Below are 72,089 nucleotides of genomic sequence, written 5' to 3'. Positions count from 1 at the left end.
CAAGATATATCTTGATTCCTTCCAGGAAGATCTGTTAAAGGGGTTGTTCACCTTTGTAACAAATTGACAAATCTAACAGTTCACATTAATAGTACAAATTTCTCCATAGAAATAATTAACAGAAAAAGTACAGTTCAAGATATATTCACTTTAGAAGTTTCCCTGTACTAATCCTTCAGTTCCACACAAACCCTGTGCTGGGAGGGGGTCACTGACCCCCAAAAACACTACAGTGTTCACTGCCTCTTCCTTATATGACATCACACATTGTACTGGCAGCTAACTTAACTCCTATTGGTTGTGTCTGCTGTCAATCTTCCACCGTTTCCTGTGCTGGGGCATTTGAGCAGCATTCAGGAACTGAAGAGAACCTTTTACAAGTTTGTGAGTTGGATGTTTTCCTAGGTAAATTACAGCCCCCCGGGAGAGAGCACAAAATGTTCAAAAAAGCTACCTGCCCTTATCACACTGCTCTGCCTGTCACTTAGGGCTGCCACCTCACCCCTTTAAAACCAAACACATAAGAAATCCACAGCCTAAATCAGTAATCATAAATCAGTTCAGTCTGCAGCATGCATCTAAATGAATTGTAAATTAGACATGCAGGCTGTGGATTTCATATGTGTTTGGTTTTAGAGGGGTGAGGTGGCAGTCCTACTGTTACTGCTAGATGTGTAAGTTACATAAGTTTCTAAACAAGTCAGTGCTGGTTTTCTTGCAATTTTGTACATAACTGACATTATACTTAATGACAAAGGTATTAAAAGATAAAAATTATAGAAAAGCCAGTATTTACAGGCCCGGATTAGTGGAAAGGCCACCCAGGCCCGGGCCTAGGGCGGCAGGACTTTAAGGGGGCGGCATGCTGCCCAACCACACCCACATTGGTTCAAAAACACTGGGGATGCACTGCAGATACAATCACTTTTTAAATTTCCCGTGCACCAATCCCCATTGCTCTGGTCCAGATGATAAAAATTTGCACGCATAAAGGGGAGGGGACAGGGGCGACGAACGGCAGTGGGTCTAGAGGTGCCCACTATGTAAATCCGGCCCTGAGTATTTATTCCCAAAAAAGGTTGCACCCCTTTGGCACTCCATTCAGTTATAGCCAAGGCAGAAAGAGAGTGCAAGAATTGGGAGAACAATGTTGCTCCTTCCTTTTCTGCAGCATTTGTCTGCATGGCTGTGTGATTGTTTGTTGCAAGGCAAGTTTGTTTATATGCTGCATCTGTTAACCTCTGCCATTACAATTGAGTAATCAACCAATGACCATTCAAATGATGTGACTGGTTACAGTTTACAAGCAACCAATGAATTACTAGGAGGAGGGCAGTATCAACATCCAATAGGAAACAAGTAAGGACAAAGCCTGGGCATGATTATGTCATCATATAGGAAGTTCTTGATGTGTCAGGTTCAAAATAGGCCACTCCCATCACTTCAGAAAACTGGTCAGAGAGACAGGAGAAGGGCTGAGTTGATAGGTATAGAAATTAGCTATTACAATGGCATTTTTACTTTTTGTTATGGAAAATGGGTTTTCTAACACATTGAGAGCATTGTTAGTGGTTTCATAAGATTTGTACATTGACGGTGAAAAAGCCCTTTAAGGTTAGTTTTAAATGTAATTATTTGCTGTCCTAGATATTGTTGTAGCTATAACAGGATAATTGCAATGTTGTCATACACTGTATTTGTAACCTTGTTAGGAAGTACATTTGGTCCTGATCAAATGTTGGATTAGAGGAGGGGTGAAAAGTCTGAAAGCACATATTTAATGCCCTCATAGTTTATTACAACAGATTCTCATGTCTTCACTTACTAAACTCCTTTTTCCTTAACTTCAAACTGCATCACAACCTTAGTGATACATTTGAGAAGGAGTAGTAAACCTTACAGACCAGAAATGATTAACATCCTCCATAGCTAAGAAATATGTTTCCAGTTTTTATAAAAGAGCTTTATATGCCCTTTAGTGTCATACTGAGAATTAAAAGCAGTGTCGGACTGGCCCTCAGGGATACCAGGAAAACTCCCGGTGGGCCCAGGTGTCAGTGGGCCTCTTGCTTCTAACAATTTGGCCTTTTTCATGGTCATTCCCTATTTCTTTATGGGATCAAAGAGGCTTAATAATGGAAGAATAGAGTAAAATATGTAGATAAAAGAGTCAAGGAGAATAAAGTGGTTGAGTGAAGAGAGGAGGTATAATCATTTAGAAAGTGGACCCTCAGCCTAAGGTTTTCTGGTGGGCCCCTGGCATCCCAGTCCGACACTGGTTAAAAGGATATCTGTATAATTTTCCCACCCAGGGCTGCTGTCAAAACTCTGTACCAGAGGCACCACTTTACAGTTCCTAAACCTTCTCGAGTCTTAGATCCACCAATGTGCGTTTTACCTTCCTGCAGCAATAACAATTGTCATAGTAACGTTAAAGTCATTATGCAATCAAAATGAAACTAATATAATCATATAACCCCACTTAAAAACCATTAAACAAGTACATTACTAACATCACACCTTTAATTTTTCTTAAATAATTGCATCACAGTCATGGCACCTCAGCTTTTTATGGGTGATCAAATAAACACCCAAACTGTTAATCATTTAAAGATAGAAGGGATAACAGTAGTGATGGGCGAATTTGCGCGAAACGGCGCCGGTGTCTCGTTTTTGACTGCGGCAGCCGTTTTTGACGCCAACGTCGGTTTTTTTGGACGCAGCAACTTTTTTTTGACGCCGGCAAATTTTTACCAGCGAATTTTCGCATCCGTTTCGCGAATTTATTCGCCGGCGGCGAATCGTGCAAATTCGCAGGGAATTCGCGCCTGGCAAATAAATTCGCCCATAACTAGATAACAGTTAAGTAAATTAATCCATCTTTTTCCTTTCTGCAAGAGGGGTTTGTCCAAATAAACACCTCTAATCCCCAGAGACACTTTCTCTATCCCAAGCAGCCAATAAGTCACCAATGTTCTCCAATGTGCATGTATAAAATGTCCAGCTAATTGCCCTTTTCAGACTTTCCCCTAATGCCCTCTATATGTTCCAATACTAAGATCTTAAGGTGTTTCCAAAATATTGCGTGGGACATAACAACCCAGTGCACCACCACTGGGTAATGTTATATGCTCTTGGGCAATGTGCATTGGCCAGAGCGAAGAATAAGCTATGCATTTACTGCCTGCCCAGCTTCACACAGAGGTGTCCAGAGCCCCAGGGCTGCCCCCGCCTTAGTCGTGAGCTGACACTGCAAACCCCCCCCATGCGTACCTTAAATTTACACTATACCTTACACTATACTTCTCTTGCACTCTGCAGCTTTTACCAGCTTTTTTATTGAGCACAAGATGGAGAGGCATGTTACACTGGCCAAAGCTAGGACTGAAAGTGCTCCCTGTATAGAGATGCTGTTTACTCATTGGTAAATGCGTGCTTATGATGATATAAAACTATTTGTTTAGACAAATACAAGAGTCCTCTGCACTCAACCTATTATCAATACATTTAAGACAGAGACATTTTGTGCATACTGCTACTGAAAAATGCCTTACCCTTTAAACAAAACAGGGATTATTTGTCCATATATTGCAATATATTTAAGATGGCCAAAGTCAAAGTCATCCCATATCTGGCCAGTGCTATGCTCAATTTTCATCTGATTCATGAAGAATTCTATTGCTTCATTATACATTTTACAAAGGGACTAAGTTTTACCTGCAACTTACTAGCTGCTTTCAATGTAAAACTCCCAAACTTGGCTGCCCTTTTATTAGACACCAGTGGGATCACCTGACTATAGCTGGAACAAAAAACTATTTTTTCCATGTATTTTAGCTCCTAATAAATAAGCCAACTTCAGCAAGCCTGTCTAAACAGGACAAGCAAAAAGTCTTGAATAAGTGCATATCCTGTGCATCATTTGAGCATGTTGATTTTCAAGTTTATTCATTTATTATTTATTTTAAAGTTTATTCTTCCAGAGCATAATTAGCACAACAGAAGAGGATTTTATTAAATGACAGCACAGAAATGAGCACAGTAGATTAATGGATATTTTGCTTTTGCAGGCAGAAAAAGTAAGACCTATAGTGTATATACTGTGCTTTGGAAATGGAACATGCTTCCCCTAAAGGCTTGTGACAATGTTAGTCGGGGGAAAACTGATGTTAGAATATTATCTATGGGCCTAATGTTCAGTGCAGCAACGCTCAATTAAATTGGTACTTCATCTTCTTGGGAATTGTGATAAATTATTTTCTAAAATTATCCACTGGTTCCAAAAGCCAATGACATATCCTGTTTGTATCTGAAATGTCAGATCATACAACAGTTGCATTTTTAAGAGTAAAATAACCACTTAAATGCCATGGATGCAATTGACATTTCAAAACTTGTCATAACTTCTGTCTGCAGTTTGGGAAACTTCACATTAAGGAGATTTAGTTCATTGCAAAAAGGAATCCTTTTTGGGGTGATCTTCAAAAATTGGTGTAATGCTTTATCTTTATGCCATTTACTATATCTTAAGGCAGGTGTGCCCAAACTTCACTAATGTGAGGTCTACTTAGGAGGCAGATGTATCAAGGGTCAAATTTCGAGTTTATGGGAGTTTTTTAAATTTATTTAAAAAACAAATTTTTCAGAGTCGGGTGAATAGGATCGACATGAAAACTTGAATCGAATTCTAATCGAATTCCATTTTCAAATTTGATTCAAATCGGATTCAATTTGATGTTTTCAAAGTCGATTTGAGTTTTTTTCTGCTCAAAAAACTCCAAATTGATCCCAGGACATCTTCCATAGGCTGAAACAGCAATTTGGCAGGTTTTAGGTGGTGAATAGTAAAATTTGTGTTTTAAAAGGGCCAGTGTATGATAAATTTAGAAAACCTAATTAAAATTTAAAAAAAACCCTCAAAATGAATTTGAAAAATTCCCAGTCGAATTTGACAGTTTTGACCTTTTCAAAAGAAAATTTGAATTCAAAAATTTGAATTTGAAATTAAAATTTCCACTTCGACCAGATAAATCTACCCCTTAGTGATTCTGTCCCATTATGATCTACATCCATAAAAGCATTCTGTTCCATGGAAAAGATTACTTAATTATTGATTTATGTATATTGTTATAATTAATAAACAGTCATTTCTTACGTAACCTTAAATATCTGAATGAAAAGCATGAAACTGGAGGGTGAGTTAGACAAATTGTTGACAGATTTACTGATCACCAGCTAAAGGTCTTTTGGTCACCGCTTTAGGGTATAAGGTTCACTTGCAAACATGAAAATAAATGCTGAACGTATGCAAACTTGTGAAATAATTTGGTATAGAGAGGAAAATTGCACTGCCACAACAAGTAGCAATTATCAATTTATCAATTTTTTTTTCTAAAAACAAAGTCGACCTAACCCCCTTCCACAATTTTAACTCATTTATCAATAATTTCTCTTGGAAAAATCAGATCGACAAAACGTCATGACAAAATCGAGGGTCAATTTATAATGTATGATTGACACTCTTGATTTTGCCAGATTATTGAAAATTCCGGCTTTTTCAGATTTTCCAGCACAGAGCATGATATCAAGAAACAACTTCAGGGCGATCTGCCATTTACTACCATTTTACTTTGACAGGTTTGAGATGGTGTATTTTCAGATTTGGATTGTTAGCAAAGTTAGTTTTTTTCCCCCAATAAATTTAAATTTTCCCCCTAAAAACCTCGACCAGAAAAAATTGAGGTTTAATAAATAGGCCCTATAATGTATGCTTGTAACCTTAAAGGGATATTGCCATGGGAAAAAAACATTTTTTTTTCAAAATGAATCAGTTAATAGTGCTACTCCAGCAGAATTTTGCGCTGAAATCCATTTCTCAAAAGAGCAAACAGATTTTTTTATATTCAATTTTGAAATCTGACATGGGGCTAGACATTTTGTCAATTTCCCAGCTGCCCCAAGTCATGTGACTTGTGCTCTGATAAACTTTAATCACTCTTTACTGCTGTACTGCAAGTCGGAGTGATATCACCCCCTCCCTTTTCCCCCCCAGCAGCCAAACAAAAGAACAATGGGAAGGAAACCAGATAACAGCTCCCTAACACAAGATACCAGCTGCCTGGTTGATCTAAGAACAACACTCAATAGTAAAAACCCATGTCTAGCTGAGACACATTCAGTTACATTGAGAAGGAAAAACAGCACCCTGCCAGAAAGCATTTCTCTCCTAAAGTGCAGGCACAAGTCACATGACCAGGGGCAGCTGGGAAAATGACAAAATGTCTAGCCCCATTTCAGATTTCAAAATTGAATATAAAAAAATCTGTTTGCTCTTTTGAGAAATGGATTCAGTGCAGAATTCTGCTGGAGTGGCACTATTAACTGATGCTATATCTAGTATAGGTCAATCTAAAAACAACTGGACTTGCTGAGTAATCAATGACTACTCATCCGAGCAGCTTCTTCAGTTCAACTGACTGGTTGGTTGAACTGAAGAAGCTGCTCGGATGAGTAGTGAAACGTCTTCATTGATTACTCAGCAAGTCCAGTTGTTTTTTAGATTGACCTATACTAGATATACTATGACCTGGATGAATGAAAATCTTCATAGTCATATTAACTGATGCGTTTTGAAAAAAACATGTTTCCTGATGACAGGATCCCTTTAAGGGTTTTATAAGCATTATAAGGGGTTGCTGAGAACCAATTACAATCAGCAGTAACAGTTACAGATTCTTCTTGTAGTATGCATTTGTCGAGGTCAACGCCAGGTATAAAAATGGACGAATCGACTGCAGGTGATTGAGCAATATTGCTGAGACCAGAAATGATGACACGAGTGTATCAATTTGTTCTGTTCTACCATATTGGTGGACAGACCGTTTATTTATAGGTGGAGTACATACAGAATTAGTTAATGATTATGCTTTAAGGTGGGTTAGGGTGGTTTCCCACCATAACCAATTAGAGAAGAGTATTTAGATACAGAAATAACAAATATGACATGACCGTTCACCTAGTTCTATCTCAAGGGTTTAGTCCTTGATTAAGGTATGATTAACTAGGGAATGTTTGTTAATCATGATAAGCCTGATGAAAGTTTGGGGACTTTCTACATATGTCATGCTGACCTAAAAATATCATTAAATAATATTAGGAAAAAGAGATGTAGCTTAAAGTGGTATACAGATATATAGTAGATATAGTATATAGATATGATTAAAATGCAGCCTACCTTATCATTCCCCCCTTTTGGTCACACCCATGACCAAAACTAACACTAAATCTAAAACACCTAAAATGCAAATAACAGTATTTAGACTACTATGCTCTGAAGAGGGGCTAGGCCTGTCTTCAAAACTAAGAACTCATTCTTGACCAGCAGAATTAACACAACTACATGCTGGAGAGTTCTCAATCCACCACAATCTTGTTAATTGCCTAACTATCCTATAGCTAAGTTCTTAAATTTATACGAATTAATTTGCAACATCACATATCTGATCCTACCAAGACCTAAAAGATTCCACTCCATATATTTAGAAATGTTCTTTTTAGAAAAATCAAGTCTCTTAATCCAAGCTTCATAAATGGTAATATTAGCAGTTATGGAAAGTATAGACTATTTCACTGTCTGAATAAGTAAGTGCAACATCATTTTATACAGGTATGGAACCTGTTATCCAGAATGTTTGGGACCTGTTTTTTCTAGATAAGGAATTTTTCCATAATTGGGATCATTATACTTCTCTACTACTAAAAATTATTTAAACATTAAGGGGGTTATTTACTAAATCTCAAATTTATCTCTTCTTTTTATTAAACCAAGCTTGAACAAACTCCCATCCACAATTTTAACTTATTTATTAATAAAATAACTCAAACATTTGGCAAAAAACTATAAAATTAATGAAAACTCAAATCGTATGGATTTTTTGGATTGACCCCTGAATCCCTCGATTTTTTCAGGTTATGACCCAAAACCCCCAATTTTTCAGATTATTGGACAAAACCCACTGCAGATCATCTTCAAATTGTAAAAGGGGCATTTGCCATTGACTTCTAAATTACCTCGGCAGGTTTGAGTTTGATGGATTATCAGATTCAGACTTTTAGCAGCTTTGGTGTATAAAATTTGGTGTTGAAAAATTTTAGTTTTTCCCCCACAAAAACCTCCACCATAAAAAACTGAGGTTTAAAAAAATAACCCCCAGATAAGGAATCCCATATCTGTCCTAGAAAATGTAATGCTAAAATACAGTATCAACAGCCTAACAATAACAAAAATAAAATGTGTTTTTACCTTGTCTTGCACTTGTTTGATTGGATCATTCTTACTAATAAAGATATATCTATTTTGACATACTAAGATGTTCCTGACTTTATTTTGCCAAGGTGAAAATGCCAGCAGACATTCATTCAGCTTGCCAAATCGTTATCACGTTTCAATTGGTAATCTATCATTCAATGACAAGATACAAGAACTAATGTCATAAATAGTTTGGCTTATTGAGGCGAGTATTTGTAAAGACTAATTGTAAACAGTCTGCCCCTGAATTATATTGGCTCTCTCAGAATTTAAGTATCCTCATGTTCTCATCTTCTTGCAGGTCATATCATCTTGTACATTGTCTAATTATTCAGCAGATTAGAATCAATTACAAGCCTAACTTCCTACATGTGAATCTTTCTGGAATGAAGTTTGATTGATGAGATAGTTTGCTTGTGAAGCTGCTGTGCATTTTTATTAAAGAGAACTGCTCGCAGTCTGTATCATCCCAAAACCTAGTGCCCTTTGCAATGTCACAAATAGAACCATGGATTTTATTTAAAAAAATATATATTTAGGGAAACTGGGCCTTTGACAGTAAAAAGATGAAAATAATGTGATCAAAATACAATATGTGGCATCTAAAAACCGGTGACCTTTTTATAGAAGTCAATGGGAGGTGTAGTTTTATAATTCAAGTGATTTTATTTTTAGAACATTATTAAACAGTGAAATGTGTAAAAAAAAAAAATAATGCAACAATGTAATTTTTGTTACTATCAAGTTTTTTTAAGGGACTTAACACCAATAGAGTTTTTTCAATGTTATTTTTGCTAAATACTGTATGTTAGTTTTTTGCAATCAAGAAAATATGAAAATTTAAAAATTGAGTGGACAAGAGGTTAAACTTCAACTATAATATAATTTAGAACATTATCACTGTCAAAGGTGAATGGGGCAGTATTAAACCTTTCTAGCAATATATGAGTATTAGTGATGGGTGAATCTATCCTGTTTTGCTTCATCAAAAATTTAGCAAAATAATGGAATTGAGCAAAATGCATCAAAGTCAATGGGGGTTTATCACTATGACTTTTTCCAAACTGTACAACTTTTTCAGTTCATAGTACATTAGAGTTTTGTAGTTGATGGGCTTTTTGTGATAAAACCTGGTGAAACATTTTGCCCTTCACTAATGAGTGTGTTAAAGGGTTCTTTAAAATGAAATTTGCATTTTTTCTCAAAAACGTGAAGAAGAAATTAGCTATTACTAGAGAAAAAAAAGCAAATAAGTGTGTCAGTGTTTTCTGAAACCTCGAATAGTAAGGATTTATTTAAGAAAAAAAGTGAAGTCACCAGAAAAAAACTTGGCAAGGAGAAGCTGCTGAGGGTCTAGAGAAATCAATAGGAATATCAAATATCAAAATCAATTGTATTTGTTTTCCCAGTTCATTAAAATATTTGAGATTTTCAGCCTCATTGAAAATTAATGGAACAATATGATTCTTGCAGACATGAGACTTTATTTTAATGAAAAATGGAGACTCGACTATTGAAGAAGAAATCAGTAAATGCTTCTGGTAAGCTTACGAAGTCTACGCATTTCATTGTTTTGTTCATCATTGTACATCAATTTATGAATAAGTCTAAAAATCTATTTGCAACTGGCCATTATCCCCAAAACCTTATGATTTTTAAATTTCTCTATGTTAAGGGGGTTATTTATCAAAGGTTAGAGTTTTTATATCTTGAATAGAAATAGAATGAACTCACAACTCGAATGGTTTCTTATTTAAGAAAAAACTAAAATGCAAAAAACTTGATTCAGCGAGTTCGAGTTGCAATCCCGAAAACGTGTATTAATTGAGTTTTCAGCAGAAAAAAACTAGAATCAAGCAAATTTATTGAGTTTTTGGGCAAAACCCTCCGAAAAAAAACATCATGAAGGCTATTAATATCTTCAAATGGTTCAAGGGATCTCTGCCATTGACTCCTACATGACCTATGATGTATTTTCAGATTCAGATTTTCAGATTCAAGCTATTTCCAGGGTTGAAAAATGCAGGTTTTTTTTAACCCAAAATTTTGAAACTTCAAAAACTTGAATTTCCATGGAAAACACAACTTGAACCTTAATAAATAATACCTTAAGTATCATACTAGTATGTCTATAACCTGTTTGTTTTTTGGTAATTTTTTTAACTGTATAAATACTGAAATAAAATTACTAGTTTCTTTTATTTTTTCGTTGTTGTGATTCTGCTCTTTTATCAATCTTCTTTTTTTTTTTTTTTTTATTCAGACACCCCCGAGTTTTTAGTCATTTTAGCTTGGACAGCCTCTCAGCTTAGCGGTAGAGATGTAATTGATTTTGCTACACCTTGGGGATTCGCTAACCTTTTCCATTTTGTGTTAACCCTAGAGACCAGTTAGGAAAATTGGATTTTATTTTGGGTCCTTCTACATCTATTATTAATAATTCTTATTTCATATTCAGTGACCTGACACTTTATCACTTGTTTTTTCCCTAAATAATTTTCACAAACAAATTAGCTTGATTCAGTTATATGAATCATTAATAAGCACATAACACATATATGAATTTTTATTCACAAAATGCATTGATTACTTAAGAAGCATTGGAAATTATCATAGGTAACATATTAATGTGCAGATAATTATGAATACATTTTATTCACAACATTCATTCATAATTAATTGCGTAAACACTGTGAATTAACTTGCTCAAGTGATTTACAATCTGTTTATTCTGTTTTCAATCCCATGTCAGTTATATTGCTCCTAATATAGTTCTGTTCCTTTTTTTAGACAAAGATAATAAAGACCTTTGAAACTGTTATTTTAAAGGTTTAATAAAAGTGTAACATTGACTTTTTAAAGCTTCAACAAAAATTTTTTTTCCATTTTCAAAATGCATGTTTTAGTTTAAAGGAACCAGCGGTTGGTTCATTTCAGACAATATAAAAGCATCGTTCACCCCTTTCTATTGTATGATGTACAGGAACACTGTAGATGTCAGATGCATCAGTAAAGTCTGGACGGTTTGGATCTGTGAAAACATATGTAGTGAGTAAACTGGCTTATCCTTGCCCAAAAATCTATTTTTTCAATAAATATTTGCAACAATATGTAACTGGGAATAAATAAGAATTGATGAGGAGTTCATTTGGTTAAAAGGGAAGTTCACCATAAAATCAACTTTTAGTATGTTATAGATGCTATAGATATCTTCTAAGCAAATTTTCATTACTCATTTTCTTAAATTATTAGTAGTAATGGGCGAATCTGCAATTTTGCTTTGCAGAAAAATTCAAGAGATGGTGCAAATTTTGAAAAATGCATTGAAGTCAATGGGCGAGCGACAGTTTTTATACACGCGACTATTTTGTCCAAATGCATTAAAGTTAATGGGTATCCAAATAATTCTGATGTGCAACAAATTTTTTTTGTTGCGACAAATTTTTCACTGGCAAATTTTTCCTAAGTTTTGCGAATTTATTTGCTGCCAGCGAAACGCGGAAGGTCACCGGAAATTTGTGCCTGGTAAATTTATTCGCCCATCACTAATTATTAGCTTTTCTTATTACTTGTTTCAAGTCTTCAGCTAAAATCTTAGTTGGGTGCCAGGGTCGTTGAAAAACAGATGGACTGTGACAAAGTTTATTTATAAAAAATTTTAATCCTTTTGCATCTTTCCTTTCCTTTTAATCTTCAAATCTGACTTTCAAACTGTTACCTGGTTTCTGTCTGGATTCTAGGGTAATGAAGCTCTAATACTTCATTGTCATTGTTGTCATTTGGACAACTGACACAGGCCATTTTCAGAAACCCTGGAGCTACCAGATTCCTCTAAATCAATAGATGCACTATGTACAATTCATCAGAACACACTGTTAGGAAGGAGAGCTTATATTGGTGGCACCCAATTTTGATGGGCGTATGATGAGCGTGTCACATAGTTTTTTTTTTTTTACATGCATGAGCACCTAGTTTGCTCACAATCTCCTAGTTTGATGCACAAGCACCTAGTTTGACATGTGATCACCTAATTTGATGCACAGTTGTCTAATTTGACGAATCTGCTATTGAATTGAGTGGCCCTCAAACCCATTATGTTTTTTTGGTTGTACCATACACCTAATGCAAACCTTCAATACAAGTATAACCCAACACAACATTAGCATTAGTTGAATACTTTGAAGAGATTGTTATTTGTATAATGATGAGGCAGCAGGACTTTTGGCAGCACTCGTTTCAGAGACCTCATTTGTGTTCTTGCAGACATCTCTAGAGAGCGGTGTTAGAGGCAGCACTTAGCAGCAGGACTTGATTTCAAATGTAAGCACACATTGAAGAGAATGCCAATATGATTGCAGGTGTCTAAAGAGAACATAGAGGCAACAGGACTTAAATAGTATTAGCAGAAGGAATGTGATGACAATAGCTTTGAAAGATTTGAGCATTTCTTTAAGAGACTGTTATTAGTATAAATCCAGGTGTCTCATCATTTTCTACACACTAGAGAGTAGAGAGTAGGAGCCAACTTGAGTGAGACAATTAGGCCCCACCAACAAGAAAATTGCATATTGCAGACAGCAAATGACAGACAGAATCGACATAACCCAGACATAATTTGCCAACTATGTGGCAGTAGTAGAAGTAACATTATTAGGAGCTTTGACAGACCCCACACCAGAAGAAATTTGCCAACCATGCTGCATTAGTAGAAGCAACATTATTCGAAGCCTTAACAGGCCTCAACTAGAAGAAATTTGCCAATCATGTGGCAGTGGTAGAACCAAGATTATTATTAACCTTGGTAGGCCTCCACCAGAGGAAATTTGCAAGCTATGTGTCAGGGGGCCTAGCGGCTCCCAAAGGGATTAGTCGGGACCAAGGAGGAAGCCCAGGAGCAAAAAGTCAAAGTCGTGGTAGCCAAAGGGTTAAACAGGAGTCATAGATGAGTCACAGGCAAGGGATCAGAAGGCAGGCAGCTAAGGGTCAAAAATCCAGAACAGACAGGAGTCAGAAAGCAGGAATATTCAAAGGAAATAACACCCAGGTTCATATAGCAACATAAACCTATACTTGGGCAAGGATACAGTGTTTCAGGCGCCTTTTTATTAGATTTATTATCGCGCCTGTGTCTCCGCACCGGCGCTGAAACCATGTGGACGGCATGGGTGCTGCCATTTTGGATCTTGCGCTGCCGGGAGAAGATCCGCTTCTGAGCGCTCCCGGCAGCGGCATCAGCGGAGACCCTGACACTATGTTGCAGTATTAGAAGCAACATTAGCCTTGACAGACCCCATACGAGAAGAAATGTGCCAACTACTTGGCAGTATTAGAAGCAGCATTATTAGAAGCCTTCACAGACCCCACACCAGAAGAAATTTGCCAACTATGTAGCAGTAGTAGCAGTAGAAGCAACATTATCATTTGCCTTGATAGGCCTCAACCAGAAAGTATTTGTCAACAATGCGGCAATAGTAGTAGTAGAAGCAACATTATCATTAGCCTTTATAGGCCTCAACCAGAAGAAATTTGCCAACTACACGGCAGTATTAGAAGCAACATTATTAGAAGCCTTGACAGACCCACACCAGATAGAGGCAACATTATTAGGACCCTTGATAGACCCCACACCAGAAGAAATTTGCCAACTGCGCGGCATTAGAAGTATTAGAAGCAACAGTATTAAAAGCCTTGACAGACTCCATACCAGAGGAAATTTGCCAACAATGTGGCAGTATTAGAAGCATTGACAGGCCTCAACTAGAAGAAATTTTCCAACCACGTGGCAGTAGTAGTACCAACATTATTATTAGCCTTGATAGGCCCCCACCAGAAAAACATTTGCCAACAGTGCAGCAGCAGTACTAATGGTAGCAGCAGCAGAAGCAGAGATAGTACCCAGATTGAGAATAGGCAAAACTAGTGAGGAGGAGTCTATGAGAGGAGAGTATAGGCAGCAATGGAAAGAGGAGGGTCACATTTGTGAGGAGGAGAGGAGGCAAATCTCTGATGCCTGCAATGGGCATTTGGATATCCCTGATTATTCATGCCTCATTCATCTTAATAAATGCCAGCATATCCACGCTGCCAGTGGATAGCCATATAGTTACATAGTTAAATTGGGTTGAAAAAAGACAAAGTCCATCAAGTATCTGCTCAGCAATAAAAACATGCTCTGACAAGACACTGGCAGGGGGGAAAGCCAGCACCTCCAGGGCGTACTGTGCAAGTTCTGGCTACTGGTTGAGCCTTGACACCCACAAATGCATGGGGTCATCATCAGTGTGCTTGGCTTCCTGCACATTTGACCCACCCTCCTCTTTCTCTGCAACACCAAGTAACGATAGATTCAGTAGGTAAACCTATAACCATGGATTCCATCCAGTGAAGCAATTTCTCTCTGGCTAGGTACAATGAACTCCCCCACCTTTCCTTTGTACTGTGGGTCAAGTATAATGGCCACCCAGTAATCATCCCAGTCTTTGATGGAACAGATCCAGGGATCACCATGTAGAAGAGGTTCCCCCGACCAACCTCTTCTTGACTGTCCTCCAGGCCAGGTCATCTACCTCCTCCTCCCCCCTGCTCTGTGCCCTCCACCGGCTGGTGGAAAGCAAGTACTGCCACCTACATAGTGCCCACCTCCATCTGTAAACCTCAGAATTCTCTTCACTTGCTACAGGGGTTGGGGAGCTAGCACCTCTTCCCTGAGCAGAGGGAGGAGGTGGACAGGAAGCACCACTGCCCCCCAGTGCCCTGCCACTTGGTACTGCTCCCATGTCATCCTGTGATGATGTTTCATATGGGAAATTAAAGGCAACATTCCTATATTTTACCCTACCTGCCCCCTTTGAACTTTCTGCCAGCAGAAATGGCACTGCTTTATCAGTTCGGATTTTTTAAATACATTTCATGGCATTCCTGGTTTTAGAGAAAGTGAGTTTAGTCATGGTTTTAGAAATCTTTGAAAATTTGATCTCTAATAAATAGTCCTTCACATTTACCCAGGAGCAGTAACCCATAGCAACTAGGCCCGAACTCGCAATCTGTGGGTTCTGGCAAATGCCAGAGGGGCTGCTATAAGGTGCCATAGAAAGTCAGTATTTAGTGTGCTATGTGAGCTTTTTGGGCCTCTGTGTGGGCTGTTTGGGCCTCTGTGTACCTGAAATGCCACCAATCAGCAAGAAACTGGTTACTGGTCATCTGTTTAACAGCAAACATTTTATAGGTTGCTATGGATTACTGCTACTGGGCAAGTGCTTTTTATAACATATGGGACCTGTGCTTTTTGACACCCAAAAAAACAAAATCAAAATCACTCCATTAGAACAAAATTAAATACTTCATACTAGTAATTTAAAATCCACATTGCACTGATAAACATAACCATCAAATTTTCCATCTTTAGTTACATCACCTGCTCCCAGGGAGATCTTTGCAGGGTAACATTTTTCCAGGTTATTTTGTGCAAAATAACCACTGGGCAACCATGTCCTTTAAGTTGGCTCGGAAGGATGGAAGCTGGCTTCTTTTGCTCCTCCCATAACTAATGATGGGCATTTGGTGATCACTGATCACAGAACAGAGATGGAAGGGTGGACTTTGAAAAAAATTGCTATATGGTGCCCCATATTAATACACATTTTGGCCATAGGGACCATTTTAAAAATGCTTCTTATTTCTACAAAGCACTAACCCAGTTCTAAGTTGAAACACTTTTAAATTCTTGCTTGCAGGAAGAGTCATGGGCTGAAGTACTGCATCTTCCCATGATGCACATGCCTTGTTCATCCTAACTCGTTAGCATAGCCTTAATCATATTGACTGGCAATACGATAACTATGCAAATAAGGAAGACAGGTACAAGGCATGTTCTAGACACTTGCACTACTATGGCCCTTACTGGAAAACATGCTGCAAGAAAAGTGGAGGAGAAGGTTGCCAACCTCATGCTCCAGCAGGTCACGGAATCCCTAGGAACTAGGTAAGCATTAGTCTTTTACTAGAAATAGTACTTTTTTTTAATGCTCTCTATTTCCAGAATGATTTTTCTGGCAAATTTTTAAAAGGTGAACCATTTATTTAAGATAAATACAAGAAGATTATATTGGTTATTAATTATATTAGATATGGTCTCTTTAAAAGAGACCCTCCAAGGTTTCACACAAAGCATTTTACTTGTTTAAGTGCCAGCAAGAACCAAGTGGACAAAACTGTCTTCTCCACTTGCAGGTGCTTTCCTTTCAAAATGGAATCCTTTAGGATAAATACAGAAAGATGATATTGGTTGTTAATTATATTGATAGTCTTTTTAATAGAGACCCACCAAGGCCACACACACAAGGCATTTGACTTGTTTCAGTTCCAGCAAGAACCAAGTGGACAAAACTGTCTACTCCACCTGCATGATTCCATTCAATTCGGTAGTCTAATCGGATTTAATCGTTCGATTTTCGAGGTCGAAGTAATTCAATTCGATAGTAGAATTTTGAAGTATTTTCAACTTTGAAATTCGACCCTTGATAAATCTGCCCCTAAATGTAGTACAGCTTTTGGATGAAAATCTTATGCAGGACCGATTCCCGTTTAAATATGAGAAAAGCCTACCAATTTTTTGTTCTGGGTTTTCATTGTGGACATAAAATATGCTTAAAATTATCCATCAAAAAATGATTGATGGTTAGTAAATGTTTCGGCTGTGTCAGTCTTAGTTTGTTTTTGATAGCAAATATACCTCATAAGACTGTTTTCACTTAATGCTGTAATAATCTTTTCACAGTTTGTCAGGAATTTAGCTAAGTAAAGCTGTCAGTTCCTTCTTTATGTGTGTTTGAAAAGTGTTTAGACATTCTTTTTGCCTGGTCATTGTTCTTTTTCTGTCACTGCCCTTACGCCTTGCTTGCGGAGTCTGTGGAAGTAAATATAGTTATTACATATACTCCCACAAATTATTAATCAAAAAGAACGATTAAAAAACAACTAAAATCATCTACTGAGGAAAACCAAGCACAGACTAAAGAATTCCACTGCATAATACTGTTGAGAAGAATGTTAAGTATCTTATGGAGGTGCCTGCTATCACAGTATGAATGAGTTGCATGTGTGTGTTTTCTATTTTTAGAAACAAAAAAGTTTTTATCAGTAGTAGGTCAGAAGTGACATATATAAAACAAGAAAATAGTGACAGGGAAGTCTTAATAGATATACATGATGCACGCAGTACACCATTGCCATGTTCATTTCAATATGGAAAGGGGGTGGTTACATTTGGCAAATGCTTCAATTACATTTGCTTTATCTTTATTCACAATATTATTTTAGGTTAGCAGATGTAGCAAATACAAGGGCTGGTTCTGTTATTTGCTGTTATTCAATTAGCCCTTCCATCTTTTAAGAGATGAAGGTAACATGTCATTATTAACACTGATGTACATGACGCACTCAGTACACACTCACCACATTCATTTCAGTAGGAAAAAGGGTGGTAATTTGTGCCAAATACTTAATTTACATTTGCGTTAACTTTATTCACAATATTATTTTACGTATTTGCTGTTATTCAAATAGCCCTTCCATAAGAGATAAACGTAACATGCCATTATTAACATTATAGTAAAAGGCATAATAAGGACATCACAGATAGAAATATATTGAACATTTTAAGGGGAGTGGAACATGCGTCAGTGTCATGTGTTTTGCCTGCTACTATTGGGTCTCACTGAGGACAAAGAAGCGTGATTTCAGGAATTTTTGGTGTGTAGTTGATGTGTAAAGTGCAGTGGACAAAACACATGCAATTGACTCATGTGTCATTGCTTTAAGTTCTTCCAGGAGCTCCTGTCCAAAAGCAGCTAATGGTCTTTTTGCATTTCAGTCTTTTTAAGCCTGAGCAAGTAATCATTGATGGGTGCTCTGTGTCTTTTATGCTGAGCTGTGCTTTGTCCAAAATAAGTGGCATATTTAGAAACAATTACTGTAAAATAACTGATGTCTTCATAAAGCTTCAATGTTGTCTTTGTGTGTGAATTAATGCCATGTATCATGATCAAGATGACAACTGTCTTTATCAGAGAAAAAAATTGAGCAAATTGTTTTAATAATAAATAAGGATTGTGGATTCTAGTTTGGTCAGACTTTTTTAATTAAAATAATCAGAGAAAAATTCACATTTTGATAAATTAGGTCCTAAATGTCTAAAACTATTATTTTGCACCACTATAGATTTGCAGTAATCCATTAAAATCAATTCACATTTGATTCAATAATTACACTTACATATCATGTTGGGGTACATCCAGTAGTAACATATTTGTTGGCTACATTGGCCCCTTATACAGTACAGCCTAATATGTGCCGACTTGGTCTGGAGAGGACAATTTAGCTAATGTTGACTAGTGTATGGTGATGTTTGTTTGTGCCTATTTTTTTCCTTAGTTTTCAGTCTTATCCATATGGGGCATTTATATTTATTTCATGTTCTTTATTATGACCAGAGATTACCTTAGCAATTTTTAGGTATTCTAAATGCAAACTTTTTTTTTGTAAATTCCTAGAAACTTTACAGATTGGCACAAATTATATGTCCAGGAATTATAACTATAAATTTAGGTAAAGTTACATTTCTAACAATAATAATTCTTAGTCATTTACCTGTAACAAAGATGACACAAATAATGTATTACATATATAAAATGAATCACTGTGAAGCAGTTTGCATTACTGTTTTGGATTTGAAGAAAAGGAAACTCTCATTAGTAATAAGAATCCTATAGTTCTTCTCTACTAAGTAGAATGCTCATCCCATTAAACTGATTTTGTAGAATCAACTGTTTTTATTAGTCTTAACTGATTACTCCACATGAAATACAAAATTAAGCTAATTAAAGAGCATGATGTAAAAGTGTCTTCAGTATTTTGATCATTTGACTTAAAAATGTGAAAGTTCTAAACTTTTTTTATGATGACAAGCTGATATTCACTGAGCTCTGCTTTCAAAAAGCATATTTTTAATGTGTGAACTAGAAAGCTTCAAGAATAAAGTATGCATTTTTTTAGACCTGTGCAAATAATATTTCATGTTAAAGAGAAAATATACACAGTTTGCATTTTAGATGCTATCTTAAAGTAACACTGCATCCCTCCATGGCCAGAAGCCCTGTTGCTATAAAAATAATGTATCCTCCAATAAGAAATGTAATTGCTTTGTACTTGACTTCTGTCATGTTCGACACCCAAAATCCAGAACCAATGCTAGGCTCCCTGTTCTCGGCTCTTGCTTCTGCCTTTAACAGCCGCCTTTCACCTGGAGAGGAGCCCTTAGCTAATTGGATGCCACCAGGTCTTAATAAGAGAGGAGCAAAGCTAAAGATTCTGGACGAGCAAAGGGGCACGATTGTTTCAACAAGGATACAGAATGGAAGACAACACAGTTTAGAAGACAGGCCACACAGACAGGCGTAATCAGACAGACTGGGCCAGCACAAGCAGAGTACAGAATAATCAGACAGGCCGGGTCGTTGCAGGCAGGGTTCTAGGAATGGTCAGACAGGCTAGGATCAAGGATTGGAGAGCGTAAAATAGTCAGGCAGGCATGGGTCAGCTTGGAGAGGTCAGAATAAACAGGCAGGCAATGGTCAGATTGGAAAATTCAGAATAAACAGGCAAGCTAGGGTAAGAATACAGAATTCAGAATAGTCAGGCAACAGGCAAGGTCCAAACCAGAGGATCAAATCAGGATTCACGTAGAGTAAGCACTTAGGAACTACAAAATAGAACCTAACAATGGGCAAGGTGTTTTCATTCAAAGCCACTTTAAATACTTTGAATTTCTCGCCACTGGGTGATGACGTCATTGCGCCAGCGCATAAAACCCGGAAGTGTGCGCCATAAGGGAAACCGGCGCAGAGCAGGAAAGATGCACTTGGCATGGGTCCGCCGACGCCCGTTTTTTTGGATGCCGGAGATAATTTTTTTATACGCTGGCGGACTTTCGCCAGCGAATTTTCGCGCCCGTTTCACGGATTTATTCGCTGGCGGCGAATTGCGCAAATTCGCTTCAAATTTGCGTCTGGCGAATAAATTCGCCCATCACTACATATGATCATTGACAAAATAATTCAAGACTGACTAGTTTGTGTAGGGATGTTTTTCATATACAATACATGCACCTGAGGAAGGGGTTTTCCCCGAAAGCTTGTGTGTGAATTTTCTGCTGGAATAAAATGTTTTAAAGGCAAAAGATGGTGTGCGTCATATCCTGTTATTCAAAATATGGGATGATTTTCAACTTACCTTGAAGTTGAGCTCAGGGCGCTTTTTAAGACATAAATGAATAAAATAGTAAAATAGATTAATAGATTATGGGACTGCTGAATTGAAATGCTGCATTATTATGTAGTATGCTGAATTTTACCATCATTTTAAATTTTGCCCAAATTGTGGAATCAGTCACACATTTTATTGATAATTTTCCATTTGCATGTAAACCCAAAAAAACTATTGCTAATGAACTTAAAGATAATCTTAACCTGTACCAAAATACAAACACGTTTTTCTCAGTTCTTTTTGTACTGAGTCTAGGCTGCAGAGCTAACAGGTTCCTCCACATCACACTGTCACGACCGGCACCCAATACCAGAACAAGTGCCAAGCACCCTGGTCTCGGCTCGGCTTCACCAGTAGTGTGACCACCATTGGGCTTCGGGAGGAGCCCTCAGCTTACTTGGGTGCCACTTGGACTTTACGAGAGGTGCAAGGCGAGATGTTCTGGCTGGCAAAGGGGCACGGCTGTTAGCAGAGTCTTTTGGGCCGAAGGTCACGGTACAAATGGAGCAGGCAAGAGAATCGTCAGACAGGCTGGATCGATGCAGGCAGATATCAAGAATCGTCAGGCAGGCAAAGGTCAAAACCAGATCGTCAATCAAGGGGTTAAACTAGAAGAGTTGTCGTAGGCAGGCAAGGTTCAGGATACAGATTGGAGAGTAGTCAGGAAGCAGGCTGGGTCAAAACACGGATAATCAGATCAAATCAGATTACAAACAGATGTACAAGGCTCAGGAAACCACCAGAACTTAGTTCTATCACGGGCAATTACAAACAGCAAAACTGGGCTGTAAATACTATTTGAATTTTGCGCTCTGACGTATGACGTCAGCGCGTCTGCACATTTAAATACCCAGGAGGCGCGCCCCACGCACCCTAGAGGAGCCGGCGCCAGCGAAGATACGCTGGCGCGGCTAGAGGAAAGAGAGGTGCGGCGGGCGTCCCCACCGCACAGGTATTCTGTGGGGGCCACTGGACCCCCAGGCTTCCCAGGAAACTTTTGATGGAATTGCTTCCGGAGACGGTCAGCCTTGATGTCCTCAACTGAGACCCAAGCGTTCTCCTCAGGGCCATAGCCCTTCCATTTAATTAAGTACTGGAGCTTACCCCTTACCAGGCGAGAATCAAGGAACTCTTGGATCACAAATTCAGGTTCACCCTCGACCAACACTGGGGGAGGAACAGATGACTGTCGGATTTGTGAAGCTGGTTTGAGAAGGGAGACATGAAAGGAGTCAGAAATTTTAAAATTAACAGGTAACTTAAGATGAACAGAGGAAGGGTTAATTATTGTGGTGATGGGATATGGACCAATAATTTAGGACCCAGTTTGAGAGAGGGCACCTTCAACTTGATATTCTTGGTAGATAACCAGACCAAATCCCCCACTTTATACTGGGGTGCCTCTCTACGAGATCTGTCAGCAGCTTTCTTTTGAGCTGCTGTAGTTGCAGACAGAGACTCATGCACTTGAGACCAAACCTTAGAAAATAATTCAACAGAGGAGTTGGCAGATGGTACAGTGGAACCAGACCCAGAGAATGAAAAAGCTTTGGGGTGCAACCCATTGACAATAAAGAAAGGGGATTCACCAGAGGAAGAATGAGTAGCATTATTGTATGCAAACTCTGCCCAGGGTAATAGTTCCGCCCAAGTGGACTGGTTGTTGGACACATAACACCTGAGGTACTGCTCCAGGGACTGGTTCACCCTCTCAGTTTGGTCGTTGATTTGGGGATGATAAGCAGTGGAAAAAGATAACTCAATCCCCACCAAAGAACAGAAAGCACGCCAAAACTTTGATACAAACTGAACCCCCCTGTCAGAAACAATATTTTCAGGAAAACCATGTAACTTAAAAATGTGATTAACAAACAAATCGGCCAAGGTTTTAGCAGAAGGGAGGTGTGGAAGGGGAACAAAATGGCTCATCTTGCTAAACCTATCCACCACCACCCAGATCACAGTTTTCCCCTGAGAAGGGGGCAAATCAACAATGAAGTCCATTGAAAGATGGGACCAAGGTTTTACTGGAATGGGTAAGGGAATTAACAAACCCTGGGAAGAATTTAGAGAAGTCTTGGATCTTTGGCAGACTGGGCAGGAATTAACAAAGGCCTTAGCATCCTGTTTGAATGATGGCCACCAAACATGACGGGATAACAGAGACACCGTCTTCGAAATGCCTGGATGCCCTGCCATCTTAGAATCATGAACCTCCCTCAATACTTGCTCCTTTAACTCCTGTGGTACAAACCATCTCCCCGAAGGGGTATCCATATTAGCAGATGTTTGAAGGGAAGGCAAAAGAGAAGAACGGTCAGATTCAAGGGTTGCTAAGATCATTTCCCTGGGAATAATGGGAGTACACTCACTAGAGTCAGAAGAAATGGATTTGAAACTCCTAGAGAGTACATCCGCCTTGGTATTTTTAGTCCCAGGCCTGAAAGTCAGAGAAAAATTAAACCTTGTGAAAAATAGAGCCCACCTAGCCTGCCTCGGATTAAGGTGCTTAGCAGACTCTATGTATAGTAAATTTTTGTGGTCAGTATAGACCGTCACCAGATGTTTTGCACCCTCCAGGAGATGCCGCCATTCCTCAAAGGCCCATTTGACTGCCAACAATTCCCTGTTACCTATATCATAATTCACCTCTGCGGGTGAAAACTTCCTGGAGAAGAAAGCACAGGGATGTAACTTGTTGGTAGTCGGATGTCTTTGGGAAAGGATTGTCCCCGCTCCCACCTCAGAGGCGTCAACCTCCACAAAAGGAAGCGCAGTGTCGGGGTGACGAAGGATTGGGGCAGAACTGAACTCCTTTTTGAGGAATTCGAACGCTTGAACAGCCTCAGGGGGCCACATGCTGGGATCAGCGCCCTTCTTGGTTAAATTAGTGATGGGGGCCACAATCAGGGAAATTTTTTTAATAAACTGATGATAATAATTAGCAAAACCGAGGAACCTTTGGGTTGCACGTAACGAAAGGGGTTGGGTCCAATCCAGGACTGCTCTGACCTTGCCTGGATCCATTTCTAGACCCTTGTTGGAGATGTTAAACCCCAAAAACTGAACAGAAGAAACCCCAAAAGTACATTTCTCCAGTTTTACATAAAGATTATTCTCCCTCAGTCTTTGTAAGACCACACAAACATGTTTTTGATGTTCCTTCGTGTTGGAAGAAAAAAATCAGGATATCGTCAAGGTAGACCACTACGAATATCCCCAACAGGTCCCGGAAGATGTCGTTGACAAACTCCTGAAACACAGCGGGAGCGTTACAGAGACCGAATGGCATTACAAGATATTCGTAGTGGCCATCCCTGGTGTTAAATGCAGTCTTCCACTCATCACCCTTCCTAATACGTATCAGGTTATAAGCCCCCCTAAGACCAAGCTTGGTAAAGACCTTAGCAACTTTAACATGATCAAAAAGTTCGGAAATCAAAGGGAGGGGATAGTGGGTTTTTATCGTGATCTTATTGAGCCCCCTATAATCAATACAGGGACGAAGACCACCATCTTTTTTCCCAACAAAAAAGAAGCCCGCCCCCGCAGGGGAACTAGAAGGTCTGATGAAACCCCTTTCTAGATTTTCTTTTATATACTCTTTCATTGCCTGGGCTTCGGGCAATGAAAGAGGGTAGGTTCTACCACGAGTAGGAGTTGACCCAGGGACAAGATCTATTGGGCAGTCATACTGCCGGTGTGGGGGTAAGGTTTCTGCTGCCTTTTTAGAGAAAACATCAGCGAATTCTGCATATGCAGCAGGTAACCCCTCAAGCAATGTAGTTGCTACTACAGAGGGAAAGCATACCCCACCACACATAGTACCCCACTGAACCACCTCCCTTGAGACCCAGTCAATCAGAGGGTTATGCCTCTGGAGCCACGGTAACCCCAAAATAAGAGGAGAGGAAGCACCCTCTATGAGGTGAAAAGCTATCTCCTCACAATGCAAATTATTAATACACATGGAAAGGGTTACAGTCTCCTTAGAAATTACACCTGACCCTAAGGGTCTTCTGTCTACTGCCATTATTCTCATGGGGGCATTTAGAGGAACTACAGGGATACAGAATTTAGATGCAAAAGCATTATCCAGAAAATTACCCTCCGCCCCTGAGTCCTCAAATGCGGACACCTTGACAGAGCCCGTAGGCCAGGTTAGTTTAACTGGTAACAAAACCTTAGAGGAAGATTGGGGAGTGGAAACTCCTGCGCCCAAATGGAGCTCCCCTTCTCCATTTAGGTTAGGGAGCCTCCCTTTCCTCCTAGGACATAGGTTTAAGAAATGACCCTTCTCCCCACAATAAATACATAAACCTTGGGAGCGCCTGCGTGCCTTTTCCTCAGGACTTAGATGAGAAATGCCTAACTGCATAGGTTTCTCCTGAGGCAGAGGCACAGAGAGGTTTGAAAATGTAACATTAGTGATGGGCGAATTTATTCGGCAGGCGCAAATTCGCGCGATTCGCGCCAGCAAATAAATTCTCGAAACGCCCGTGAAAATTTGGCGAAAAAATTCGCCGGCGTCAAAAAAATAATTTCACTGGCGTCTAAAACGGGCGCCGGCGTAAAAAAACGGGCGCCGATGTAAAAAAACGGGCACCGGCGTCAAAAACGAGACGCCGCGACATTCCGTGAATTTCGCACGACATTTGCAAATTTTCCGGCAAATCGAAACGGCGCAAAGTCACCCATCACTACTTAACATTGGTTTCCATATTAGACAACATTAGTAACCCCAGAATAAGTAGAAACACCCCTCTCACCGCTTCTCTCCCTTTGTCTCCTATCTACCTGGATGGCCAGAGACATAGGATCGTCCAGGTTGGAAGATAGGGGGTAATTAACAAGACTATCCTTTACTGAGTCAGATAACCCCAAACGGAACTGACTCCGTAGAGCCAAATCGTTCCACCCCGTTTCCACTGCCCACCGGCGGAACTCGGTGCAGTACACCTCCGCATCCCTTTTCCCCTGGCGCAACTACGAATTGCGGAATCGGCAGAAGATCCGGATCATCATAAAGAATTGCCATACTGTCATAAAATGTGTCTAGGGAATAACGAGCAGGGTCGGAAGAAGGCAGCCTGAGGGCCCAAATTTGGGGTCACCCAATAACAGGGTCATTACAAACCTCACTTCCTCCTCACCAGATGAGAATGAGTGAGGATGGAAACTAAGATACAATTTGCATGCCTCTTTAAAGACAAAAAATTTAGTTCGGTCCCCGCTAAATTTCTTGGGGAATACGATTTTGGGTTCATGGGGCCTAGTAGAGTTGCCCCTCATGGCAGAAGAACCCACAGGAGGAGCAGGATCAAGGACTGGCAGCTGCTGCAGAGTTTGCGGATTCTCCAGCTGATGGGTTAGATCATGATAACCCTGCAGAAGGTAGTTCTGCTTCCGCTCATGGTCCTCCAAGCGCTGCAACAAGGTGGAAAGAAGCGCTTCGGTGGTAGTTGAAGGAACTGAAGCGGTAGGAGAAGCAGCAGCAACATCGTCATGACTTTCGACCTCCATGGCCCGTGATAATGTCACGACCGGCACCCAATACCAGAACAAGTGCCAAGCACCCTGGTCTCGGCTCGGCTTCACCAGTAGTGTGACCACCGTTGGGCTTCGGGAGGAGCCCTCAGCTAACTTGGGTACCATCTGGACTTAACAAGAGGTGCAAGGCAAGATGTTCTGGCTGGCAAAGGGGCACGGCTGTTAGCAGAGTCTTTTGGGCCGAAGGTCACGGTACAAATGGTGCAGGCAAGAGAATTGTCAGACAGGCTGGATCTAGGCAGGCAGATATCAAGAATTGTCAGGCAGGCAAAGGTGAAAACCAGATCGTCAATCAAGGGGTTAAACTAGAAGAGTTGTCGTAGGCAGGCAAGGGTCAGGATACAGATTGGAGAGTAGTCAGGAAGCAGGCTGGGTCAAAACACGGATAATCAGATCAAATCAGATTACAAACAGACGCACAAGGCTCAGGAAACCACCAGAACTTAGTTCTATCACGGGCAATTACAAACAGCAAAACTGGGCTTTAAATACTTTTTGAATTTTGCACGCTGACGCATGACGTCAGCGTGCCTGCGCCTTTAAATACACAAGGAGACGCGCCGCGCGCACCCTAGAGGAGCCGGCACCAGCGAAGACACGCTGGCGCGGCTGGAGGGAAGAGAGGTGCGTGGGCGTCCCCACCTATGGCGCGGCGGACGACCCCGCCGCACAGGTATTCTGACACTTTATGAGTTAGGGAGTGCCTTTTGGATCTCAGTTACTTGCGATGAGATAATGACTCACTGGCTACAGGCATCACCTCAACAAAGAGTGTCACCATATCTACAATAAAAACACCTAGGTTCATTGGCCAATTATAAGTCTTCTTTTTCTACACTCCTAGGTGTGCTAATATTGTTTGCTATTACTAATTCACTATTTGCCAGACCATTACCTGAATTTTGAAAAAGAGATTTGTTAACTCTTTGAATTCCATGTTAATGGACTGTTTTCCAGCCTTAAGCTTCTTAAATCATGACTTCTACTCAAAATACCATGTGACCCTGAACGTGAGATATCTGCAGTAAAAAGGTTTCTTATCCTATTCCACTCGAATCCTTAGGCATAGCCAGCAATTTTAAATCTTCCACGTCGTGGTGGACATAAAAGCTGAAGAAATGCTGGCCCTGCCAAACATTTAGACTTTAACCTTTTTAACATATATGTATATTATAACACATATAGTATATGTATATTATAACACTAACAAAAAAATGTTAATGCGATAAAAAACTGGGAAGAAAATATAGGATCAAGGAAGCAGGAAACCTCTACACTACTTGTTTTCACAGCTCTTCATCTTTAAGGGATAATTAGATTTATAGGCAAAGGCCACACATCTCTATAACTGCTTAACATTGATAAAAATAATGAATCAATACAAATACAATGCAGTACGCCATTTAGACTACCAAAAATGTAAACCTTAAAAAACTCAATATGATTATTATGCCATTAGTGTGGATTTTGTTTACTTCAAGCTTACTTTATAATTTTGTTTCACAGACAAAATGTCAAGATCTAAACTGGCATGCTAGACTGTTGTTTAAACAAATTATGTTTTATTCTTGCCTGCGTATCTGTAATAATAAGACAGTACCTTGAAACTAATACTGCAAAAATTCATATTGATAGCAAATTTTCTTTAAAGTTTAATCACTAGAATATTTGCTTAAAAGTTTTGAATAATTCACAAGATTTTTGCATTCAATTTTTTTCTGATTAATATATCTCAAAATGTCAAGTCATATTTTATTTGCTATGATGTTCTTGAATTGCAGAAAACATTTATGGGCCTATTTATTAAACCAATTTTTCTGGTCCAGTTTTTAAAGGGGAAAACTCAACTTTTTTAGAGTAAAAAAAACCTTGAATTTTTAGTATTATAACTCAAAACTGCAAAAAATCTGAACCCAAAAATACTCCATCTCAGACTTGACGAGGTCATGTAGAAGTCAATGGCAGATGTCCCTGAAGATTTTTCTTGACATCATTATCCAAGCTGGTTTTCATCCGATAATCTGATAAATTTGAGTTGTCGCAGCAACCATTCGATAAAGTAAATTTGAAAAAGTTGTACGATTCGAATTGAAGCACGATTTTGTTGCGCCATTTTTTCACACCAACTTTTTCAAGCTGGTTTTTGATAAATGAGTTAAATTTGTGGAAGGGAGTTAAGTTGACTTTGTTTCAATAAAAAAGTGAGAAAAAGTCGAGTTTTAGTAAATACCCCCTTAATCTTATTGTTGATTATTGCAAAACTACAACACTATAACTACTACAAAACCAAAGAAAAGAAAGCCCTAATCATATTTGCTAATTAGCATTGCTTAAAGCATGACTTTTTGGCCCTATATAACCATCTTTAAAAATGTGTGCATTAATTACCCAGTGTCTGTACTTCACACAAGGTAAAAATATTTCACATAACAAACACATATGCTTAGTTATAATTAAAATATATATAGAGCACTTACTAGGAGGCACAATTTACTAATTAAAAGAATTATTCATCTAAAAGATCTCTGCAAAAAGACGAAGATTAATATACGCCTTAAAATAGTATCTAACTGTGTATGATAACATCGCTTTCCTTTATCCTTAAAATATATTTCCACACCAAATTCATTGGAGTTTACGGGCAGGTTTTTTTCACAGCAACTTTTTCCATGCAGAATACATTGGAATGTATGCATGTACAATTCATTTTTTGTGCAAAATACATTGGGGTCTATAGGCATTTTGTTGCTGCAAAGTCATCCAAGTCATTCCAGAACTGATTGTCTACCGGCCTTCTTTTTTTTCTGATGTAGATACAGGTGTAATTTTTTTGCACTTTGCACCTTGACCCGCTTTTTTGTAAATAAGCAATAGAATGTATTTTTTATGCTTTCTATACGAAAATAACCAAGAAGAATATCACAATCACATTAAAGGTATGGTTTACATTTAAGTTAACTTTGTTAACTATGTTATAGAATGGTGCATTTGAAGCAAACTTATAATTGGTCTTAATTTTTTCAATTTTTATGGTTTTTTAATTATTTGCCTTCTTCTGAATCTTTCCAGCTTTCAAATGAGGTTCACTGACCCCATCTAAAAACAAATGCTCTGTAAGGCTACAAATGGATGGTTATGCTACTTTTTATTACTCGTCTTTCTATTCAGGTCCTCTCCTATTCATTTTACAGTGTCTCATTCATATCAATGCATGGTTGCTAGGGTAATATGGAGCCTAGCAACCAGATTGCTGAAATTGCAAACCGGAGAGCTGCTGAATAAAAAGCTGCTGAATAAAAAGCTAAATAACTGAATATAAAAATATTAAAAAAATAAAAACAATTGCAAATATCTCTCTACATAATACTAAGTTAATTTAAAGTTGAACAACCCCTTTAAAGAGATAAATGCTCATACTCTAGAATTTGGTGTAAAACAGCTGGGCCTGTACTTTTATGTACTTAATGGTACTCTGGTGCAAGAAGCATATACAACTCAAGGGAAACACACAGAAACACACAGAAACTAGGAATCCTTTACTTAATATCTCAGAGCACATTGTGTTCCCTGGTATTCAGTCCATGTGCCACTTCTTCTTTATTATGTGCTGTCAGGAGCAGACATATACAGATAAACAAGATACAGTATAGGTATACAGAGACAGAAAAAAATGTAAGTTCCATACTATAAACAGCTGAATTTGTCTGTTTATATTTTGCATTTTTGACCCTGAACCCATTCATATATTATGTATTATGTGAAAGGTTAGAATAATATTTTGTGTTGGTATAGATAAGTGTATATTTTTTTGCTCATGATACTGATTTTCATTCCTACTTGCCAAAAATAAAGCTGTCCGCCACTGTTTTATTACTTCAGTTCTATATACAGTACAGTAAGATCAAATCAATAATCTTCTAGGACTCATGACAAGAGCATTAATTCTTTGCTCATTGATTTCCAAAGCTCACTTTATTAAGATAACTTTAGAGAGCACATCTACAGTATTATAGATGCAAACAAATCAAATTGACATTTAAAAAAATATATATATATTTTTTAAAAATTCAAAAAGCAACTTGTATACATCTATGTATACAATATAAGATTCCATTTTTATATAGTTGTATACATAGATACAATATATGCAGGTCTGCTGCAAGCATAGTTTGATCGGCGATATATCAGTGCATATACAATGTTTGTCATAAAGTGAAAGGACCCACATTTATGGGTGCTTAAGGTATACCAATTCATAAACAAACCCTATTGTGTCATTTTTGCCTGGTGAATTACCAAGCAAGTTTAGGGTTTATTTAAACTGAATAAGATTATGACCATAAATACACAGTCCAACAGATGTCAAAGAATAAGAAAAAATTAATTATGATTAATAAATAAGAGGAAATGAGATAAATTCGGATTTTGATGAATAACTTCCTAAATTTGCAGCCTTATAGAGCATTTGTTTAGACGCGGTCAGTGACCCCCATTTAAAGGCTGAAACAAGTCAGAAGAAGGCGAATAATTTAAAAACTATAAAAAAGATAAAATGAAGGTCAGTTGATAGTTGCTTAGAATTTCATAACATACTAAAAGTGAACTTGATAATAATATTTCTGGAATTTTACTAGCTAGCACAAAACCTAGTCACGTGTGGTCTTTACAGACATCAAGTTGTGTTTATGTTCAGAGAAGAATAACGAAACTTGAGAATTAACAATTGAAACTATTATTTATGTCAGTGTTTGATGCTTTGGTTTTAATTATGCAGATCACTTTATGAGAAAAAAACAACTGGAGAGAGAGCATATGGTAAATTAAAACTGATATAAGCATTTTGACCGAACGCCTACAGTATCTTATTTGAAACTTTCAGTCATAATCTATGAGGGAGGCTATTACATGTAACTAATACATACAATGCTGCATCTATCTCATCCTATTTGAAAGTACTAATTAGTCATTCACACTTCACATTTGTTTTATTAAAAAGTGTTGTCAAATTGTGAGGCAACATATGCTCTGTTGCAATATACTGTTTAATTAAATTAGATTTTTTTAAATAATGTGCACTGGATTGTTGCTGAGAATTAAAAAAAAAATATTATACAAAAACCTTATTGGGGTGGAGGACCCCTTTAACCATATGCCCTGTTGATGAAAAGCAGCCCTACAGGGACTAATAAATGTGAGGGTGTTAGTTTGAGTGGATTTTTCTACTTGGCTAGCATATAAAGATGGAGGATAAAACTGCTCTACAGAATTGTAACTAATGGGTTCAGGGTAAACAACAATATTTCTCTATATGAGAATAAGTTAACTCAGTTCTTATCTTAATTTATTGTAATTAACTATTTATGAGAGTTTGAAACTTATCAGTCTTAAGAGAACATTTTTTAATAAATATGCATAAATTAGCATTTTTAATGGGTATGGTCAAAACTACGTACATCATTTGATTAACTGTTATAATCACAATATACTGTTAAAAGCTTGGAATGTGTTTATATATTTATTGGGTATTTGCTGTGAATTTTGAACATCAAGTTGCGGGTAATTATGTCACAATAAATATACATGGGCCAGTGTGCAACAGGGAGAAAGCAGCACCGACATGATTAACAAGGACTTGTGTGATCATCAAACCTACCCTGAGGAAGCGGTCAAGAGAGACTGAGCAACACGTCGGATATTGAAGCAGTTTGATTTATTCACCGATCACAGACTCAACAGGAGAAGCCTTCCTGATCCCAAAGAAGTCCGGACTTTTATTTCGCTTTGGGTACTACGTGCTTTATGATCGTAGAAAGTCGTTTGTTTTGTGGTGATTTGTAAAGCTACTATACTACTGTATATTTTGCTTTATATCTTCATTATACTACTTGGTGGATGACAGGAAGGAACTTATAAGGCAAAGGACCAACATTATTATATGCATCTCAAATCCAAGAAATCTTGTGATCTTATACCTTGAAAGAGGGAATCTTAAAGAATCAAAGGAATAAATTAAATGTGTATTTTAAGACCAATGTATTCAAAAAAGTATATATAATTTATTTATCAAACAAAATTCTTAAAAAACTGGCTGGCCAGGAAACAATAGATAATCAGTAAAATTACATACATAAAAACAATTATCAAGTTACTCCAGGTGGGTGGTCGCTCGTTTAAATTTTAATAATACAATATACACTCCTTGGTTATGATAGGTACTTGCCCCAATTATGAAAACGCAAGGAAGGTTGTGAGTTAAAATTCTCCAACTTAGAAAAGTTTTTTTGTGTTTAGGGTGTGAGTTATAGTTCTCCAATTTGGTAAATCGGTATAAGGTACAAGGTACTTCTCTCGGTGGATTATCAAGCTAATTTGTATAAGGCTGTAGATAAAAAACGGGTTTTCAAAGGGATTTGCTGGGGTGTCCCCCACTCCTTCTTTTTTTCCAGCTGTAAATGCCCCTCAAAATAATTTGATTGATCTCAACAGATTCTGCATTCCAGTCTTTCCTCAAAGGCACAGCCAGGCATAGACTTATAGTGATAACCAGCCTGTTCACGAATTCTCCACTTTGCAGGTACCTTTTTCCGGAAGATCCAAGATGGCACCGAATATAGTTAGTTAGCCAAAAATGTAACGTATAAAGGCTTGAGTGAGCGGATATCTAAAAAAATAGAACAGAACACTACTTCCTGCTTTTCAGCTCTCTAACTCTGAGATATTCAGTGACTATAAGGGGGGGCACATGGGACATAACTGTTCAGTGAGTTTACAATTGATCCTCAGCATGCAGCTCAGATTCAAAAGCAACAGTTATGACCCATGTGGCCCCCCCTATCAAGTTACTGATTGGTTGCTGCTTGGTAACCAGTGGAAAACAAGAGAGAAGTAGTGTTCTGGCATCCAGTCACTCCAACCTTTATATATTACATTTTTGTCTAACTAAATTTATAACTATATTGAAAATATTTTTTTATTTTGTAGAGCCTATTTACCCAGTTTTTATTTTTACACTGAACAATTCCTTTAATATAACTTAACTTTTATTCACATATAAGTGAGGAATGATATCCCTGCAGTGAGCACCAATCATTTGGTCTTTTGGTATGCTACCCCCATTAATGTGGACATGGTTTTGTGGTAACATGGGTGTGGTTTAAAGTGGGTGTGGTTGAAAAACAGGGAGTGGTCAACACTGACTTTCATTATAGGCCACTGCTTACCACAGAAGTTGGACAGCACTGGTCTAATTGATCAGAAGATAGTGAGCTGCTACGGACATTTAAGTCATGTATTTTTTTTATAGGACTGCTGAACACCATGGAAAACAAATTGTGAAAAAGAAAATGTAAATTTTTTTATCAAATATGTATGTATAGTAAATACTTTTGCAAAAACATACTAATGTTCTTTTTCTCAACATTTTTTCTAAAATAAAACCATGTCATAGTAAAAAGCTAGTTTTGAGTTTCAGTGCTTTGAAATAAAAATATTACAGTGAACAACATTTCAGTGTAGGAAATATTATGCAGTAAAATTACAGAATTATGTATTTGTCAAAGGTCTGAATAATTTTGCCAGGGATTGTATAATATATATTATTCCTAATTTACAGCAAACATCTTAAAATGTCTAATTGTATTTGATAAAATATGCCTTCATAATACAATCTCCTTGGCTTTTATAGTGAATGGGGCAGTTGCAGATCAATAGGATGCTGCATGCTGCAGACATATAACTTTAGTACAATGTCATTTTTTTAATCATAAATGTGTTTAGTGCTTTACTTTTCATTTTTATTGCTTTTCTGATGCCTCATAAATATAGCATTGTTGCCAGAGAATCATCTATGGAAATCTTTATGAGCACATGATTGCATGACCTCCAGCATCTTTTCATTTTCTGTTCCATTAAACAAAGATATATATATGTGTTAAAATGAATAATCAAGGAAATGAATACAAACTGTCTATGCCCTCATAAGAAGATACTACAGAAATAATGTCTATTTTATGAAATGCAATATTCCTGTCTTATCTATCTTAATAAGTAAATAAAATAACACATGTATAGAAATACAATTGCTAAAGAGCTTTGCGAAGAATAATCTTAATAGCTTTACTGTTATCATTATGAATTATATTATGCATGCTTGTTTATGCAACATATTCTGATATTTGCCCTTAGGGAACATATTGCAAACATGCAGCAGTTACAATATAACAGGAACCTTGACTTATCAGAAAACATTTTACAATTACTGGAAAAGAATATGTAGTTTGACAGAACACATTAATTTTTATTTTGTAGCATTACTGGTTTTCTAACTGCTTGTCTGCTATAAATCTTGGAACCTACGTGCTGGCTCTTTAGAGTGTCAGTGTCCTAAACTCAATGTTATTTGGTAACTTGCATTTCCAAATGAGGCGCATCAGTAGAGGGTTTAAGACACTGATTAAGCACAATGATGAAGAACAAAAAGGAAAAATGCTCATGCCATTGCAAATGGTTATGCAAATAAACTGCCCCACTGCTATTACAGTAGTTTGACACTTTAATTTTGATGTAATGGCTCATAAATTAAGATAATACATAGTCAAATGGTATAAAAAATTTAACTTTTAATGAGGTAAAATTGGGCATAGGCATTTGCATGGATTAAATAGATATATGTTAGAACTATGTGTTTGGACCCTAGCACAAGGGTACTAGGGTGTAGAGTTACCGTGTTTCCAGTTCCACCTGGAAAGCCCAGTTTTCAGAAGGCTGTCCAGGTGAGAACTGCCTGGACCAAAAGGTGGGGGATCCCAATAACATTTCAGCCTCATCTGTTCTGCTATTGCAGTCCTAAGCTGGACTCTAGTTCTTGCACTGCAATATGGCCACTGTCAAATATAATGTGGTAAAATCATGTTCCAGATGTGGCATTTCTGTATTCTTAGAGCTGCAGAAAGACAGCTGGTATATTGGTTGAAATGTGAGGCCATTGAAATCCCCACCTGTGAAATTTCAAAGTAATCAGTGAAGTAATTGTACAATAAAATGGCAAATGTTTGCCCTCCCTCCCTTTGCTTTCCATTTCAAAATGGGATTGTTTAAAAATAAATAATAGGAGTCATTTAAAGAGCCACAGAAATATCTTACGTCAATCAGTTTTACTTTCATGCTACTACCTAGTGCTGCACCTTACACCAGATTTAGCTTGCACCCAGCTTTTATTGTGTTAAAGAACCATTCATCTCCTTTCCCAGATTTAACAAATAAACTACTAGTAAATAGAAATACAGCTCTATGCTCTCTCCTGCCAGCAGGAATTTTACTGTAAATTAGGCATCTACAACAAGCCAAAATCTCCACTGACAACATTTTTAATTTGTTTTCTTGAACAGAGTTGAACTGTTCATCTGTCTCATACACATTATACAGATTTTTAGACCAAAGTAGAGCATTTTCTAACTTGTTCTAGTCATTTTCAGTTCCTTACCTTGGTTTTAGTTGAAAAACTGCGCAAAGTCAAGCATTAAAAAAGAATTCAAAAAGGTTATAAATGCCATTTGTCTTCTCATAAATTTTACTTCCTTGGCAAGCAGGTAGCCTTTTACAATTTATATTTAAAAGGATTTGGGGTTGATTAACTTCAAAGAAGGACACATTGTTTCTGAAAAAAAAGCCAAGGGATCTAGGCAAAATGTATATAATGCAATGTTATGGTTGAAACTTTTCTTAACTGTAACATTTAATTACTGGAGACTTTAAGGACCATACTATAATATCTTTTCCAGCAAAATGCGAGGATGATTTTTTTTACACATAAATAATTCTTTTTATTGTCAGAATCAGTCGCTTACTCTAAATGTAATTATATTCAAATAACTTGCAGTGTAATACAAAATAACTTGCAATGTAAATATTTTATTTACAGCAAAAATCATTTGTAATGAAAGTAGGAAATGCAAAACACGTAAGACAACAAGAAATGTAATAATTACTTTTAATATTACATTTCTCATGCCACTAAATAGGAACTATGAAAGTACTGTATAGTGTAAGCTATGAAAAATGTATGCTTCACTTAATATTTTGTTAAGACCAAAAGAACCTTTTTAAGAGGCCCTTAAATCAAGTGTAAATTGTCATTGAAATGTGTTCCATAAGGAATAGCTATCCAAGAACCTAGTCTTGTTATCTATGGAGAAAATGTGTTTTATTCATAAGGAATACTTGCCATCTAATTAAATGGCAATAGCATAGACATTGCAGAATCCCTTGTGGGAATCACAACAGATAGATATAATAAATCTGCATGCGCACAGATTTATAACAACATTTTCGTTAACAAGATTTTGCTAAATCCTTCTTTTAAAGTTCCATCAAGGAAAAAAGAAATACAATTAATTACTTTGCCGTCATTTGGTGTTATTCTTACCAAGTAAGCAAAAGTGACAGTCATCTACTGTATGCTATTCTAAGGAATACAACAGCTCTTCTGCAGTTCCATAATAACTTAAAATTAATTATTGCATATAAAGGCCATCTATCTTTAATCCTTTATTATTATATATTAGGTAGTAATATACCAATCCTATAATATTCTTAAAACAAGTACCTGTACACAGTAATAATATGTTTTCTTAAATTATTTGTAATGAGTTTTGGAAGGGCATCCAAAAGGTTACAATGGTCTCAAAAGAAGTTTGTAAAAAGAAATATAATATAAAATAATAAAATGGAAAAAGTTAATAAAATAAAAAATAATTAATCCGCCGCACAGGATTCTAGAGTCTTCAGTAAAAGTAAACATAAAACTCATTGTTCAATTTTATTATTATTTACATAAATCTGTCTACTCATCAACAGACATGCCTTACAAAATGCCTCCTAGGACTGAAGCATCTACAGTAACCCTGTATTTTACCAGGCTATTCCAGAGAGGATTATTGTCAGATCTTAAAGATCTATACTATGATACTTCACAATAGTATTATATGCCAACTGTATTCTACTGTATATATAACAGAAGAATAGCTCCTTAAAAAGTTGAGTGCAGGGAATGTATGTCTCTTCTTAAAGGAGAAATCAACCTGTCGGGGAAAAAAACCTACCCCCAACCCCAGGTATCCCTCCTCCCCCAGGCTAACTACTCCCTGGGGAGATGCCCCATACACCATACTTACTCCTTGGCACAGATTCTTCCAGCAAAGTTCCATGTGTCCATCTTCCGGCTCCTCGGTAAGCTGACTGAGAGATTGTCAATTTCCGTGTAATTCCGTGCATGTGCAGTTGTCGCAAACCGACAAACTGCTGCAACTGTGCAGCTTACAGAGGACGCATGGAACTTCGCTGGAAGAATCTGTGCCGAGGGGTAAGTATGGAGTATGGGGCATCTCCCCGGGGGGGGGGGGGGGGGTTAGCCTGGGGGAGGAGGGAGGGCTACCTGGGGTGGAGTGTTGATTTCTCCTTTAAAGGAGAACCAAAGCTTAACTAAAGAAGTAGGCTAGAAATGTTGTATATAAGATTTTGGGCTTCTGTACCAGTCCAAGGCATCCACAACCATTGAGCAGGAAAGATCTGCACCTCCAAAGATGCTTCTGTAGCTCCCCATATTCTATTCTGTTGCTTCACTACACATGATCTACTACTACATGACAGCACAGAAACCAGTGCAACTAGGATCAGAATTTAATAATCAGCCCTGTAGCATAAGCTTATATTACAGGCCAACCTCATTTTCTGCTTGATAATTTGCAACGTCCCCTAAGCCTAGCTTTTCAACAGCTGCTCAGATTGTCGCAGACACTTTCCAAAATTGTGACTCCCTGTGACAAGTTTGAAGTTCTGGATCATTGCTGCTATTGAGAAGCTGAACCTCTAGGCTGGTGCAATACGTTCATTTTATAAAACATAGCAATTTTAGCCATATTCATTTTTAGGGATTAGTTATCCTTTAAATGATTTGTCAATAAGTGTATAGTTCAGTATAATATATTATTATAATATCAGTTATTCACATCTAGATGGACACTGTGCCTACTCTCAGCCAGCCAATATATCTGCCCCAATGGCATTTTCTTATTAAATTAGTTTTCATAAACAAAAATAAAGTTTCATTATACTGGTGAAAATGTGAATAGCATTTGATTTATTACAGGGAGTCTAAAAATCAATTTATATAAATGTATTCAGTATTGGTCCTCTAACCATTTTTGTAATTTACATGTATTTCCTATTTAAGTAGTTAAGCAATTAAGGTTTTTTTTTCATGACACAGGCATAACACAACACACGCTCATTCTACTCTCTCTGACTACCATTTGATTTGTGACATTTGATTTGTGACATATCATTTATTGGAATGATATTGGGCACAACAGCATAAAACATAATCAACTGTAATACAATAAGAAAACATATATGAGCACATAGTCATATCATAACACAATATAAGAAACAATAATGTAAACATACTCCTGTGTAGTGATGGGCAAATCTGTTCTGTTTAGCTTTGACAAAAATTCACAAAATGGCCTGAACCTGTCAGTCCACCATTCCATAATCAGAATCAATATCCCCTAGACGCAACTCCCCAGCTTAGAAGATATGTCCCACCATTATTTTATTGTTATTTCCATCAATTGTCACCCTTCATTCACATACTGTACTAGGATATCTTCCCCAGGTAGACTGACAAAGGCCTGCCATCTGTGACAACTTCCATGATAAGCTGACCATTTGGGCTGAACCTTGTCCCGGTGTGGGTTATAATATTGTACCCCAGCCCGGAAAGGTCACATGTCACAACTTAGAATAACTTATAATAACGGAGAACAACAAAAACTTTTTTCTGCTAACTAACCTACCGTACAATGGTGGGTACCCTAACCTAAACAAAGTAAGCTAGTACTGGCTGCAGACATTCCTATTATTAAATGTTTTTTTTTCCAGATTATTATTTTAAGCATATGATTCTAAAATATATTTGAAATTTAAATGTTTACATTTCTGACCTTCTATTGTAATTTGAACGCATTGGCATGCTGTTTTCTTTCTCTATAATTATGTGTTTGTTTGAGAAATTAATTCATTGTCACCAGATTGTATCTTTAACCATACTGAAATGAAGCAGTTACTGAGAAAAGAACAGTTTTGTAATACTTTAAAACACAATATTGTTTCATTAAGCTTTGCTCACTATGTGACTGTTATATCGACTTGGAAAAAAAGCCTCTTGCAGGAAAAAAATTATTGTCCTCTGTGCCACCTTTACCTGTTACAACTCTAATTATTTTGTTTACCTTTTTTCAAATAAAATGTTACTTACAGGACATTGTGCTCTTGCACAGTAAGTTATTAAGCCTCATTGGTATTTAAAGCTGAAATTGCTTCTAGGAATACTTAACGCTTTTTGGAGCTTAAAATAGGAGTTATAGAAGTCTAAAAATAAGAATCTTTAAATGAGTATCTCCTTGGCCTTGAAAAGTCTGATGGGTCTGTTACTTTTAGGCATGTGTTGTAGGATTATTTAATTCCCTACTGTTTGATTGATGCATAACCTTGTCAAAAGCATCATTAGAAATGTTGTGATGCCATAAATATATGACCCGTTGGTCAGAGGCCCTGGGCAGGGAGATTACAATTCCAAGATGGGAGAGAATATGGGAAAATGCAGGGAAAACCTCAATATGTGCCTCAGTCAAGGAAAACATTTACAAGATCATTATGGGATGGTATCACACCCCATTATTATTACATAAATTATTCCCGGATACTTCAACCCCAGCATGTTGGAGATGTGAAGAACAAGAGGGTTCCCTGTTACATATGTTTTGGGGATGTTGTAAACTGGATGGATATTGGAGGATGGTGAAGGGATATATAGAAAGGGTGATAATGATAACAGTACGCTTGGATCCTCTGATATTTATCTTAGGAGATAGAGTCCCGAAATTAAAAAATCCATCTCAGAGGATGGTGAATCATATTCTAACAGCGGCAAGGGGACTAATTGCAAAACATTGGAAGGCTCCCAGACCTCCCACGGAACTGGAGTTCTTGGATAGGATGAGGTTTATACGTAGGATGGATTACCTAACGGCTCTGAAACATGATAATATAGACATATTTAATAAAATATGGTATAACTGGGATCTAATAGAGGTGCAAAGGGAGAGCTCCCCAATACAGGATGAATAAGAGGTAATTTATTTTTGGGGACGTGGTCAGAATGTGATATGTGGGGAAAGGATTGAGAACAGAGATGAAGGTAGAGAGGGAGGTAGTGAAACAAAAGAAACTGTATATGAGTACTTTGATGTATAGGAAAATTATAAATGTCTTAGTATGCAGTAAGAGGAGCTTCATGGGAGAGCGATTTGTCAATGTATTAATACGCAATGAAGCTCTGCATGTCTGTAACAATGCCAAGTTTACTATGTTTTGGCCCTATGTGGGCAAGTTGTAAGTTTTACAAAATGTTCAAATGAATAAAAAAATTTGTTTAAAAAAAGAAATGTTGTGATGCATTCCTTTCACTAGGTTCCTAGGGCATGCTATCTATTTATCTATCTATCTATCAAAACATATTTGGTGTTGAGTGTTGAGGGCAGTCTCATCTGCTCTGTGCTGGATTACTTACTAGGTGCCTTAGGCACTTGCCTAGGGCACATTTAGTTTTAGTCAGCTTAGATCTACAGAGATGCCACAGAAGTCAATAACAAAATGTAAATTCTGAATTTTGACTTGTGGATAATCATGTTTTCACTTAGGAATCTGTGGATTGCAGCTAAAGCTCTAATACCTATTTATTTTCTATATCTTCCTTAAAAACAGTAATATTAAAAAAAAGGTTACAATGATTTAACAATTCACAGAAGATATTGAAGTTTAGAAATGTCCTTTGTTATAATTTGTTCATATATATTTGTTACAAACTGTAATGATTAGAAGCCCATATAGCTAGCAGGGCATACCTTGTAGATGGAGTAGGAGAGCCCTACCAAACCCCTGGGGCCCTGGGCTTTCTGCTGTGAGGGAAGGCAGGGATCCAAATCTCGGCCAAGGTAGTTTAAACGCGGTAGCAGAAGGATCAGGCAAGGCATAGTCAAATTTCAGGCAAGGTCAATGGCTGGCGGCAGGATTCCGTGGTCAATTCAGGCAAAGGTCAGTGGCGGTTTGCAAAGATTCGAAATCAAACAGGCAAGGGGTCAAAAACAAGGCAGGAATAATAATGATAATAATCATAGGCTTAGGCAGGATCAGGATACTGAAAAACCAGTTTGGGCAAGGTTTGGAGTATAAAAGCACCGTTTATTTTCTAATTTGGCGCCAAAGTGACATCATTATATCCGCCGGTATCTTGACGCAACGTGTAGCAAGCTGGAAGCGCTAAGTGAAATTGCGCATGCTCAAGTTTGAACATGCGGCACTACAGAGCCGGCACGTATGCAGGTAAAAACACATGCCGGTCTATTCTTACAATATGACAATTCAAACTGATTATATCATATATGACTCCAGCTTTTGGTTTACAGTCAAGCCTCTGCTGGGTGATAGAGTAGGCAGTAACAGCCAGATAAAAGAACAGTAAGAGGCCTATTTATTAATTAATGAAGTAGAGAAAAAAAAAACAGGCGCGCTAAAAAAACCCAAATTTGTGCAACTTTTTTCCTTGAACTATAGTTTAAGAAAAAAACACGATAGAATGATCTCACCTGTTTTTTTTTTGCAGAAAAAAGTCACTCCCAGTGAGAATCTTGTTCTTCGATTCATTTTCAATGAAGCTAGAAAACTTGACTGTTATAATGAACTGGGGAAATAAATAAATAAAATTGTTAGAAACAAAACTTTTTGACTTATATTAAACCTCAGCTAGCTTTTACATGTTTTTTTTTTCATTAAAAAATACTGACTATACGAGGCCCCTAAGAATATCTGCGAGTATATTCACATTTTTTTCTAATTGTGACAAAAATGCAATTTTGATAAATTGTGAAAGCTCCAAATTACGAGAAGGCCAACTTCCATAGACTCCATTTTATCCAAATAGCCCAGATTTTTAAAAATGATTTCCTCTTTCTCCGTAATAATAGAACAGTACATTGTACTTGATCCCTATTAAGATAACAAATCCTTATTGGAAGCAAAACACACCTATTGGGTTTATTTAATGTTTAAATGTTTTTTATCTGACTTACGCCATGGAGATCCAAATTACAGAAAGAATTATCTGGAAAACCCCAAGTCCCGAGTATTCTGGATAACAGGTCCCACATTCAAATCGATTCAAATCGAATTTGGACTATTCCTTAGTCGATTTACACTAAATAAACTACAATTTCGAATTTAATATAAGCACAAATCTATTATGCAGAGAAATGTATCTGTGTGCTAACTTTCTGATGAACTACACTCTCCTCCACCCAAAATTGTTCTCAAGAAACAGGAATCTGTAAATGGAAAATAGTTGTAGTTTTTCTGTTATCATTACATGGGGCATGACATAACAAAAATAATAGATTGCCCTTAATTAAAACAATGTGCCAAAACTATGTTCAGCAGTCTTCCTATCCTTTGAACTCATGTGGAACAATACACACCAGTTGCTTCCTCATTCTTTTTATGCATGTATGTTTTATATAATTGTATTAGACATCTGGCATGTTTAGAATTAATCAAATAATAGAAATCTTTACTTGCATCATATCTTTGCTCCTCTGTGATTGAGATTTTCATTGAGAAACACAGTAGGGACGCCACAAATTAGAAGAAAATATATGTGGCACCAGAATTACCGCTCAATCAGCTGAGACATGATTTGAATTATTAAAGAAGGCAATCTTAGTGTTTAACAGAACCATCAATCATAATATAAAATTGCCTCCCTTATGTCTTGCAAGTAATAAATCTTGCTTCATTGTGTTTCCTACTGAATGTTACATAGGTGAGAAATCTGTTGTTGACTACAGAAAGTAAAAATTTGCTTGCCATGGATTATGTTACCCTTAGTGGGATGTTAGCTGTCGGCCTTCATTTGTATCCCTGTCACTTTGTAACTTTGTACTCAGAGAGTTACTTGCTTTGCATGCAAGTAAATAAGACATTCTGTGAAAATAAAAGCCTATACAGACAATTTAATGTTGACAATGGCTTGCTTACAGCTAGACTTTTAAGAACACATCATTCCTCATTTGTAGAATGTTCCATTACACGAGAAGATAGATGTGGTCATTTTTAACCAAAATAAAGGGAAAACATCAGGTGTTAAACAAATTAAATTAGCTACAGATGAACATTTACACCTATAGGAAGGATTGACATGAGTTTGACTTAGGAACAAAGAAACTTCAAATATTAAAATTCCCAGCAGTTTCTTTATTTGCATTGTGATGCCATCTAAATCAATAGGCTTACTATATTTATAATCAACATATATAAAGTTGGATACAAAATGCAGTACTTTCTCTGTTTACATAATTCAATAAATAATGGATTGAAGATTGATGTGATCACCATGCAAGACCCTTGTATATAAGGCAGGATTTGCTGGTCATACCCTCTTTCTCAGGTATGATTCTGTCCCCCCCCCCTATGCTGCCTTCCTGGACCCACCCACTAAACCCCCATTGAGAAGAGGGTGCATCACTAGTGGTGCAGAAGCGGCTCTGCTATTTGTCCTGCACATAGGTGGGAATAAAATAGAAAATTTAAAAAAAGGCTGCTTTAAACAGAACTGGTGTAGCTGCAGCAGACATATTTATCTCTGGTTCAGCAAGAACTACTAAATAGTTAGGTGTCTGGACTTTTGCAGACTGTTTTGGTACCTGTGTAGCAGGAGGTGCCACATAGGTGCTACAGTTATTACTTGAGCTGGCAGAGATGTTGCTAGTCAAACATGATGAGCCAACATACTCATAGCTGTTAAAAGCAATACAGAGATCGAGTATTCCAGTGCATAAATGTTTCAATGTATCCTCTTGTGTTCTACAACTATCTCACATCGGAATCTTGACTTCCCAGGGTATATTACATGTAGGAAGAAAGGAATGAGAATTATTTTTCATGATGGAACAAATTTTTCCATTGCAGAAAATATATTCCTTAAGGAATATGGGGTTTACCTTGACCTGGTATGGTGGCTTTTCAATTTTATGATCATAACTTTGGTAACTAAAAACCCCTGTTTTGTAAACATGCACTTGCATTTATACTGAATTATTTATGAGACAGGGGCCCAGGGAAGTGCATTGTGAGTAGCACTTCCATTATATTTAAATATATTTTGATTTAGCCTTGAGTGCTTCCACAATTTCCCTCTAATATAGTATATTGGCCTGAAGCTGTGGCATAGCTTCATGTGGTTTTTCAATAGCACCCCATACCCACCCCTTAAAACTAATGGTGGTCCTACGCTTTTAAATGTGGGCGTTGGTTTGGGCAATCCCTCTCTCTTAAAAGCCTTTACTGGCGGGGGAGGATTCAGCCTTCAAATTGAAACCAATGCTCAACATACACTGAACACAGGTAATGCTATTATGCAGAGAAATATTTATTTTTAATAAGTAAGTTAGGGACCGCCATATGGGGTTTACCTTGACGTGGTATGGTGGCTTTTCAATTTTATGATCATAACTTTGTTAACTAAAAACCCCTGTTTTGTAAACATGCACTTGCATTTATACTGAATTATTTATGAGATAGGGGCCCAGGGAAGTGCATTGTGAGTAGCACTTCCATTATATTTAAATATATTTTGATTTAGCCTTGAGTGCTTCCACAATTTCCCTCTATTAAGGAACAGTAACACCAAAAAATTAAAGTATGTTAAAGTAACGAAAATATCATGTAATGTTGCCCTTCACTGGTAAAACTGATCTGTTTGCTTTGCCCTTCACTGGTAAAACTGATCGCTACACTAGCGATTGTGTAGCGATGGTGGAAATTGAAAAAAGGCTATATGGCACAGGTTAAATAATGGATAACAGATAACACCATAATGTCTTACAGATCTTATCTGCTATCTGCTGTGTAACCTGAGCATTTTCTCCTTTGAATGGCTGCCCCCATTGCTACACAGCAGCTTATTTATATAAACAAAACTAGTGTTTCTGAAGCAAACCCAGCAGTTTTACCAGTGCAGGACAACAGTACATTATATTTTTATTATTTTAAAACACTTTTTCTGATGTTACTGTTACTGATTGTAACGAATGGTATCCCTAACCCAGAACTGACACCAAGGTTCTGATCTAGGCCCGCATTTCTGCCTTTAGCAGCTGCCTGGGTGGAGGTGGGTGGAGCCCTCCACTACTCAGATGCTGCCAGGTCTTAGAACAAAGAAGAGAGTTATGGGCAAGAACTGGAACTGAACTTGTATGGATAGGACGGGGAAGCATTAGTCTAGTAGGGAACAGGCCGGGTCAAACCAGATGGGTGTTGCAACAGTAGCAAGTTCGGGGTCACTGGCCAGGGTCATACACAGGAAGAATCAGCTTAGTACCAAATCGTAATCAGAAGAGTGGTCAACAACAGGCAGATATCAGTTCAGGCAGCAGGATGGCCGAATCAGGGACAAGCAGGGGTCAAAACACAGATTATTATCAGATCAAGGAATCAATACAGAACACCCAGGAACCAGAAAGAACCTTTACATTGGGCAATACAAACTAGGCAGAGTGGCCTTTAAATAATTGAAATTTGCACCACTGCGTGTTGACGTCACTCGGTGCTAAGGTATTTCCAGATTTTCCTGATGCGCTGCGCAACCAAAAAGAGCAGGACTCGGGGCAGCGTGCGGAATCATACAGGCAGCGAGGTTCCCACAGGCAAGACGGTGGGCTTCCCCGCTGCCAGCCAGTTATTTTTATTACACTGAGAAGCTGAAGTCCCATAAACTTAGCTGGCTTATGCTGTCTTTAAAGTAAATTCATTTGTGAAAGCAAAGATGAACTACAAATTTTCAACAATACTTGAAATGGGGGGAATAAAAGTTGAAAATTGAACTCTCAAAAACAACAGAACAGCCCAAGATAAAAGAATAATTTCAACACCCAATCGACTTTATTACACAAATGACAACTCTGATACTGGCCCTTGTTGCTCCTTTACAGCGGCAGGGAGTAATAAATACTGTGGGGCAAATTCACTAACCAGCAAAAATTCTCCAGCACTGGCTTTGGGCACATCGCAACACTTCGCCAGGCGTAAATTCGTCTGGACAACGCTAATTCACAAAGATCCGAAGTTGTGCACATGGTACCGAACTCTGGCGAAGTTGCACTAGTGAAAATATGCTCAGCAGTTCGAAGTTAAGCTAGCATTGGCTAATTTACATACGGCGTGCAGTTAAAGTTCAATGCCCGTACATATGCTGCAGCAAATACATTACACAAGGCCAGGGAACCTTAATACAATTATATAGAGGTGTTATATTGTCCTACACATGTGCCCACAGTTTAGTTTAGTTTAGGTGCCATGTGTTATCAAATGTAGGGAAGGTACCGTAAAAAAATTTTTCGATCTTTTTCAGCCTATCACCCTGTAAAAAGGAAAAGACGCCAGCGTTTTTTGGACTTTTTTTTTGAGGAACTCCTATCTACTGTATTGCACTTTGCCGGGTCTGAGGTGGCGAAGGCAAGTCTGGTGATAGCGATAACGGTCAGTAAAAACTTGAATTTGCATAGTAGTAGTAGTAGTAGTAGTAGTAGTAGTAGTAGTAGTAGTAGTAGTAGTAGTAGTAGTAGTAGTAGTAGTGTTTCGCCAGAGCAAAAATTCGCCTGGCGTTAGAGTGTGAAGTTGTGCCAGAGTCTATCTCCTTGGCGAAATTACGCCAGCAAAGTGCCGAAATGACGTCACACTGGTGAATTTTCACCAGCGTTAGCCACTTCACCCTTTAATAAATTTCCCCCTGTGAGCTCTGTATTCAGGGATGCAACAATGACAAAAGAGAAGAAGGCAGTTAAAAAAAAATGACAGATTACAGCCTGATCTTTGTTCTGCAATTGCAACTGGGGGTGTTATTAATATTTTGTTGTTTTTCTGATAATTCTGAATGTGTAAAATTCTTACATGTGTAGTGAAGTTTTAAATTAGGGACTGTTTACTATGACCCTGGGCAGAATTGCAAAAGCACTTTTGCCCTAGATCTGACTGAGCCCCTGCACCTCTTAGTGAATAGAAATTACAGCTATCCCTGCCTTTACCACAGGGCAAACAGTAAGCAGACAGTTTTTGTATTCTTGTATTTCAGGAATCTCTTTTCCAGAACCATGATTTGATATTTGAAATAATGGGTTACAGTTTCATATTCTGTACATAACTGGGTGTATTTTGTTTATAAAGCTAACAAAGATCTCAAACATTATAATACACTAATTACTGTTGATAACTATCGCTTCATAGATGATTTAAAGACAACAGAAACAAAAAGAGGCAGCCATTTATTTTACAAATGCAACATTTTGTGAATTTCTTTATGACTTATTGATACAAGCTAGAAACATTCTTTTCACAAATGTAGACAAGATAGTTGCATTTATAATGAACAACCTTCTGGCAACGGTCTCCATAGGTTTCTAGTTTGCATATGAATTGCTTCTCGGGCTGCCATAAACAAAAAAGTTTTTCGCTCTAATGATCCTCTGAGGATTTAATGAACCATTTGGTTTGCAAAACAAACAGGTCATCGCTGAAAAGTAAATTTAGGGTTGGAAAGCAAGCTCTTTATTGACAATTAAAAATAGTCTTTCTTGGGATATATGCCAACTTGTTGCCCTGATAAAATGATGTAAAGTTTAACACAGCAGTCATTTATAAATAGCAACTGAAATTAAATTCAATGCACAAAATTGATTGTGACTTACTATATTTCTTTAATATAATTTTTTAATATTTTACACAGTGAAAAAAGCATAAAACTGACCTGAATGTTTAGGAATGTAGGTAGGGAATTAGTGAATCCTTTTCCCCCATTACCTGCTTTCTGCCTGCACTTGCCTGGAGCCCCAGGGGATGCTAGGGAGAGGATGTGGATCTTGCATAAGCCTCATTTTGCCATCCAAACTGGAAGGAGCCACCAACAGCTATAATAGTTCCCTGCCACTTTTTGCCAGGAACTGACCTGTGCATTCATGAATCCTATCCAGAGTTAAAGTGTAGGACTGTGACATTAAAAGTTAGTCAGCCTGTATTTTACTAACTAATGTGTCCCCATTTTCTTCTTTATTAGATGTTCATTGCATTTTTCTCTTTTTTACATGGTTTATTACTCCTACAACCTTTGTGAAATTATATACATGGCACCACAATGTACATAGAAAAACCTTTTTTTTTTTAATTTTGAATTATTTTGCACTCATTAAATACTTAAGATTTTTGACAATAAAACCTACATGAAATGACACATTATATATTGTTTTTTCCATTATGAATTGGGCTTGGACACTGAAACAAATGGTGTACTTTTTCTGAAGATGTAACAAAAATTTTGAGTGAAATATGTAAAAAAAAAAAGTGAAATAACGAATAAAACATTTTCATGTTATGTTTTTTTTCAAAGAAGAATTACATTTACAATTGTACTGTTTGTAAAAGCCCCGATTCTGCTGAATCCAATGATACCAGATATGTATTGGTATCCCACTTTTCTTGTCCATAACACACCCCAATAATAAAACAGCATTTGTACAATTTTAAATTGGGCATCTATAGGTTAACGTGGCATGCCCCCATACATTAGGTATTTTTAGGTTTTTTTAGAAACTGCATACTTCTGTGTTTTTAGCTGTGGTGCAGTTTGTGCTCTAAATGTAGCTGCCGTCATACCGATCACCCTAAAATGCAACAATATTTTTTTTTCTGAAACACCATCACAGTCACAAAGTCAGAAGTGAATTTGACAGAAATACTCAAATAAAAATATTTAAATGAACCCAAATATGAACGAACAAGTACTCCTGGTTAAAACAATACCCTGCATGTACTGTATGAGTGCATCTTAAGACGCAGCCTCCAAACACCCCAAAACAGGGTCAATACACAAGAATGGAGTGGAGCATCTTCTGTTTCATCTGTACTCTTCAGAATCCTTTGGCAAGGCTGCTTTTAACTTTATTTTATTTATTTTTTACTTTTAGAATACCAACTAGAAAATCTGCATAATTATGAAAAAACATTCGCCACTATATGTTCATACTCTCAGAAACACAGGTGCCTTCTGTAACTGCACTGAAAGGTGAGTGTTTGAGATGCCAAAAATAAAGCTTGAGGCACTAGATAAAGAGGTGAAATCAACTTATGGATTCACCAAAAAAGTCTAATTATGCTCCCAACCACTATTCTGCAAAAAAAAAAAAAACATCTACACTGGTCTAATTGTCCTTTCCTTCATAAATGAAAAAGTAGCTGGTGTACCCCAAGCTGCTTTCGCAAAATTTATAAAATTTGATATAGCCCATAGCGGGCACGCTTGCTTAGGATGTACTGACAGAAGTGTAGGCACCCATTGAAGAGGAGAAGGGACTCGTCAATGCAGATGATTTTGGAGGGGGTGTACACAGCTGCAAAGAACTCTATATTAGGGCCCTCAATTTATGCAGCCTGTCAAGGGAATGATCATTAAGGGGTACAGCCCTAGAATTGTTATTGAAATGCAGAAACTGGAGCAGTAGCTGATACCGGTTTCTAGGCATTGTGGCAGTAAACATTGGAATGGATAGTACTGTAGTGTTATCCTAGTAGGACTCCAGGGAATTTGCTTTTATGAGACCCATAGCTAAAGTAAGTCCCACAAACCTCTTCATTTCAGCTGAAGACCTCTTCAATATCAGCGGGATGCCACACCAAAGCTCGAGCATATCTAGGGAGGAGACTTTGGGTAAGATATTGCTCGGCATACAAATTTGTGTATTGGACCATATGCTGTAGGATGGTCTCAGTCAAAAATAAATTTAAAAAAATGTATTGTCTCAGAATTACTGGTGTCCACCTAAATGCCAGTGACTACAATAAATGGTGGTATATCATGGGGAAAATTACCAGGAGGCCTCCTTGTAGGCTCTCCTCTAGTTGCAGCATCAGCCCTATCACCCTCTTCCTGATCCTCAACCTCCTGCTCAACCAGATCTTCCACATTCTCAAGTTCCATAGGCTCCTCAAGGGCAGTAACCATGATACTACTACTACCACCCAGTAACTCCTCAGTAGAAGAGTCACTTTCTGATTCAGGGGGCACAAACTCAGAATTGGAGTCACTAAACTCCTCTGAGCTTGTAAAACTACTGCAACAGAGGCAAGGCAGGGACGTAAGAAAAAACTGAAGATAAGATAAGCAAAGCAGATCAAGAAAAAAAACTAAGACTAACCCCCTGAACTCTCAAACTCCCTGGAACTTTCTACAACAAAAATCCTAACCCTCTGACACAAAACCCTATCTCACTATCCAAAAGACTTACAATCCATACCAAGTGAAATCAACAACTACTAATGACCAAAATATCTGATAACTAGTGACCCAACAAAAAGAGTAGGTATTGAGCAACTATTAAACAAACATTAAACAAATAAATTTATTGAAAATTCAATAAAATAAAGTGATAACTGATCACTAATCACACTAAAAACACAGTAATTAACAGAACACAAAACTGAAAGGCAGTAAAATCACTGAAAATCAGAACTGATCAGCAATACAAAACAAACAAAAGTACAAGAACAAGCTAGAAATCAAAAGCAACGAAAGGAAATGAAGAAGCAACAGTAATTAGCAGAAACGCAAAACTGAAAATGAAAACTACCAGCATAAAGAAGCTAAAACAAGAAATTAACAGCAAAGAGAGGCTGAAATACAATAAAATCACTGAAAACTGAAAAAAAGCAATAAAAATCAATGAAACCAGAATAAAAAAAACAATAAAATAAAAATACAAAATATAAATTATCACACAACCAATAAAAAAATAACACCAATACAGAATATATATGTGTGAGTATAGGTGTGTGAATAGTTGTGTGTGTGTATAGGTACCTGGTACGTGGTTGGTGGTTAAAAGGTTAAATGGGTTTGAAATGGATTTTTATATGATTATATCAATCTTAAAGGGAAGCCAAAGCCTAACAAAGAATACAACTAGAAATGCTATACTTTTGAAAACACGCAGTGCTTGTATCTGTGAAAGAAATGATAAACTGCATAGAGCTTTATTGGGCAGTAGGACTGCAGTGTCCTAGCAAGCATTGCCTTTGGTCCAGACATCATGTTTTGTAATGCATTCTCTCATTTCTATCACAGTGAGAGTTCACAGCAGTTAGAAACATAGCCAGATCATGCACAAACCAGCATCCGATCAATAATAAAAAGACATCATATTGCTGACTTCTAAATTCAATATAAAATCATATTAGTTCTATTATTTACAAACGAAAACTTTCAGAACTCTACTTCCCCTTCATAGCTATACAACCAAAACCCTAAGCTGCAGGAAACAACAAAAGTAACTTTTTTTCTGGCCAAAGCAGTATGAAAGGGCTCTCATGCACAACCAATTTATTATACTGAAAACACGTCCAAAAGCTACATTCACTTTGCTTATGCAAAACAGTATGTCAAAGAATGTTATCTATATTGTTTTGCATATGCACCTTTATTCAGAAATTGTGATCTCCCTGTGTCCAAAGAACGGTGCATAAATACCCAGTCAGCTGCCTTTGTCTTACTAATGCATAGCAGTATTATATGGTTTATATGATGAATTATTTTGGTAGTTGTTTTATACCTTAAAATATGCTGGTAACTTTATATGGTTGATCTTTCTATGAGCCAAGATTATGCTGCCATGTCTGTAATAAAAGAAAATAATATAGTTTTGATAACTTTTTTGCATAGTTGAACTCTGCAGCATATAGATGATTGGCAACTGAGTAGCAGCTCAGCCTGTTTTATCTATTGCTATCATTAAATATATTATCCTATTGGGAGGCACTGGTTTAGATGCAACCATATCTATGAAGCACCTGTTTCTTTATGTTTGGTCAAGTTAAAAATCTTAACAGTATTTCTAGGTTTCAGAATAAGATTATCAGTTTATTTTATAGGCTTATTTTAAATGGATTAGAAGGAAATTTTAATCTAATTTACAGTTGAAGCATCATCAACTTAAACCTACACACTTAAGGGCCAATCTATTAATGTTTCATTTTTCAAATTTTTTAGAGATTAAATGTTGAATTAATCACATTTTGTGGTTTTTGCATTTGAGAAACTTGAATGCAAGATTTGTCTTGAAAACAAAATGAGGGTTGAGGAATTTTTGTGTGATTTTAGTGTCTAAACGATCAAGCCTGAATATCTGAGCATTCTGAAATTATTCATTTCTATGGGATTTTTAGAGATGTATTTATCAATGGGTGAAATGTATATCTCTAAAAATTCTGTTTAATTGATCAGTTATATGCAACCTTTTACTGCATGTTATTTGTGTCGTACATAAATGCAAATCACATTTTTAAACAGCCAACATGGGATTGATATATTTCTACTAGCAGGTCAAAAAGACCCACTGGTGATTTCAGGTTTGCCAGTCTATGTTCTCTCTGGCTAACCAATGATACACTTGATTCCCTGACTTGGCACATATACTTTTCAAAATCCAATTAACATCTATATTACTGACTGATGTGAGACTCATTACAAACCAATTAAGGAAATTTCAGTTCTTGTAAACACTGAAATGTCCAAGATCTAAATCAGTTTTGGGAGCTTCCTAAATGAACTGTATATGTTAACATAACTTTATATAAATATTATGAATGCAACATTTATAAAAAATTATGTTTCTTTTGAATGATAGTGGGTAAGTGGAAGTAATGTTTATTGGTCATTGTTGGAATATTTATTAAAATCAATGTATGTATGTACAGTGCACATTATATACATATATATTTATGAATGGAGGTACAGTATGAATTTTTTTCTCAGTACCTCCTTTGCCTGTTTAATTATCTGGAGAATGAAAGAATCTGTACTGTCTTTGTTTACACTTGCTCAAGTTGCAGCTCAGTCTTCCTTGGGGAAGAAAGACCGAAAAGTTGGAATAATAAATAAACCCTATCTCTTTTTCACCATATTTTAAAGTCCTGTGAATGCCTTACTTTACATGATATTCTATATATATATATATATATATATATATATATATATATATATATATATATATATATATATATATATTGTAGGGATTAGCCCAGCAACGGGATAACAGTGACTCCCTGGATGAGTACACCGATTAAATCAGGCACAGTAGAACAATGGGTTTGGTGAAACACACGTGTGGATTTTTATTTAAACAGCCCTATGCACACCATTTAGAGCTGTACAAAAACGGCTTTTAAGCGTTCATAGTCTCTGGCTTCCATAGGTTCCAGATCAAAGTAAGCTTTCTGGGGCTCGCCAGTTAACAAAGGGGCCAGCAGTCCAGCCCACTGTTCCTTTGGCCAGCACTCCCTCTCAGCAGTTCTTTCAAATGTTGTCAGAAACACCTCAGAATCATCATCTGCAGTCATCTTGGGTAACAATCTGCTTACCCTGTATGATGGTGTACTGCTGGGACTACCTTCTGCTGTAGCCTGCTGTCTCAGTGGGCCTCACAATGGCCTCAATCTGCTGTTGATGGCGCTGCTCCTGCTGTAACATTAGCTCTCTGTGGCGGGCTTCCGCCTGGGCTTGTTGTTGTACAGCCATACTCTGCTGAAACTGCTGCTGCGCCTCTTGCTGACGAACCTCTGTTCGCTGCACAGCCAGGTGTATCTGTTCATTTGCCTTTTGTTGATTTGCATTCGCCAACACCAGCTGCCTCAATAATTCCTCCATACTGGCCATTTCCACACAGAATTGCCCGCATCCGACACCATATGTAGGAATTAGCCCAGCAACGGGATAACGGTGACTCCCTGGATGAGTACACCGATTAAATCAGGCACAGTAGAACAATGGGTTTGGTGAAACACACGTGTGGATTTTTATTTAAACAGCCCTATGCACACCATTTAGAGCTGTACAAAAACGGAAAAGGGTTAAAAATAAAACAAAACAGCAAAATAAACCCTTGCCAGCTTGGCAGCTAACTATACATTCAGGCTTCCCTGACTATCAGACCGGAAACAACCTTGCGTTGCTCTGGTCTCTACGTTAGCAACAGCAGTCTTTACCACACACAAAAGAAAGGTTTGTATTTCACCCAAAACCCCAAAAGTTTGCTTACCAAAAAAAGATAAGTCTTTCACAGAACTCCCCAGCCTGATATCTCCCGTCAGAACTGGTTCCAGGGTGGAGCGAAAACCTAAGCAGGCTGGGAATTCTTAAAGCAACCTGGATCAGCAGATTCGATTCTGCTGAGCTCGTTAACTGGTCTGTGAGCTGCATTACCAGAAACTGAGAGCAAACTGCTCAAACCTTGGACAGACATACACATCATCCTGCACAAATCCACAAACTTTTACTGACCTGCTGTCACATACCCCCCCCCTCTTGTTTCGACCCAGAGGTTGGAACACAGGCCACTAGGTACGAATGAACCCGACATAAAGCATCTACATTAGCCATTTTAGACCCAGGACGGTGTTTAACTGTAAAACTAAATTCTTGTAAGGCTAGGAACCACCGGTTAATCGTACTGTTGGTCTCTTTGTTTTTGGCCATCCATTTTAAGGGAGCATGATCGGTAATTAAATCAAAATGTTTCCCTAACAAATAGTACCTCAGAGAGTCTAAGGCCCATTTAATCGCTAAGCATTCTTTTTCAATTGTTGCATAATTTTTCTCATGTTCATTCAACTTCCGGCTAAGGAAAACTATGGGATGTTCCTCCCCATTCTGCACTTGGGACAATACCGCCCCTAATCCTACATTCGAGGCATCAGTTTGTACCACAAACTCTCGGGAAAAATCAGGAGAATATAGCACTGGCTGGTCACATAGAGCCTGTTTTAAGGTTTCAAATGATTTTTCCGCCTCTGGGGACCATTTAATCATGACTGAATTTTTACCTTTGGTCAAATCTGAGAGGGGAGCCGCTAAGGTGGCAACGTGAGGAATAAAACGACGGTAATAGCCAGCAATCCCCAAGAAAGCTCAAACCTGTTTTTTGTTATTAGGGCGAGGCCAATTCTGGATAGCTTCAACTTTATTGATTTGAGGTTTTATCACCCCCCTTCCAATGGTATATCCCAAATATTTGGCCTCTTCAAGGCCGAAAGCACACTTCTTAGGATTGGCTTTGAAATTGGCCTCCCGCAAAGCATTCAACACTGCTTGTACTCTTGGCAGATGAGTTGCCCAATCAGCACTATGGATAATGACATCATCCAAGTAGGCCGCAGCATATTTTTGATGATGCCGAAGGATTTTATCCATTGCCCTCTGAAATGTAGCAGGAGCATTTTGTAACCCAAATGGCATCATCCGATAGTGGAACGCCCCATCTGGAGTTACAAAAGCCGTTTTCTCCCTGGCTCCTTCAGAGAGAGGTATCTGCCAGTACCCTTTGGTCAGATCTAACGTAGTCATATAACGGGCAGGTCCCAGGCGGTCGATCAATTCATCGATACGAGGCATGGGATAGGTATCAAATTTGGTGATGGTGTTTACCTTTCGGAAGTCGTTGCAAAAACGCCAACTTCCATCTGGCTTGGGAACCAGCACAATTGGACTGGACCAGTCACTATTGGATTCCTCTATTACTCCAAGCTCTAACATTTTGTTAACTTCTTCAGTTATCGCGTTCCGTCTAGATTCCGGAATACGATAAGGTTTCAGTTTAACCTTTTCCCCAGGTTGGGTTACAATGTCATGTTTTGTAACAGTTGTCTGCCCAGGAAATTCTGAAAAGATATCTTTATTCCTCAACAAGAGATCTTTGACTTCCTGTTGCTGAGCTTTTGACAAAGTATCTGCTATTTTTATTTCAGAGATCAAACATTCATACTGAGTGGGAACCAGGTTAGTGTTTGCAGTCAAGGATTCTCTCTCTTTCCAAGGTTTCAGCAAATTGATATGGTAGATTTGCTCTGGTTTCCGTTTTCCTGGCTGACTAACCTTGTAAGTTACTTCACTGACTTTCTCAATTATTTCATAGGGACCTTGCCATTGGGCTAAGAATTTGCTTTCTACAGTGGGAACCAATACCAACACCCGATCACCAGGTGAAAACGTACGAACCTGGGCCCCACGATTATAAATTCTTTGCTGAGCCAACTGTGCTTGCGCCAAATGTTCCCTTACCATGGGCATTACCTGGGCAAGTCTGTCTTGCATCCGGGAGACATGTTCAATGACACTTCTATGAGGCGTACATTCACTTTCCCAAGTTTCTTTAGCGATGTCTAACAGCCCCCTAGGGTGTCTACCGTACAACAGTTCAAAAGGGGAGAATCCCGTGGAGGATTGTGGGACCTCTCTGATAGCAAACATCAGATAAGGAATAAGGAAATCCCAGTTTTTCCCATCTCTATCCACCACTTTCCTCAGCATCTGCTTTAAAGTTTTATTAAATCTCTCCACTAAGCCGTCTGTTTGAGGGTGATATACTGAGGTGCGTAACTGTTTTACCTTAAGGAATTTACAAAGCTCTTTAGTTACCCGGGACATGAAAGGAGTACCTTGGTCTGTAAGGACTTCCTTGGGAATGCCCACCCGACTGTACACCTGGAGCAATTCTTTGGCTATGGTTTTGGCTGAGGAATTGCGGAGAGGTATGGCTTCTGGATAACGGGTGGCATAGTCCATAATTACCAGTATATACTGATGCCCTCTAGTGGACTTTAGTAAAGGACCAACCAAATCCATAGCAATCCTCTCAAAAGGCACCTCAATGATAGGTAGTGGAACCAAGGGACTGCGAAAATGTGGCCTAGGGGCAGACAGCACAATAGGTTTCTACTTCTTTAGCTATTCCCGGCCAGTAGAACCTCTGTATAATTCTCTCTCTGGTTTTTTCTGTTCCCAAGTGTCCTCCCAACAAATGCCCATGGGCTAACTCCAATACCAGCTTCAGGTATGTTTTAGGCACCACTAACTGTTCAATTAATTCTTCCTCCCTTTTGGACACCCGGTATAACAGGTCCCTTTCCATTATAAAGTAGGGAATAGCAACCCTCTCACCTGGGTTAACAGACACCCCATCTACTTCTACCACATTCTCTCGGGCTCTTATCAGAGTAGGATCTTTTAACTGTTCTGTGGCAAAAATTTTCCCGATGTACTTCTAAATCAGGGAAATCAAGAGCGGGTTGAACATCCTCTGCAGATGCCACCTCTTCCCCTGGCTCTATTGTTTCCCCCGCTAATACGGTTAGGGGGAACTCTGGAGAGTCCTCACTCTCAGAGGAATCCCCAGGAACACTTTCCTGCACAGAGAAAACAGATTGGTGATCAGGACAATCCCACAGCTCCCAAAACTTAGGAAAATCCCTTCCCACAATAGCTTCATGTGGTAAATTGGTAACCACACCCACCTGATGGCATAGGTTACCAAGGGAGGTTTTAAACAACACAGTTGCCATGGGATATTCTTTATCCCCATGCACACAAACAACAGCTACTCTCCTACCAATGAGAGACTCTGGGGACACAAGCTGGGGTTTTACCAATGTCACCAGACTTCCTGAATCGAGTAACACCACAGCCTTTTTACCATTCACATAAAGATTACATAAATGTTTTTCAGTTCCCTGCAGGGCGGTACAGACGACTGTTGCATACATGGATTGCCGTCTGTCTCTAACAAAGTCACATTGCATAGGTTCTGTTACCACAGGACACTTTGCGGCAATATGTCCTTCTTCTCTGCAGCAATAGCAAACAATCCTTTTAGTTATCTCCTGTGAATTTGGCCGTCCAGAACCCTCACGCCATACAGGAGAATAAGTTCCCACATTACCTCTGGCTTTACCTTTTTCACTCTCTCCACCCCCATCCCTTGGTACAATCTTACCAGAATTTGGGGACGGTCTGGTCTTGGAGTGGAAAGTCCGTGAATCTTTAAGCGATGCCGTTAGATTCTCTGCAGCCAAAAACCTTTCAACAAGATCCACCAATTTATCAGCTGTGGTTGGATCTCCATGGCTCACCCACTTTTGGAGGGCGACAGGCAGGGATCTCAAGTACTTGTCCATGACGACTCGTTCCACAATCTGGGGTGCTGAAAAAGTTTCTGGTTGTAACCACCTTCTGGTCAAATGTATCAGGTCATACATCTGCGATCGGGGCGGTTTCCCCCCCTGATAAGTCCAGTTATACACTCGCTGAGCTCGAACAGGTAAGGTTACGCCTAGCCGTGCAAGTATTTCAGCTTTTAAGCGTTCATAGTCTCTGGCTTCCATAGGTTCCAGATCAAAGTAAGCTTTCTGGGGCTCGCCAGTTAACAAAGGGGCCAGCAGTCCAGCCCACTGTTCCTTTGGCCAGCACTCCCTCTCAGCAGTTCTTTCAAATGTTGTCAGAAACACCTCAGAATCATCATCTGCAGTCATCTTGGGTAACAATCTGCTTACCCTGTATGATGGTGTACTGCTGGGACTACCTTCTGCTGTAGCCTGCTGTCTCAGTGGGCCTCACATGGCCTCAATCTGCTGTTGATGGCGCTGCTCCTGCTGTAACATTAGCTCTCTGTGGCGGGCTTCCGCCTGGGCTTGTTGTTGTACAGCCATACTCTGCTGAAACTGCTGCTGCGCCTCTTGCTGACGAACCTCTGTTCGCTGCACAGCCAGGTGTATCTGTTCATTTGCCTTTTGTTGCCCGCATCCGACACCATATGTAGGGATTAGCCCAGCAACGGGATAACGGTGACTCCCTGGATGAGTACACCGATTAAATCAGGCACAGTAGAACAATGGGTTTGGTGAAACACACGTGTGGATTTTTATTTAAACAGCCCTATGCACACCATTTAGAGCTGTACAAAAACGGAAAAGGGTTAAAAATAAAACAAAACAGCAAAATAAACCCTTGCCAGCTTGGCAGCTAACTATACATTCAGGCTTCCCTGACTATCAGACCGGAAACAACCTTGCGTTGCTCTGGTCTCTACGTTAGCAACAGCAGTCTTTACCACACACAAAAGAAAGGTTAGTATTTCACCCAAAACCCCAAAAGTTTGCTTACCAAAAAAAGATAAGTCTTTCACAGAACTCTCCAGCCTGATATCTCCCGTCAGAACTGGTTCCAGGGTGGAGCGAAAACCTAAGCAGGCTGGGAATTCTTAAAGCAACCTGGATCAGCAGATTCGATTCTGCTGAGCTCGTTAACTGGTCTGTGAGCTGCATTACCAGAAACTGAAAGCAAACTGCTCAAACCTTGGACAGACATACACATCATCCTGCACAAATCCACAAACTTTTACTGACCTGCTGTCACAATATATATATATATATATATATATATATATATATATATATATATATATATATATATATATATATATATATATATATATATATATAGAGTAACCATTTGAGGTGACAGGGACACCGTCTCCTGGGGTAAATGGGTATACAGCAGTATTCAAATCCATGCAAAACAAAAAAAAAAGTCGGCTGGTAGTATTCAACTGGCCGCAACCAGTTTTATTTGTCTGGTTGAGAGGCGAGGGAATAAAAACAAACAAAAATAAAAACATTGCCTGTCTGGCACTAGCTATACAGTTAGCTTCTAACTAACTAGGTGAGAACCTAATACCCAGCACCTAAAGGAAACAGTTTTCGTTGCACAACATATACTCACATGCATCTGCCTCTCTAACAGGCCTGCACTGCCTGCTTTTTACCCATGATTGAAAGTGAGAGAGACACACAACACCTTGCCCTACTTAAGAAGAGAAAACACCTATTCCTCTGTCAGGTGTTGGACAGACCCGGACTGTTCATCTGGAGTAGAATCCCGCCCAACACTCACCACTCCAGTAAACCAGGCCCTTTTCTGGCTATTACAGCTAGCCACAGACCCGTGAAAAATCCATTCATTTATTATGATATAAACAAATTAATTATTTAACTCTAATAAATCCATATTGATTTACATGCCTTAACAACCAATATGTTCTATGATTTTTTAAATATATTTTTAAATATAGTATTAATATAGCAGCTGAATTTGTTTATGCAAGTAACACAATTGTCTAATTTGCATATCTTTTCAAGTATAGCTGGGAAACTGTGATTCAAATTTAACTGAGCTATAGATGGCAAGTGCACTCATCACCATATTTTATACACATAATACAGTTAAGCATATAAATTGTCTTACATGGTAGCGAAGCTCCTTATCACTATGCGATAATTCAAATTGTACGAATATTTCAAATTTGCCAATTTTGATGCCTGAAAATCCAGACTTTTTCTGATTATCATATGAAAAACAGCCAGATCATCATGTCAAGAAACATCTTCAGGGACATCTGCCATTGATATCTACATGACCATGACAAGCTTGGGGTATAATAAATCTCAAAAAAATATTAGCTTTTTTTTCCTTTAAAAATGCAAGTTTTCCCCTTTAACTCGACCAGAGAAAATCGAGGTTTAGTAAATATGCCCATAAATATCAAATGTGAATCAAAACTAGACAATCATTTTTAATACTATTAATTAGGCTTATTGAAATAAAGGACCAATATCCAATGATCGAAAGATGTTAAATGCACTAATAAACAGAGACATAAAACCATCTGTCTATAGAGGACTATAATCCTCATCAATTACAACATAAAGAATGCTAGAAGAAAATATTTTTTTTTGTATAATCTTTATTTAAGGAAATTTTGGAGGAGTGGTACAGAAGAATGAAAGGGGAGGGAAGGGAAGGGGAGTAGTGCATATATAAACACAAAACTGTATTTCTTTAACATTAAGGGGCAGATACAGATTAAGGGGCAGATGTATTAAGGGTCGAATTTCGAGGGGTTAAATCCCTCGAAATTCGACTGGGGAATAGAATCAAATAGGCAATTAGGGCAAAGTTATGCGCTGGCGAATAGTCGAATGGGAGAATATTTGCCCGGCGAATAGTTGCATCATCGAATATTCGATCAAAGGATTTTCATTCGATAAAATGATCGATCGAATGCCTTTTTATTCGATCAAAAACTTAGAAAACAAGCCTATGGGACTTTCCCATAGGCTTTTAAAGCAATTTGGTAGGTTTTAGGTGGCGAAGTAGGCAGTCGAAGTATTTTTAAAAAGAGACAGAACTTCGACTATCGAATGGGCGACTAGTCGCAGCGTTTTTGCGCTCGATCTATTCGAATCATTCTACTCAGACGAATTTACGCCAATTTGATAGTCGAGGAGCACAAAAAACTACTTGAAATTCAAGCTTTTTTCCTTCTATTCCTTCACTCGAACTTAGCTAATGGGCCCCTAATTCTCAACAGTTTGAATTTAAAAACAGATTTGTATAGAGAGTACTATTGTGTTAGGAGTAGATGGTTTCAACTTCCTAGGTAAGTGGGTTGTGATATGATAATGAGTGGCTAGTCAACCTCTCTTGTTAACTTTTCCTTCTCAGACTACTCTGAGACTACAAGTTTTATAGGTTATTATCGATATTGTGCATTTGTGCAATTTAAGAAAGTCAATCCAGGGGGACCCGTTCTGCCAGTATTTAGAGATATTGTTATGGATTATTGCCGTTATTTCCTCCATTTTTCTGCCTACTTGTTTAAGGTATCACCAGCAATTATCTTGTGCATTTGGAAACATACTGTATGCTTCAATTCTGAGGGGGGATAATACCACCGTGAGATTAACTTGTATGTGAATTCTTGCATTTTAGACACCATTGAAGATTTATGTATTGAATTATGTATATAGGACCATTGCTCAGGAGAGAGTTTGACACCAAGATCCATTTCCCAGCTTTTTTGGTGAGATGGGGAGATCTTGTGGTAATAAAAATATTTTTAGCACTGAGAGAATTAACAAGGCTTTAGGGAACAGATAATATAAACTATCCTAAACAAGGACATTTTCAAAGTAATTGCCAGTGCTACTGGAAAAATATTAGGACTGGACTTTGAACTAGATTCCCTCCAGTTTTGTATACCTTGCTCTAAGGGAAACAGTTTGCTTATATAGCATTAAAAACGGACAGAAATAGAAATATTGATGTGTAACAAAAAGCTGATTTTATTATCATGAAAGATACAAGAAAAGTGGCCCACATATACTTTATGATTAAACATGCTCAGTCATTTCACTACAAATCAATTGTTCTACCAATTCTCTAAGTAAACAGAAGCATATTATAATGAATACATACATACACAAAGACAACACAGAAAACTAGAGTGCAATGGAAGGCAGATACTGTATAAATGTCTGCCAAAAAGGTTGGTGACAAATGCAGAACTTCATCGAAAGAAGTTCCTCTGCACTTACCAGCTAAAGGAGTTCTGCATAAGGTCTACCCAAAATAATGCCGATAAGGTCATGTCGTTAATTGCTCTCACATTTTATAATGGGGCTGTAGATAAAATTAAAATATAACATTCTCTATGGGATGGAGGTGATATATTATTTTATAGTAAAATGGTTTCCTGGTTCATGAACTCCCACATCCTACCTGCAAGGGTTAGATTCAAAAAGTGTAACCAAGGGAAAAAAGCTATTTTTGCAGGCTATCATAACCTGGAAGGAATCAAGCAATAACAGGATGAGAGTGTTGGACAGATGCCTGTAAATGTGTAGAACATATTTCCCAAAGATATCAAAGACTTTAACCAATTAGTAAGAATATCAGTAACATGTAAATAAATTATTCTATTTAATAACCAAGATGCAACAATATCAACTTGTAGTGATGTTTACATGCTGAATTGGTAATCAAAGTCTGTCAAAGCAGGTGGCTCCATGAAGTGCCATTTCTAAGTGCATACAAAGTCAATTCAGGGGATAAAGGTATATGGCTCTGGCCTGGCCACACACCAGTAGTGAATCCAAATAGAAAAGAATGCCAATACCTCACTGAGGAAGAGCCATGCGGTCCCAAAACGTTTGATCATTTGAAAAGTGCACCATTGAAGAAATTTGGGATCACCCTGTTTGCTGCAACCACAGGTATTGGTATTCTTTTCTATTTGGATTTCTAAGTGCATAGTCAGCAATACTGTATAAGATGAATTCAAACCAAGGGTCTTTTGTGTCATCTTAAAATATAGTGAGGCCATGCTTTGACCTAGATTCCCCATCATTGTGACCACTATATTCGTTTGAGGGGAACCTGTGATCTTATGGACCCCTATTAAATGCAGGGATTGTACCCTTGACTGACTTTATCCTTTTGCCAAATATGTGCTTGCACCCTGCACTATTAGATAATTGTGTGTGTGTGCTTCAGAGACACTACTATAGTTTATATAAATAAGCTGTCATTTACCCATGGGGCAGCCATTCAAGTTGAATATGGCAAAAATGTATAGATTACATAGCAGATAGCACACTGGCTGTGTAGAATTTAATGGGTTTGGTATTTAGTAAATTTACAATATTTACTAAAGAATACTTTATCATTTTTTCATGCAACTATGGAGGCTTGATTCGTGCAGAACACTGATGTGCAAAATTCATGTTATATATGTGCAGGTTGGTGCGAGGAACTGTAATAGCATTTTAATTCCAAAAGATGATCTAGAAACCACACGTACAGTACAATGCCATTACAGAATGACTGCCTTGTGTTCACATTTTCACAAGGCAAACAAGAATTTAAAGTGTAGCTCCACTTTCAAGCAATAGTGCGTGTTTATTTAGTAGCTTTACATGACACCAAAATCACACCACACATACACATCTGGTGTGATTTTGGTGTCATGTAAAACGACTAGACACAAACTTCACTGTAAACATAAAAAACATGTGCAGTAAATTTGAATATTTTTTAAAAAACCGTAGACATAATTTACATCAATATCTTCTATTTCAAGTGTTGCTCGTCCATTTTACGTGATGGGTCATAAACCTCATTTATGACTGCAGTGCAGTATGCAAAGTGTATTATTTGCAAATCCCCACATTTTAATTTCCACAGTGCAGCATTATTCCCATAAATCCAGCATAATTACTATGAGGCAATAATTGTGCACAATTGTGTCACTTCTGGTGCACCAATACATGGGGTAAAAAATGGTATCAGCATATGATTCACTTAGTACAGGTCTATAGTGGCTATTGACACAACCCACTGTCATAAGCCTAGAATTTCCAGCACATTCAGAGTTGCAGTAATTTAAGTGGGTTATTTACTAAACCTTGAATTAATCTGGTCGTGTTTTTGGGGCAAAAATTTAAATTTTTTGTGAAAAAAAACCTCACATTTTTTGAGATTTGTTATACCCTGATACTGCAAAAAGTCTGAATTCACCATCTCAGACCTGTCGAGGTCATGTTTAAGTCATTGGGAGAGGCACCGATCTCAATTTGAAGATTTTGTGGTCTGCTCTGGGTTTAGCCCAAAAATCTGACTTTTTCAGGGTTTTCAGGCAAACACTAGAAAAAAAACTTGAGAGATTTTGGAAAAAAGTGCGAAAGATTTGAGTAATTCGGGTTTTTGCTCGATTTTATCGAGTTTTACCATGATCCAATTTATTCAGGTTATTTTATTAATAATTAAGGGAGTTTGGTCATGTTTTTTTATAATAAAGATATCAGATAAATTCGGATTTTAGTAAATAACCCCCTTAGTGTTTTAAGTACACATAGGTACACTTGTGCATTGTTCATTAGAGCAGATTGGAAGGGTGCATTGGCTCTCAAACCAAACTATGCAGAAGTACAAAAAGAACGCCTCGGCACAAGCACTCTTAGGGGCAGTTTTATCAAGGGCCGAATTTCAAAGTAGAAAAAACTTTGAAATTCGACCAACAAATAGAATCCTCCGACATTCGAATTCGAAGTCGGGTATTTTATACATCGTACAATCGTATTCCGATCGTACTTCGAATTGAACGATTCGTACGATTTTCCCAAAAAATCCTTTGGAAAACACACAGGAGGCCCCCCATAGACTAAACAGCAATTCAGCAGGTTTAAGTTGGCGTATTAGTATTGAAGTATTAAAGTCAAAGTTTTTTTTAAGAGACAGTACCTCTATTATCGAACGGTCGAATAGTCGAACGAATTTTACTTCGAATCAAAGTCAAAGTAAATTCAAAGTTGAAGTATCCTATTCGATGGTCGAAGTATCGAAAATTACAAAAAAATTCGAAATTTTTTACTTCGAAAATTCCCTCGAATTCACTTCGAGCCTTGATAAATCTGCCCCTTAATGAATAGCATCAATATACATGCCAAATCCCAAATGGAGTCCATGGAGCACACTATACTTGTTGTCATAAATGAGGCTTGATCATATGTAATATGACTTTATTATAATAAAAAGTCACAGTTAGCAATTTATATGACAGGACTGAAGGGCTTTTCGATCACTGACTCTTTTTGAGTGCAAATTATTAGAATCAAATGAATTGGGTTGTTATAGCCAGTCCATACATTTGAGACACATTAAACACATTTGGCTGCAAATAGACTGAGACCATTATCTATTTCCCATTATCTATGCCTATTTCAAAATTAGATAACTATTGTCTGTTATTATGCTATTTGTTTACAATGTATTCCATTATAGAAATGATTGATTTTGTTCCCCGTCTTTACCTACTTTAGTCTGTAATGTACTCATATCAAATGCACTTCTATACAAGAACATAACATGCATAATTCATACTAAAAATTACCAAATCTTGGAACCAAACTATTCCGCAGTATACATTTTTTATCAGTGTTCCTGTCTGAAATGACAGCCAGATAACCTTATGTTCATAAGTCCTGTTCATTTATTTATTTTTTACAGGTTGCAAAATACATGAGGCTTATCAAAAAGGCTCACAAACTGCAAAAGTTAGAACACTGTAACAAAATATAATCTGTAATGACTACACAATTGGAAATTCACAAACAATATTTAGTAGTTTCACACTATTGATTTGTTAAGGGTGAAAACAAACAGAAAATATTATTATTGAAATCGCTGTAGATATTTCTACAAAGAAAAAATCAGACAGATATTTCGAATAATTTCTGAGTTGGGAGATATAGAGAACAGGTTGCAGCTTTGGGTTTAGGCAAATTTGTAAAGGTAAAATTTTGCTTCCCCTAAGGAAATCTACTGAAAACAGAAAATAGATCAAGTGGCAAAGAACTTGTCTGTCTGTCTATATCGGATTTTAACCTACTAGGTGTGAAATTATTAATTATAACTAGAGCTATTGCATGCTTTATCATTTTACATGTATTGCTCCTGATTCACTGATAAGAGTGTGGTAGAACCATGCATTTCAATACATCTAGAGGTAAGCTAGCAAAAATGGCACTGGATAGCTTCTGTGTTATATTAAGTTGACTAATATCTTTGTTATGTATACTTTACCTATATGTACATTTATAAATTACAAAATGCAGTGCATACTTCTGAAACATTAAATAAGGTACTTATACCATCTACACATATATGAATGTTAGAACAACTTTAAATACTATTCTAGAATAGAGGGACCTATACAGATATGTGAAACTGAAAAACTTTGAATCAGGGAGCAGTCAGTTCCCTTTAGGACCAGGCCATGGCTAAACTTTTCTGTTAATATCAGAATAAATATCACTAGCTTCTTTTACAGCTCACTAAAAGGGCATCCAACCCTTTCTTGAAACTCTCATCTATCTGTCAGTACATCTTTTTACAGTGACAAAATTCCTCAACTTCACAGCTTTCATGTGTTAGAGATACCTGGTGATTTAACCAGCAGGAGCCTATGGGGGTAATGTAATAAAATTAACAAAGAGAACAAATTTGCGAATAAAAATTAGCATGTCGCAATATAATATTCTTCATTAGGCTTGCATAGCATTATGTATATCTTAATTGCACATTGTGGACCTTTAACACTTGCTTGAAGATGGCAGAAACTTTTGGAGCAAAAATAACTTTTTTTAAGAAGTTTTATCACATACACTGCACATAATAGCAAACTATGAAATTTGCTATCGCTATCCTACTGTTGTGTGAGCGGCAAAGTGTTCGCAAAGGCAAAATTGTTCACTTTGCGAACATTTCTTCGCATTGCGAACAAACTGTGAACGATTTTTGCAATCAACCAATATTACATTCCTCCCCCCCCCAATGTGAGTAAAACACACTGCTTACCAGAACTACAGGCTTAAACAAGCTTTAATAAAAAACTGTAAATACAGAACTGGCAGGAAACAAAGTCCATGAAACAGGCTGGGGGTCAGGGCAGGCAGCAATCATATGGATCTATATAACAGGCTGAAGGTCAAGGGCCAGCGGGAAATGTACAGAGTTGGGTAACAGGACAGGGTAAAAACCAGGAGATCAGATAATGGGGAACAAAGACAGGGCAGGAGCAGGACTTACACGATAGGTACAGGATCGCAGCAACAGAAACTTGAACAAGATTCAGTACAAAAACACAAGATTCGGATACAGCAGAATGAGCTAATGATCTACCATCAGGGTTTTGTTATTGCCTGCAGCTGGAAATGGTCATGGACCAGGAAATACAGATAGAAGGGAAGAGTCATGGATAATATAATATAACATAAGGATCAAGCCACACTGCCTCCTGTGTCTCTGGTTCAAGAACAGGCTATATCTGACATCATGGCTAAAAAATGTGTATCCAACCATAAGATCCAGCCTTCTTTCTTTTTTTATCTCAAGGGAATCCTCATAAAATAGTAACCTAAAAATAAGGCACCGAAAAGTTGATATTAAGTTCCTTCTGCTCTGCATACAAATAATGAGAGGGTCTTCTCATGTGAAACACTTTTTATGTGGATCCACATACTGTATGAACACTACAGATCTGAAAACGTTGTACTACAGTGCTAAGACCCAGTAAAAGCAAAACTGGTCTGTAGTTTGGAACTGATTAACAATTACCTGGCTGTAGTTTTAAACACAGTGGCTGAACATTAGCCTATAGTACTGTATTGCATGAACAATGAACAAAACTGGCTTTGCTTCTCAGTAATCCTTTTGCTTTACTCGTGTATGAAAAGAGACACATTTGGCTATTAATACTATCTTAAAGAACTGTACTTTTGTAGTATGTGGAGTTTACATCAATTTTCATATTTACCATACAGAGCTGCCTTAGATAGGTATACTGTAAGTTATTTAGGGAAATATTTGTAATTCTCATAAGCATCTCTGATACAGTAAGTGGCAGATGCATCAAGGGTCGAATATCGAGGGTTAATTAACCCTCGATATTCGACTGGGAATGAAAATCCTTCGACTATCGAAGTTAAAGGATTTTGCGCAAATACTGCGATCGAAGGATCGAAGGAATAATCCTTCGATTGAAGGAATAATCCTTCGATTGAAGGAATAATCCTTCGATTGAACGATTAAATCCTTCGAATCGAACGATTCAAAGGATTTTAATCCAACGATCGAAGGATTATCCTTCGACCAAAAAAACATAGCCAAGCCTATGGTAGCTTTTAGGTGGCGAACTAGGGGGTCAAAGTTTTTTCTTAAAGAGACAGTACTTCGACTATCAAATGGTCGAATAGTCGAACGATTTTTAGTTCGAATCCTTCGAAGTCGTAGTCAAAGGTCGAAGTAGCCCATTCGATGGTCGAAGTAGCCCAAAAAACACTCCGAAATTCAACGTTTTTTTACTTCGAACCCTTCACTCGAAGTTAATGAATTGGCCCCCACATGTATGACTTCCATTCACACTTCTTTGAAGCAACTTCTTTTGACTAGGGTTCACACCATGGTGAATAGGATCTTATACCAACGCAATCCCAAACCATTGCTGATTGAATTAAATCTAATTAACTGGCCCAACATAAAGTCACTGGAATTAAGCATGCCTTACAATGAATAATGAGAAACTTTTGAAAAAAATATCTCTATGCACCCTCACACCCAGGTCTGGACTGGGAGTCTAAATAGGCCCAGGCATTCCAAGTACAGAGAGGCCCAATCAGCTTCTGACCAACCCACTAAACAGTGACTTTCTATGGCATCTTATGGCAGCCCCTCTGGTATTTGCCAGAACCCACAGATTGCCAGTCCGGGCCTGCTCACACCTATCTACAGTTCTGTGAGACAATAAGAGGTGAGGCACCATATCAAAATATATTCTCCAACTTGCTCCTATTATTGGTTACCTGATTGACTTACCTCAATATGGTCACACCTTAAATACATCAGAATAAAAAACATGAAGGGAGCCACACAAGATACAGAACTGTGCTGCTACTTTTTATTTGCAACACAGCTTGTGAGTTTTTTTTGTGTTTCTAATTGTGAGGCACCATAATATCAACTCAGTCTTGCTCAGGATTTGTGAATGAAACTGGGGGTGATTATTTCTTTAATAAATCAGGTAAAACTTGTTTTCAGATCGGCTGTTGAATGTGTATGGGTGGATTTCAACACTATTCTGAGTGCAACAGTAACCCCCTTATATATTCTTTTCAGTCTACCTGGTATTTACAGGGTTAAGGCAGTTGTTTAGTTGAAGGCAAACTGCAATGAGTGTATGCCAACAAATATATCCTATCTGACTTTGTCAGGCAGGAAGCCTACACACTGTAAAATAACTATAATGGAAGAAACTATATGAACTATGCATAAAACAAATGCATTCAGATGCTAATTTGAGAATTGATTAACATTTTGTATAGCTGAACAGCTACAATTTGCATGTAATGTAACATTTTACATATGGTAATTATAGAATTGTTAATAAGAAAAATTGGAAGAATGCCACATATGAAAACATATACGTTGTTTAATAATAATTGGTTGTGTGTTTTCAATTAAGATATCTGAAGGGGAAGTAAACAATTAGTATAATGTAGATAGTACTATACTAATACCATTGCAAATGGATTATAGTTTTCTTTCAAATCTTTTTATTAGATGGAAAAACAGCATATACTTTTCTCATAACAAAATTTTTAATGCATTCGTACATGTAGAAAATGTGTATCCTCCTACGCAGAGGGGAATATAGTCATAACATACAAATGTCTTGAGAGTGAAGGAAGAGCAGCGGCTCCGGACACTCTACATAGTGACACATCGGGAAAAATCATGTAGCATAAGTAAAGAATACATATTGAAGAAAACGAAATAAAAAGAAAACTGAACAATAAACCGAATCAACCGTGTCCGTGGTCATTATATTGTCAACAGTTAGCTCTTAATTCAGGTTTTGAAACTACCTTAAATTCCATCATATAGGTTTCAATTCAGTATAAACCACTTGATAAGCCAGGTACAGAGTGGTGCAGGGAAATTGGAAGATTGTAAAACCTGCACTAGACAATTTTTAGTGTAGTCTGGCGTAATGCATCCAGGGAGTCCAGACCTTAGTAAAGGTAGAATAGGTATCAGTAGATATACTCAATAATCTTTCATTTACCATTATCCAATTCATTTTTAAATGAAACATAACCATAGGAATAGAACTTTTCTTCCATGAGGCGGCAATAGTCTGTTTCGCTGCTACAAAAACAAACTGTATCAATTTGCGATGATATTTGTCCGAAATTGGAATAGTGGTATTGAGTAAGGCTATCTTAGGGTCTTTTCGGAGTCTAACTCCCATTATTGAATCTATTAGTGTGAATATCCTGGACCAAAATCTGAACGCCTGTCTGCACTGCCACCAAACATGTATCATAGTACCTTCCGTTCCACAATTTCGGAAACAGAGGGGACTGACAGCGGGATAATATTTATGCAACTTGGTAGGAACCAAGTACCATCTAGAGATCACCTTGTATAGAGTTTCCTGTGCCAACGTATTTATGGAGGATTTGGCTGTATTCACCCATGTTTGTTGCCAGGAAGCGTCATCTATTATATTACCCAGATCCCGTTCCCAATGAGTAGTATATGTCGGAGGGGAAGTAATCGCTGAATTTAAAATGTCCTTGTATAACATAGATATTATACCCCCACTTCAAGGGAACTTAACACACATTTGTTCCGCAGCGGAAGAGGATAGGATATCAGCACACCCTTTAGTCACTTCAGTCAGAAAGTGTTGGATCTGAATATATCGAAAGCATTCCACTCTTGGAGGATTACACTGTTCAACTATAGTGGACCATTTCTTGAGGCCTTGCAAGCCAAAAAACTGAGTTACATATAACATGTTGTGGGAATACCACCAACGAAAATCAATATCCTGTAGACCTGGTCGAAAAACAGGGTTGCCAATAACAGGCATAGCCGGACAATGAGGCGATTTCAAAGGGGTTTTTAATACAACCTGGTCCCATACAGCTAGTGCCATTTTTAATATTGGGGTGGAAGCGATGGGCCTCTTACATTTAGAAATCCAAGGTAACACTGCAGGATTAATCGGCTTGAGTTGCGCGACTTCTATTTGTGCCCATAATGGAAGGATAGGTCTATAGAAATGAATTAATGGCGCAATTTGCGCTGCTTGATAATAGAAAAAAATGTTAGGGACACTCAGGACACCCCTGTTCCTGGGTAAAAAAGACGTATTTCGGGCCAAACGTGATTTTTTTCCAGCCCAAATAAAATTTGCAAATTTTTGTTGTATTTTATGTAATTGCGACTTTGCAATTTCAATAGGCAGAACGCGGAAAAAATATAATAGTTTAGGTAAAAGAACCATCTTAATTGCATTTATTCTCCCAAACCATGATATATGTAATTTAGACCAGGCCACAAGAGACTTAGTAATATCTATCCAGAGTGGAGGATAGTTAGCTTGATATAAGCCTTCGAGGGTTGGAGTAATTTTCACCCCTAAGTAACTTAACTGTTTGACTTTCCACTGCAGATCAAAATTAATCTTAA

The sequence above is a fragment of the Xenopus laevis genome, chromosome 1L (assembly GCF_017654675.1).
Source record: "Xenopus laevis strain J_2021 chromosome 1L, Xenopus_laevis_v10.1, whole genome shotgun sequence".
Classification (NCBI taxonomy): domain Eukaryota; kingdom Metazoa; phylum Chordata; class Amphibia; order Anura; family Pipidae; genus Xenopus; species Xenopus laevis.
This window is presented reverse-complemented; position numbering follows the sequence as displayed.